This window comes from Nannobrachium achirus, assembly GCF_963921795.1.
Source record: "Nannobrachium achirus genome assembly, chromosome: 10".
Classification (NCBI taxonomy): domain Eukaryota; kingdom Metazoa; phylum Chordata; class Actinopteri; order Myctophiformes; family Myctophidae; genus Nannobrachium; species Nannobrachium achirus.
This window is the reverse complement of record NC_137819.1, coordinates 49761067-49833155: the sequence shown is the minus strand read 5'-3', so window position 1 is coordinate 49833155 and position 72089 is coordinate 49761067. Positions and strand designations below refer to the sequence as shown.

At 41.9% G+C, this 72089-nt stretch overlaps 2 protein-coding genes across 2 annotated transcripts; both read left to right on the top strand.

The window, feature by feature from the left end:
* Nucleotides 1-39611: 39611 nt before the first annotated feature.
* On the top strand, nt 39612-44311 carry LOC308293129 (uncharacterized protein; the record flags this gene model as incomplete). The annotated part of the gene is made up of 3 exons (XM_080735563.1): nt 39612-39741; nt 41585-41979; nt 42895-44311. 3 exons carry the CDS (start codon nt 39612-39614, stop codon nt 43279-43281), a joined length of 912 nt encoding a protein of 303 aa, XP_080591689.1. The 3' UTR covers nt 43282-44311.
* A 2760-nt stretch (nt 44312-47071) lies between these two features.
* LOC308292602 (histone-binding protein RBBP4-like) lies at nt 47072-56968 on the top strand. The gene is made up of 12 exons (XM_080734988.1): nt 47072-47180; nt 48669-48837; nt 50328-50473; nt 50972-51145; nt 51618-51733; nt 52406-52566; nt 53039-53165; nt 53550-53627; nt 54767-54843; nt 54925-54982; nt 55220-55330; nt 56054-56968. The coding sequence occupies exons 1-12, from the start codon at nt 47165-47167 to the stop codon at nt 56114-56116; spliced, it is 1296 nt and encodes a 431-aa protein (XP_080591114.1). The 5' UTR covers nt 47072-47164; the 3' UTR covers nt 56117-56968.
* The last annotated feature ends 15121 nt before the right edge of the window (nt 56969-72089 follow it).

Sequence of the window (72089 nt, the reverse complement as noted above, 5' to 3'; positions counted from 1 at the left end):
TGACATGTTAAATGGGATATTATTCTGCAGTACATTTTGACTTCTACTTGTAACAGAGTCAGATTCTACATTGCCGTATTGATACTTTTACCTGAGTAAAAACAATTATTACTTTTTCCATCACTGTTAATTTTTTATTGTGTTTCCTTTGCTTGATGTTCTGTGTAAAGCACATTGAATTGCCATGTTGTTGAAACGTGCTTTAGTAACTTCATGTAGAAACCAGTTTAAAATTACTTACTTTAGGCTGACATGAAAGAGGTGAAACTCACTAATGTGAAAGCAATGTTCATGAAAAGAGCCTCAACATTCCTGTGTTTTTGCCACCTCATCCAAGACTCACACTTATGTTTTGACTGAATTAACATGATTGTTAACCGTACAGGTACAGTCAAATGTTATGCTAAAAGAATAACACAAAAAGACCCCCAGGGCTTGTTTCCATTATGGTTCTATGTACAACACAGTACGTAATAGCTTATTAGTATAGGCCTATACTGTGTACTCAGTGTACAGTGATATTTAATTAAACAAATTACAGATGTACAGATTCACAGACCACAGATCTGAGTTAATTCAAGATAGTCTTATTTATGAACAAGAATCCACTTATTCCTGGCCCTCCTTGTAGATTGACAATCTACAAGCTCATAATGCATTCATTTCAGTTAATTTCAGAATAGCCTCTTATGAAATGTCCAAAATGTGGACGCTAATGTGACCAATCCATTAATATTTTGCATATTGTTGTTACTGTCACTGATCTTGATGTTCGTTTCAAATGTCAAATTATAATTAAATACATGACATATACATACCTGATGTTAAATGTCTAGATTTAAATCCAACATTATATTACAACCATGTCCACACTCCAGTAGTAAATTATTTACAAACAATTACAATTACTTAGTTACTGTATATAGAGTAGACTCTTGAGGGAGCCTGTTTCAGGTACAAACAATGAAGTGAATAAGGTGATAATCACTGGAATGTAAGCTAAACTTTCCCTCATTGAATAAACATGAACTTTGGAAATGGACCATGGTCTTTTGTTATTGTGGTCATTGACTCCACCCTGGACCATCATAGCTCATCTATGGGAAAATGTCCTCATTAAGCAGGAATGCACACCTTTCTAATGTCCTATTGTTCCAACAGGGTTTATATCCAGAGACCTGGACATCTGCTCATTCAGCACAAGCTACTGACTGAGAGAAGTTCTCAAACCTCTGCTCTGTGTCTGGGACTTATTCTGCAACAAAGATACAAGATGTCTGAAAACCTTGGACCTCAGATTTCTCTCAGATAAATGTTAAACTGTAAACCCTACATGGTAGTTATCGCTTTCATCCTGCAAGACTCTCCAGACAAGATGCTCCCATTTTGTCAGGTAAGAAACAAACAATCCTGCTAAGCATTTGTAACGTATAATACATGTCCTATCAAATGTATCAAATGTTATCTTGTCTCATTTCTATTTATTTTTCCCTTCCAGTTGATGGACAGAATGGAACAATTTGTGCCTGGGAGGCCAGCATCCTTTAGGAACATCATCAGAGCCACTTTGTCAAACAACAAATGTTTTATCAAGGTAAATATTAATACGAATATTTCACTCATTACATTTGAAATCATTCAGAATTGAGATGATTCAGAGTTCTGTGGGCTCAGATTTCCTATTTACACAAACTTTCATCAAGCTTAACAATTCTAACAGTACCATTCTTTTATTTTCAGATTCCAAGTGTAGTTACCAAAAGGCCCAGGGGCCTGGGGATCAACTACTGGAAGCTTGATCATAGTAGAATAACCGAAGAGGTGGTCTGTCGTAACTTCAAAGGACTTCTCGAGTGGTTCCCTGAGTTGACCTCTGTGAAAAAGGAGATGACACCATCACCAGGCCACTACACAACCCCTCACTCTCCTGAAGATGCAGCCTGCAAAGCTGTTAACAGTAGATGTGAGGTGAAGTTCAGTAGCTCTTTCTCCATTGACTCCATCCTGAAGAAAGACAGTCCCTCTGGTCTGTTCTGCAAAGCCTCTCCTCTGTCAGCGGAGTCCAGCATGTCAGTCAAAGTGGAACAGAAGCCTTATTGGTCCACAGAGAGAACCATTGGACTGAAGAGGAAGTTCACCTGGGACTCTTCACCTGCTGACACACACCATGTTCAATGTACAGGTGACAGTTACTCCAGCTACACAACAGGGGACAGCAGCACAGACCATGGACTCACTGGTGATGATGCTGCTAGACCCACCAAGAGGATGTGTGTGGGTCCGCAGATTCAGCAAGAAGGTTTCAACAGGTGCAAATCCTACATGGCAATGATCGCCTTCGTCCTACAACACTCTCCAGAAAAGATGCTCACCTCCAGCCAGGTAAGAAAAACACTATCTTGGTAATCATTGACTTAGTAATACATTTGATATTAAACGTTGTCTAATTTCAGTCCTCATTTGTAACATGACTTTTCCCCCGCAGTTGTTGGACAGACTCGAGGCATTCGGGGTTGGGAGGACAACATACTTTGAGAACAACATCAGAGTCTGTTTGTCATCCAAAAAATGCGTTGTGAAGGTAATTATAAATTCCTCAAATATATTTCATCAGATAAAATTGTAATGACTTGTTTACATGATTAATACAATCCTAACACTTTGTTCTTCTTTTATTTTCAGATTCCAATTAGCCAAGGGGGTCTATGGAACAACTGGAAACTTGATCATAGTAAAATAACAGAGAAGATGGTGCGTCATCACATGGAAGGAATTCTGGATTTGTTCCCTGAGTTGACCTCCACAGTGAGCATGGACTCTCCTGAAGATGCAGCCCTCAAAGCTGTTGTCATTAGATGTGAGGAGAAGTTCATCAGTTCTTTCTCCATTGAATCCATCCTGAAGAAATACAGTCCCTCTGGTCTGTGCCGCAAAGCATCTCCTCTGTCAGAATGAAGATGAATTCCTTTTGCACAACGGGTTGGAAGCACAGTCAGACAATGGACTCATGTCCATTAGTACGGATGAGTTCCTCGACAGAAGCCTTCATAGCACTGTTCATTATTTCAACATAGTGTGGACTATCATATGACCATGATATTCATCATGTTTATTTGCATTTATTTGTACAAAGCTCCTTTTCACTTCATACTTGTAATATAGGTCCTGTTTTAATAAAAGGCGTCTAAAGCATTTCTTGTATTCAGTTTGATGTTTGCTGAGAGCATGTATTCAAAGAAAGGTCCTTTCATTCCTAGTTTAGCAGTGAGCATGATTGAAATCTATAGCCTTGTAATGTATTATAAAGAGAAATGTCATATAATGAATACATCTGATTCAGGGAAAATGCCATATATTGAATATATTGGATTAAAGTATCCAGATAAATAGCTACATAATTTAACTCAATTTAGTTTATCAATGAATTGGAGAAATGAGGAGACACCTGTTAAAAAAACAGATGAAAGCCCGGTGGCCTACTGGTCTGAGCGCATACCATATAGGCATTAATGTCTGGCAGCGTCGCCGGTTCGATTCCCGATCCGGACGACCTTTGCCGCATGTCTCTCCCCGTTTCCGGTCAGTCTACTGTACTATCCAATAAAGGCATAAAAGCCCAAAAACAAATCTTAAAAAAAAAAAAAACAGATGAAATCATGAATGCAGCCATGGCGCCCTTTTCACATTGTCACACAAAAGTCGTACTATAACAGGCCAATATGAAAAGGGAATGTGCATGCAAATGGCATGCTACATGATTTGAGGAATTTTGTTACAAACAGACCAATCCTGCAAACTTTGGAAGCCAATGTTAGCCAATTAGGATGGAATCCTTCTTGATCATGTGGATCACGAGATACTGTGTGCTGGAGGCGATTATGGAATCCATAGGATATGGGGGTGAATAAATTAGAATCAAATCAAATCAACCTTTATTGTGAACCAAGAATACAGAAGGAACAATACATAAAATGCAATGACACAAAACGAAATATGCAGAAAAAAGACAGGTGGGTTTTTAGCAAAGATTTAAAAACACCAATTGACTGGGTGGATGCAGATCTAATGGGGAGGGGCAACATATTCCAGAGCCTTGGGCCCACTGCGGCAAAAGCTCGGTCACCTCTACTCCTCTTATTAGTTGTAAGGGTGTATTAGTAAGGGTGTATTAGAATAATATTATTTAAACTATTATTTAGAGTGTGGAGGGCAAGAAAGAAAGAGAAACAAGAACAAGAAGAGGAAGACAGACTTGGATGCTACAAATATACATATGTGTCAGAGCTTGTGTGTGTGTGTGTGTGTGTGTGTGTGTGTGTGTGTGTGTGTGTGTGTGTGTGTGTGTGTGTGTGTGTGTGTTTTGTGTGTCCACAGCAAAAATAGATTTTTTATATGAACATCTTTCAGGTTCACGGTTCACCCCCATCCTTAGGGGGGTGAAGGTAGGTCCTCTGACATTGTGCACATAAATCTATAACCTTCTCCTTGGTTTTAACGTTCAAGCAGAGGTAACTCAGGGACAGCTCTGTCACCTCCTGCAGGTAGGCCTTCTGGTTGATGTTGGTAGGTTGCAGGCCAAGGTTGTTTATTATACTAGTAAGACGCCTCAGGGCGACATGCCATCTGGCCAGTGATGTATATCGGACCAGTTACCCATATATGGAGATCCTTGTACTGTATATAGCACATCCATTTTATGCCCATACATGGAGATTCCTGTCTGATCAAGCTGCACAGATATGGGCTGTCTTCCTCCATATATGGGCATTCCCATATTTTGAAGTCCTGTTAGATGGGCTTAATATTGATGACATTAGGGATCTCCATATATGGGCATAAAAGGGATTCTGTTAGAGACATCTCAACAATATATTGTATGCCCATACATGGAGATCCCTATCTGAACCAGCCACACAGATATGGGCCATGTCTGGGCCATCTGACCAGTGATATATATCGATGGCATAAAAGGAATTCTGGGAGTACCCATATATGGATTCTGGGGAATACCCATATATGGACGTCGTTTACATAGGTGGTGTCATAGACTGTAAAAATGTTGTACACACACAGCTTCACGCAGACACAGTGTGACATTTCTCATGGTAAACTGCAACCTTCTGTCCCAATAAACACAAGAGTATTGTCATTTATGTGCTTGCAAGCGTGCAAGCGTCCTTCTGGAGTATGGTAGTTGGTTGTACGCGTATCGCATGCATGGCATCATGGGACCTGCGGCATAAACGGCCAAAATACTGGGTGCGAAATGGTCATCTAAGGTCACCACTACACGCAAGTGTGCAGTGTGCAGTGTACACTGCTCTATCCATCTATAGCCTATATTCGCTGTCTAAATATTATCATATTATCAATGGCTATCAAGAACGAGCACACTAATAGCTGCATCCATTGGAGTTCAACAGAGAAGTGTTATAACCATGTTCCATTCCATCTATGCATATATTGTGATATGTCTCTGCTATCGTGGTCATAGTAATAGATTTCCATACTAAATTAGGGATAAAAGATTTTACATATTTGCTTTGAACTTTCAATGCTTTTATTAAAAAAATAAAACTCAACATCATTCCATAAGTACAAAGTGAAGTAGCATTCAAGGTTATTACAGATGAAAATGATTAATATATCACTGTCAAATATTAGTCCATATTTGGTGTTGAAATAAGGAACAGTGCTAAGTCTACCGGCGAAGAACTCATTTTGGATGGACCTGGCATCATCATCTTCACCACCAGAATGGTCTGTGCTGTCCCCCCGTCTTAGTTACCAAGGCATCTGCTCCACTTTGACTGACACACTGGACCCCTCTGAAAGAGGAGAGGCTTTGCAGGACAGACCAGAGGACTGTCTTTCTTCAGGATGGAGTCAATAGAGAAAGAACTGCTGAACTTCACCTCACATCTGCTGTTAACAGCTTTGCAGACTGCATCTTCAGAGGGGTGAGGAGTTGTGTAGTGATCTGATGGTGGTGGTGTGGTCATCATCTCCTTTCTAGCAATGGAGGTCAACTCAGGGAACCACTCCTGAATTCCTTTGAAGTGACGACGTACCATCTTCTCTGTTATTTTACTATAATCTAGTTTCCAGAAGTTCCATTGGGCCTCTGACTTAACTGGAATCTGAAAATGAATGAAACAGTAAAACAACGTTAGCATTTTATTAAGCATGATGAGAGTTGATACGAAGTTCATGCATCGTTTGAACTCAGCGAAACATTCTTATTTGAGGAATTTATATTTACCTTGTAAAAACATGTGTTCGTTGACAAACAGACTCTGATGTTGCTCTCAGAGGATTTTGTCCTCCCATACCCAAATGCTTCCAGTCTGTCCATCACCTGGAGAATGAGAAAAAATAAGTGAAATTACAAATGAGGGCTGAAATAAGACAACTTCACATTAGATATCAAATGTATGAAACAGACCACTGGGCACACGTCTACGTTTAGACGCCTAAAAAACGTTCTAGACCAGTGTAAGACCAATTTTAGGCAGTGTGCTCGGGGAGGTAAATTATGTATTTCTTACCTGACTAAAGGTGAGCATCTTTTCTGGAGAGTCTTGTAGGACGAAGGCGATCATTGCCAAGTAGGTTTTGCACTTGCTGAACCTTTCTTGCTGAGTTGCACTGGATGGATCGGGACTCATTAACATCCTCTTGGTGGGTCTAGCAGCAGGTGAAGAGTCCCAGGTGAACTTCATCTTCAGTCCAACGGTTCTCTCTGTGTTGGGCTTCTGCTCGACTGACACACTGGACTCCTCTGACAGAGGAGAGGCTTTGCAGCACAGAGCAGAGGCAGAGGGACTGTTTTTCTTCAGGATTGAGTCAATGGAGAAAGAGCTGCAAAACTTCTCCTCACATCTACTGTTAACAGCTTTGCATGCTGCATCTTCAGGAGAGTGGGGGGTTGTGTAGTGAACTGGTGATGGTGGTGGTGTGGTCAACATCTCCTTTCTCACTGAGGTCAACTCAGGAAACCACTCCAGAATTCCTTTGAAGTTATCACGAACCATCTTTGGTGTTATTTTACTATGATCGAGTTTCCAGTGGTTCCAATGAGCATCTTGGCTCATAGGGATCTGAAAAATAAATGAAAATGTACCGTTATAATTTGATTAACCTTGATGAGTGTTCAGATAAACAGATGTTTTACCTGAAATCTTAACAGTGAAATGTTCTTATTTGAGGAAATTATATTTACCTTGACAAAACATGTGTTGATTGACAAGCAGTTTCTGATGACGCTCTTAAAAGATTTTGGCCTCTCAGACACAAATTCCTCCAGTCTGTCAATCAACTGAAAAAGTAAAACATGAATAAATTAGATAACATGACTTTACATTTAATATGACATTAATTATACAGTTAAATATGACACAATATCATGTATGATTGTCAGTTTCTTACCTGACTAAAGGTGAGCTTCTTGTCCGGAGAGTCTTGTAGGATGAAAGTGATTAATACCATGTATGTTCTGTTCTTGAACATTTCTCTGAAAGACAGGTGAGATCCAGGGTTTTCAGACATTTTGTATCTTTGTTTGCTGCAGAATCCAAGTCCAAGGCACAGAGTAGAGGTTTGAGAACTTCTCTCAGTCAGTAGCTTGTGCTGAATGAGCAGTTGTCCAGGTCTCTGGATTTAAACCCTGTTGGAACAATAGGACATTAGAAAGGTGTGAATTCCTGCTTAATGAGGACCTTTTCCATATGAGCTATGATGGTCCAGGGTGGAGTCAATGACCACAATAACAAAAGACCATTCCCAGCTGTTCCTCTGGAGGTACATCTGGATGCTTTCTGATGATATATTTTTATTTTATTTTGTTATGTAATTGTATGCAAACCAGCATAATCTATATCTGTAAAATGCATTCACCATCTTCAAGCATTTTCTCTGACAATTAAATGAACAGTATATATTTTATTTTTTGTGGTTCACAAGGGGAGGTTTTGCTTACATTCCAGTGATTATCACCTCATCTGCACTTCATTGTTTGTACCTGAAACTGTGTCATTCAAGAGGCTACAGTATGTACCAGTAATTGCAACATAACCTTGTTTGTAAAGAATTTACTACTGGATTCTAGACAACATGATTGCCAGTAAATTGTTATGTAACATTGGATTTAAATCTCTACATGACAATGACTATAATTTGACATCATAAATGCACACTTCAACAGTAACAGAACATAATGTGCTGTCCCTCAAAACATTTTAAAAGAAAGTATTGGATTCACAACAATTCAAGTTGTGAAACGTATTGGGATGATAAACTTTATATAGGGCTTGTATTTCTTTAAGCAGTGTGTCTGCATGAGGCAATCACCAATGTTGTGCATGCATGCAATATAATAAACATCACCATTTGACTAGTCTGAAACCTGTTAAAATAACAGACTATGCCATATACTTCATATAGTACAGGAGAGGAACATGTTAAACTTTATATAGGGCTTTTATTTTTTAAAGCAATGTGTCTGCATGACTTTTAATCTAGTTATGCAGGTACAGTATATCCACTGGTCAAGTTGGTTACAATTGAAAATGACATTGCTATTTGGCAATCCTCAATGTTGTGCATGCAATATAATAAACATCACCATTTGACTATTATATCCGATGCCATATACTTCATTTAGTACAGGCGCATCGTCCATTTTTTATCTGATTTTCATATAACGTCCCTAAAATGATCAGTAAAGGTAGGATGGCACGATTTATATATACTCATTTCATTGATGGGCTATGGTCAGTTCAGAAACATGTCTACCATATGACCTTCAGGATTTCAAGCTAATAAAAAAGACAAACTTTCTTCTTCTGGAAAGTTTGCCTGGTGAAATAGAAGCCTGTTCTTAAATTAACGATAATAATAAATTGTAACTTTTAATGAGCATTAGTGAGGGCCAAATAATATATAAAAATGGGGGAAGTGGTCCTTTACTGATGACTGATATCTGTAATAATAATAATTTGGTCCCCACTCCTTGGGTATTTTTGTCACTGTATATTTGCAATTAACGTGAAATGTATCCTCTGCATTTACCCATCTTATAATTACTACTGCTCAGGGAGCTATTAGGGGTTAAGTGTCTATCAGTATATCAGTGAACAGGTTAAGAATAGCCTTTGTTCACAGTGCATGTGTAAGCGGATAAGTCTGTACTTCACAACATTCAAATGTTAAAGAGATCAGTGTGTGAAACAGAAGCATTGGGCTACATGAGGTGATAATCACTGGAATGTCTCATATGCACTGGAATGAATACCGTAGGGTTTTGCTGGAAAACATTTCACTGCAGTGTATGGAATATTGACTTTGGATTACATTGAACACAATTCAAAATATTTTGTATGGTTTCAGAATTTTAATAATACACAAGAATGGAACATGGGGGCAGATCAATGAATGAGAGATAATGTAGTGAATTGGTAAACACTGAACAGACACCTTTTAGTCTTAGATTTGTTGGATATGTGCAAAATCAGTCATTAAATGTATAGACTCAATAACATGTTTGGCCCTTTAGTTGTAAATTGAATTGAAGTTGAATAGTAGGCTAAACATAAGTGGAATATTGTACAATTTACAATGTAGGCATTTGGATGCTCTTAATCCATAGTGACTTCAATAGCAAGGTAATACATCAACATGAATACATCAAATGCATAGACATAGTAAAGAAAACATAGGTAGACCAAGCACCTATTCAGTAAAAACGTATATGTAAAAAAAAAAAAATCACACCCGTGTGAACTGAGCGGTGGTCGTGGAGGCTGTGCAACAGCACTACTGGGTGGGTGCAGCGGGGTTAGTGTGCTTTACACTCTAATTTATTTGACCCTAAAACATTCAGTTTGTTAATAATAATAATAATACTTGACCACACATGCTGACCCACCCTTGTGTGTGTGTGTGTGTGTGTGTGTGTGTGTGTGTGTGTGTGTGTGTGTGTGTGTGTGTGAGAACAACAGCGCCCCTCCCTTAACATGTGTGGTCAGAAAAGGTACTGCAGGCTTGAGGCTACATACACGGACGGACGGACGGCCGGACGGACGCATACCCACACACACGGCCATGTATAGGAGACGGTGTGACCACCGCTCAAAAATACATGTATGGTAGGCAAGTGCTATGGCTCTATGGGCTAAAGTGGAGTCTTAAGAGACCACAGCGTTTTTTAGTGAGGGTCCTGTCAGCATGAACAGATAGGCCTATGTAGTATGTAGGCCTAATACAGATATACTATAGTAGCCTATTATGACATTAAAACAATTCGTGCAAGCGTACACACACACACACACACACACACACACACACACACACACACACACACACACACACATTACATGAGCAACAAATCAACAACTTTGATTAAAGTAACAAATAAAAGTGCCCAGTTCAAATTTCCAATACATTTACTTCTACTCCACTACTCGGACAACAAGTTACTTTGTAGATAAGATTTTGTTTATTATTACAAAACATACATTAACAATTCAGCCCTACAGTAGCCTATATACATTGTGAGATTTTAAATGGGATATTATTCTGCAGTACATTTTACTTCTACTTGTAACAGAGTAATTCTACGTTGCAGTATTGATACTTTTACTTGAGTAAAAACAATTATTACTTTTTCCATCACTGTTAATTCAGTCAGATAACTTACGAATAGATTGAAGCAATATTTATTATAGAATGAGTGTACAAGTGTAGATATAACATTTAGACTTGGCGTTCAGGCTCTGCTACCTTATTCTCCCTGCTCAGCAGCAGTACAATAGAAACCATTATTAACCATTAAGAGCAGGGAGACATATGTATATATATACACACATACATATATAAATAATAAACACCCCCCATGGGGAACAGAACTAGTAACAGAGCCTTCTGGTGGAGCTGGGGAGGCGGTGGGAGCAAACAAGCGCATAACAGACAACAGTCCAGGACAAGAGACAGCAGGAGAACTGACAGACTGAGGCGAGCTTAAGTAGCCCGGCAATTGATCAGCTGACTGTCACATTGGCGTGTGACGTAATAACATGGTAATAAGCATCCGTATGCGCTTATGCAGCGCAGTATGATATTCTCAAGTATACCTGCCTGAACTAAACTCGCAGGCTACGTTATCATTTCAGTCAGATAACTTACGAATAGATTGAAGCAATATTTATTATAGAATGAGTGTACAAGTGTAGATATAACATTTAGACTTGGCGTTCAGGCTCTGCTACCTTATTCTCCCTGCTCAGCAGCAGTACAATAGAAACCATTATTAACCATTAAGAGCAGGGAGACATATGTATATATATACACACATACATATATAAATAATAAACACCCCCAACACGCAGAACCAGAAACGCCCTACGGTGAAATCTCACCGATTCATCCTGGCAGATATCCCACTGACCCTCTTGGAGACAGTGACGAAATGCAGCGAGCAATTCTGAATCCAGCCAGAATATTCTAACATTATGTGAAGACTTAATATGAGTGCCGGCTGCGCACCGCCGTTTGGCAATTCCTCTACAGCACAAGAGGAATATACTATCTATTGGGAAAAACTATGTGTGGGGCGAAACCTCACCACTTAAGACCAAACCGATATCCCATCCTTTCCCCCCAAAACACCGAGACAACCATGGGATCGGCTAGGACATACTAACTTTATGTGAGAGAGGCCTTGGCTGCCAATACCATAAGCCGTTCCTTAGAAAGGAACATCCTAAGCTTATTGAGAACGCTAGGCCTTGGGAGCCGACACCATGGCCAACCTCTAATGCCAACATAGAGGTACCTGAGAATACAGCCGTGGCTGGCAACGCCATCCTCTAATGCCAGTATAGAGGATATTATCCTATTATCATACATTAGCTAATACATAACGTTCAGATGCAACCAATGATTCACCCAGCTACCACCATATATGCATAGAATAGTAATAACACTTTATTACCATCAAAGATAATTACAAAACACTTGAACTCATTAAATTTTGAGCCAACAAAACCTCGCCCCGATTTAAGCGCACATATCGTTCATAAGCAGCAGAAGACCACCGTCCCAGGGATTTAAGGGTGGCGACCGGCACTTTCATGGCTGCCGTGGTGGCCGCTCCGATGCGAAGTGAATGAGGAGAGTAGTATTCGGGAGACAGTCCGCAGAGCTGGCACAGAGTTTTTAGCTTTTCAGCAAACCAGGATCTTGTCATGGGTTTGCCGCCGGGGAGGAGGAACAGGGGATCGTGAGGATGATAACAGGCTCGGCATTGCAGGTAAGCAGACATAGAAGAAAAGGGACAAAAAGCTGTATTAGTCTTGGCTATAATCACAGGCACGCCTTTTTTGAATTTATCAGATTTAGAGTGTTTCAGAAATAAAGTGAATAGGACATCTTCAAAAGTTAAATCAGAGACAGTGAGGTCATGCTGAGGATCGAAAGAGAGAGAGCGAGTGGTGAATTCCCCACACCTCAAGAACCCATAAAAAGCCGTGAGAATAATAGCCTCTAACATTTTATCCTCATAGAAAGAAAAGCACCCAAGTCTCAATTTACACACCAGCTGATGCACCAAGTTAATAGTAAGAGGCAGTCTTTTATCTTTGCCTTGAGGTTGGTCTTTTTTGAGGCCGTTGAGCAGCAGGCGGATGGAAGGATGGCTGAGAATACTACATGATGATGGGTCTAGGCACCGGAGATGAAATTGAATACCCGCTAACATAGCTTTAATTGAGGACGGCTGGAGTTTACGGGATTCTGAGGAATGCACTATGAAGGCGCAGACTATAGCTAAATTAACTGGAACAGGGTTAATTGAACAGCTTAGACAAAAAGATGAAAAGAAAAACCATGCAGAGTCGTATGCCTTTAATGTGTTCTTAGACAAGCCTTTCCTCATGATCACGGCAGCTGAGCTCAAAAGACCTTGCAGAAATTGATTTGTGTTTAATTGAGGATCGCTTGACAGAATGGAGGGCACGGCAGGCTGGTTGGCTTGGCATTGGGGCACAGCGCTTTGAACTCCTGAAATTTAAATCGGGAAAGAGCATCAGCTATCGAATTCTTATAACCTGGAATATAAGCAGCACGCAGAATAAAATTATTATTAATGCAGGTCCAAGAAAGACGTCTAATTAAGCTGTTGATAATCGGGATAGACGAACGACCTTTATTGATAATAAAAACCGCAGCTTCATTATCACAGAAAACCGTAATTTGTTTACGTTTCCAACCCTCCCCCCATAATAAGCACGCTATTACAATGGGGTACAATTCGAACAGAGCGATGGATTTAAGATTAGAAACCAAATCGCTCATTTCGGGAGGCCAGGGACCAGCGAACCACTGGTTATCGAAAAACCCGCCGAACCCGACGGACGGGGCGGCATCCGTGAAAAATTTCAATGAGGAGGAAGTCTCAATTACATCATTATAGAAAAAAGAAATTCCATTCCATTTATCTAACAAAGCAGACCAGAAACGAATGTCTGATTTGCATCCCTCATCTAAATTAATTATATCGATTAGATTAGGAACAGATTTGGCCATATCCAGCAGGCGGGAGACAAAAGAGCGGCCTTGAGGAATAATTCGCATTGCGAAATTAAGATGACCGAGCAGTGACAGGAGCTGACGTTTGGTCATTGATGGAATCTCTAAACAACTTTTTAGGAATTCTCTAATTCGAGTTAATTTTTCCTCAGGCAGAGAAGCCTGCATAAGCGCGCTGTCTAGAAGGATGCCTAGAAACTCTAGCTTATTAGTAGGGCCTACCGTTTTCTCCTCCGACAGAGGGACTCCTGTAGCTTTAAACAAATCTTTTAGAATAGAGATGCACCGGGCTGGAGGCGAGTGCTGAAAATCCACTACTAAAAAATCATCCAAAAGGTGCAAAACGAACGGCAGTTTGAATGTATTAGACAGAATCCAGCATAGCGCCTCTGACAAGGAATCGAATATACGGGGACTGCTGCGGCACCCGAATGTTAATTTGACTGCGAAATAAAAGTTTCCCTGCCATTTCACCCCGAAGAGATGCCATTGAGACGGGTGGAGCGGCATTACCTTAAACGCGTCCGTTATATCTGCTTTTCCCAACCATGCGCCTACGCCTGCCGATTTTATCATTTGAATGGCATTATCGATCGTGGCATAATATAAGGAAAACGGAAATAGCGGAATTAAATCGTTAATACTGGGAACTGGGCCATTATGAGGAGCGGAGAGGTCGATAATCAGCCGTTTTTTCCCCGAATATTTACGAGTAGCTACCCCTATAGGGCTTACCCGAAAAAGGGAGAATGGGGATTTTTTAAAAGGCCCGATCATGTGGCCTTTTGTCGTTTCTTTCTTAAGAAGCTCATCGACAACTTTAGGTTCTCGTATGGCGGACTGCAGATTATAACATATGTGGGTTATATTTGGTAGCCAACACAAACCCGCCAGAAACCCCTGAACTAGCCCAGTTAATAAATAATTAACAAAGGAACGGTTTGGATGGTTCTTGAGGGCCTCGGATAAAGCAGGGACGTTCACTGGTGTAGATGGATGATCCTTTATTATTTGGCTGATTTTTCGCGGGTTCTCCGCGGGCAGACAGACCTCGGGTGGGAGTCCCCGCACCAGCTGCAGACATGTATAAATTTACAGAATTGAAATGTGCACACACTCTCATTAAACTTATTACAAATGGGAGTCTTATTTCCTGGCGAATATCGCACCTGTCTTTTCTTAGCTTGGCCTTCGGAGATGTGCAGGGTTGCATTTGCATGAGGCTGCTGGGAGTAAGGCGGCTCTTGCTTGCACATAGCCACAGTCTTGGGGCATAGATTAGAAGTGTGGTTAAAGGAACCACAAACAGCGCAGCCTAACAGCCTATGGCCGGTGAAATGACGGGAGATGAGGGCTAGGTCGACAACTGACCAATCCAAACGCTGGTTAAACTTTTGGATGTGGACGGCGGCTTTGGAGGAGAATGATTTATGTTATTCGTAGAATAGAGACCCGCCATAAGAGAGCGCCAGATCAGCTATGATGGCCATATAACAATCTAGTTCCTCTCTACGCTGGGGGTGCACCTCGCAGACACAATCCCTGTATACTCCAAACGCTACAAAAAATTCTGCCAATGTTAACGTTTTTGAGAGCCTGGGGTCAGAGTCCTTTAACATAACAGACACATCTCCACAATCCACCATCCTTTTATCTGTAGCATCAGCGTTAATCAGTATCTTGACCAGGTTAATGTCATGCCCTGTCGAAAAAGCGTACGATTAGATGAGCGGTTATTACCCTGCTATAGTGAATAGTTAGCCTTTTAAATGAATAGCTATTTACCTGCTATTATATGGCTTCTGAGGCCCTCCGGGATTGCTGCAGCAGGAGAAAGAAACGGAGAGCTAGAGGAAGGGCCTGGAACGGCAGTTCCCCAGGTTTTCCGAGGTGCCACGGACACCACGGATGGGATCGCACTAGCGGCTGCTGAAGGACCTGTAGACTGCCTTGGGGAAAACCCTGTAGATGCGCGGAACACTGCGGTTCCCGCAGACAAGCCGGAAGAACCTGGACTGTTGTTGCTGCTTTCGAGAGCGTTGATCCTGAGGTTTACTTGCTCGATAGATGATTTGAGGCTCAGCAGAGTAGACACGATGATGTCATCATTCGGTCCGCTGGACTCGGCCGGGTTGCCTTTGTTCTTCTTAACCGGCGCTGAAACCGTGGCACCGGCGGGGCGACCGCGTTTCTTTGCTGGGCCTTTTCCTTTACCGGTGTACCCGCCGGTGGGGGCATCTCCGCCGTTTTGGCCGGTATCGCCGTCACCGCTCGGCTGAGCCTCGTCGGCTTTGACCAAAAACTCAAAAAGCCCTTCATGGCTCAGACCTGCAGGCACTGCAATGCCGCGTGAATAGAGTGACTCTAAAATACGCTGAATGGGCCAGTCGGCCAGCTTCCTCTGAACGAGACGCGAGCTACGTCTTTTACCGGTTGGCGCAGGATCAACATCATTAATCGCTGTTGCTGGGATTTCATTCTCATCATCTGGGTCTGGTTCCTCGTCAGGAATCAGCAGAGAGCCATCGTCCGACTCGGAGTGAGCAACGGACATGACGGCGACAAAGCTAACAAGTAATGCTAGAGCAGCAAACAAGCGCATAACAGACAACAGTCCAGGACAAGAGACAGCAGGAGAACTGACAGACTGAGGCGAGCTTAAGTAGCCCGGCAATTGATCAGCTGACTGTCACATTGGCGTGTGACGTAATAACATGGTAATAAGCATCCGTATGCGCTTATGCAGCGCAGTATGATATTCTCAAGTATACCTGCCTGAACTAAACTCGCAGGCTACGTTATCATTTGTGTTTCCTTTGCTTGATGTTTGGTGTAAAGCACATTGAATTGCCATGTTGTTGAAACATGCTTTAGTAACTTCATGTAGAAACCAGTTTAAAATTACTTACTTTAGGCTGACATGAATAAGAGGTGAAACTCACTAATGTGAAAGCAATGTTCATGAAAAGAGCCTCAACATTCCTGTGTTTTTGCCACCTCATCCAAGACTCACACTTATGTTTTGACTGAATTAACATGATTGTTAACCGTACAGGTACAGTCAAAGGTTATGCTAAAAGAATAACACAAAAAGCCCCCCAGGGCTTGTTTCCATTATGGTTCTATGTACAACACTGTACGTAATAGCTTATTAGTATAGGCCTATACTGTGACTACAGCCTTTGATGAAGACATCGCTGTTATAACATGTACTCAGTGTACAGTGATATTTAATTAAACAAATTACACATGTACAGATTCACAGACCACAGATCTGAGTTAATTCAAGATAGTCTTATTTATGAACAAGAATCCACTTATTCCTGGCCCCCTCCTTCTAGATTGACAATCTACAACCTCTTAATGCATTCATTTCAGTTCATTTCAGAATATTCTCTTATGAAATGTCCACAATTTGGACACTAATGTGATCAATCCATTACTATTTTGCATATTGTTGTTACTGTCACTGATCATGATATTCATTTCAAATGTCAAATTATAATTAAATACATGACATATACATACCTGATGTTAAATGTTAGATTTATCCTTAAATTATTTACCGGTACAAACAATTACAATGACTTAGTTACTGTATACAGTAGAGTACACTATTGAGGGAGCCTGTTTCAGGTACAAACAATTAAGTGAATAAGGTGATAATCACTGGAATGTAAGCTAAACTTCCCCTCATTGAATGAACATGAACTTTGGAAATGGACCATGGTCTTTTGTTATTGTGGTCATTGACTCCACCCTGGACCATCATAGCTCATCTATGGATAAGGTCCTCATTAAGCAGGAATGCACACCTTTCTAATGTCCTATTGTTCCAACAGGGTTTATATCCAGAGACCTGGACATCTGCTCATTCAGCACAAGCTACTGACTGAGAGAAGTTCTCAAACCTCTGCTCTGTGTCTGGGACTTATTCTGCAACAAAGATACAAGATGTCTGAAAACCCTGGACCTCAGATTTCTCTCAGAGAAATGTTAAACTGTAAACCCTACATGGTAGTTATCGCTTTCATCCTGCAAGACTCTCCAGACAAGATGCTCCCCTTTTGTCAGGTAAGAAACAAACACTTCTGCTAAGCATTTGTAATGTATAATACATGTCCTATCAAATGTTATCATGTCTCATTTCTATTTATTTTTCCCTTCCAGTTGATGGACAGAATGGAACAATTTGTGCCTGGGAGGCCAGCATCCTTTAGGAACATCATCAGAGCCACTTTGTCAAACAACAAATGTTTTATCAAGGTAAATATACATAAGAATATTTCACTCATTACATTTGAAATCATTCAGAATTGAGATGATTCAGAGTTCTGTGGGCTCAGATTTCCTATTTACACAAACTTTCATCAAGCTTAACAATTCTAACAGTACCATTCTTTTATTTTCAGGTTCCAAGTGTATTTACCAAAAGGCCCAGGGGCCTGGGGATCAACTACTGGAAGCTTGATCATAGTAGAATAACCGAAGAGGTGGTCTGTCGTAACTTCAAAGGACTTCTCGAGTGGTTCCCTGAGTTGACCTCTGTGAAAAAGGAGACAACACCATCACCAGGTCACTACACAGCCCCCCACTCTCCTGAAGATGCAGCCTGCAAAGCTGTTAACAGCAGATGTGAGGTGAAGTTCAGCAGCTCTTTCTCCATTGACTCCATCCTGAAGAAAGACAGTCCCTCTGGTCTGTGCTGCAAAGCCTCTCCTCTGTCAGCGGAGTCCAGCGTGTCAGTCAAAGTGGAACAGAAGCCTTATTGGTCCACAGAGAGAACCATTGGACTGAAGAGGAAGTTCACCTGGGACTCTTCACCTGCTGACACACACCATGTTCAATGTACAGGTGACAGTTACTCCAGCTACGCAACAGGGGACAGCAGCACAGACCATGGACTCACTGGTGATGATGCTGCTAGACCCACCAAGAGGATGTGTGTGGGTCCGCAGATTCAGCAAGAAGGTTTCAACAGGTGCAAATCCTACATGGCAATGATTGCCTTCGTCCTACAACACTCTCCAGAAAAGATGCTCACTTCCAGCCAGGTAAGAAAAACACTATCTTGGTAATCATTGACTTAGTAATACATTTGCTATTAAACGTTGTCTAATTTCAGTCCTCATTTGTAACATGACTTTCCCCCCACAGTTGTTGGACAGACTCGAGGCATTCGGGGTTGGGAGGACAACATACTTTGAGAACAACATCAGAGTCTGTTTGTCATCCAAAAAATGCTTTGTGAAGGTAATTATAAATTCCTCAAATATATTTCATAGATAAAATTGTAATGACTTGTTCACATGATTAATACAATTCTAACACTTGTTCTTCTTTTATTTTCAGATTCCAATTAGCCAAGGGGGTCTATGGAACAACTGGAAACTTGATCATAGTAAAATAACAGAGAAGATGGTGCGTCGTCACATGGAAGGAATTCTGGATTTGTTCCCTGAGTTGACCTCCACAGTGAGCATGGACTCTCCTGAAGATGCTGCCTGCAAAGCTGTTATCAGTAGATGTGAGGAGAAGTTCATCAGTTCTTTCTCCATTGAATCCATCCTGAAGAAATACAGTACCTCTGGTCAGTGCCGCAAAGCCTCTCCTCTGTCAGAATGAAGATGAATTCCTTCTGCACAACGGAAGCACAGTCAGACCATGGACTCGTGTCCATTAGTACGGATGAGTTCCTCGACATAAGCCTTCATAGCACTGTTCATTATTTCAACATAGTGTGGACTATCATATTATGACCCTGATATTCATCATGTTTATTTGCATTTATTTGTACAAAGCTCTTTTTCACTTCATACTTGTCAATTGTCGTACAGATGTTTTATTTTTTTATTTTTAAAATAAAGGCATCTAAAGCATTTTCTTGTATTCAGTTTGATGTTTGCTGAGAGCATGTATTCAAAGAAAAATTAACAAGTCCTTTCATTCCTAGTTTAGCAGTGAGAATGAATGAAATATAGCCTTGTAATGTATTATGAGAGCAGGAGAGGACCTGGTAAGACGTAGGAGGAGCCCGGCCAGGAGTCAACCCATAGAGCCTAGTTCTTCCACGCGCCAGAATGGCTCCCCAATCCTGGCAGAGTAGTTCCGGTGCTGCACATTGAGTGACCCTGTCTTTCCCTAATAGTACTGATCGTGGATAGCTACTGGGACGTAAGTCGGGACTTGATCAACCCCGGCTGGGTCACCTGGGCGAGGGTGTATGATGTTGCGAGACCCGAAACACCCGTCGACCCCAGGCTACATCACTGATGATACGTCCCAGCTGCATCCTTGTGATGTTTTTTACACTATTAGTTCTATTTATAGTGGCTCATAGGAATAGACTATGTGACAACCAGGAATAGTTTGGTGACCACCGGAGACTCGGTTGACGGCCAGAATTTAGACGGCACCCGGGAGCAGGTTGGGTTAGCGCCCCAGCCTGTGTCTTCCGTGAGGAAGAAGCCCAACAAATCCACGGTGAGGCCTTTAGGAGGGCCATTCAACTGCAGCAGCTGAATGGAATGTTTGGATTGGGGTCTGGTGCAACGCACAGGTTCTGAACCTGGTGAGAGCAGGAGAGGACCTGGTAAGACGTAGGAGGAGCCCGGCCAGGAGTCAACCCATAGAGCCTAGTTCTTCCACGCGCCAGAATGGCTCCCCAATCCTGGCAGAGTAGTTCCGGTGCTGCACATTGAGTGACCCTGTCTTTCCCTAATAGGACTGATCGTGGATAGCTACTGGGACGTAAGTCGGGACTTGATCAACCCCGGCTGGGTCACCTGGGCGAGGGTGTATGATGTTGCGAGACCCGAAACACCCGTCGACCCCAGGCTACATCACTGATGATACGTCCCAGCTGCATCCTTGTGATGTTTTTTACACTATTAGTTCTATTTATAGTGGCTCATAGGAATAGACTATGTGACAACCAGGAATAGTTTGGTGACCACCGGAGACTCGGTTGACGGCCGGAATTTAGACGGCACCCGGGAGCAGGTTGGGTTAGCGCCCCAGCCTGTGTCTTCCGTGAGGAAGAAGCCCAACAAATCCACGGTGAGGCCTTTAGGAGGGCCATTCAACTGCAGCAGCTGAATGGAATGTTTGGATTGGGGTCTGGTGCAACGCACAGGTTCTGAACCTGGTGAGAGCAGGAGAGGACCTGGTAAGACGTAGGAGGAGCCCGGCCAGGAGTCAACCCATAGAGCCTAGTTCTTCCACGCGCCAGAATGGCTCCCCAATCCTGGCAGAGTAGTTCCGGTGCTGCACATTGAGTGACCCTGTCTTTCCCTAATAGGACTGATCGTGGATAGCTACTGGGACGTAAGTCGGGACTTGATCAACCCCGGCTGGGTCACCTGGGCGAGGGTGTATGATGTTGCGAGACCCGAAACACCCGTCGACCCCAGGCTACATCACTGATGATACGTCCCAGCTGCATCCTTGTGATGTTTTTTTACACTGAAGAGAAATGTCATACCGGTTTATTGAATACATCTGATTAAGAGAAAATGCCATATATTGAATATATCTGATTAAAGTATCCAGATAGATTGATAGATTGTCACACAAAAGTCATACTATAACTATTACTATAGCCTCGGAAACCCAGACTTTTATTTTGGCGATAGGAAGAAAAAATACTATTACTATAACAGGCCAATGTGAAAAGGGAATGTGCATGCAAATCGCATGCTACGTTCATAATTTGAGGAATTTTGTTACAAATCCTGCAAACTTTGGAAGCCAATGTTAGCCAATTAGGATGGAATCCATCTTGATCACGTGGCTATAGAGATACTGTGTGCTGGAGGTGATTATCGAATCCCTAGGATACGGGGTGAATAAATTAGAATCAAATCAAAGAATCGAATCAAATCAAATCAACCTTTATTATTAACCAATACAGAAGGACACAGGAAGGAATACATACAATGCAATGACACAAAACAAAATATGCAGAAAAAAGACAGGGAGGGGCAACATATTCCAGAGCTGTGGGCCGGCGGCGGTTAAGGCGCGGTCACCTCTACTCCTCTTATTAAGGGTGTCCCCCAGCAGCATCTTGGCCGCGGACCTCAAGGCTCTGGTGGGGACTTAGGGTTTGATTAAGTCAGAAAGATAAAAGCGTGACAGGCCACGAAGGGATTTAAAAACAAATAAAAGAACCGACCTATAGAGGGTATGCGTGTGACATCATCATACCCGGAAGTTATGTGGGAACGCCTACTGAGTGGCAACACACTACTTTCTGGCCTTGACAGCCCATACGTCCAAACAGAAAAGTCCTATCTGATTGCATTAAACAACGTTGAACGACATTAAACTCACTTTGCCACTCACTTTGCCACTCGATTTGCCATTCACTTTATGCATGCGCATACCCTCTATTGAAGTTCTTAGGTTGCAGAAATTCATGAAAAATATATTTTGATGGTAATCTTTCAAAATAAAGGGTGTGCATCTTGTAGAAATGACTGACAGACAATCTGAACAAAGATTTAGCTATCAAAGTCATGTGACCTAAGACCTATTGAAGTTCTTAGGTTGCAGAAATTCATTAAAAAAATATTTTGAAGGTAATCTTTCAAAATAAAGGGTGTGCATCTTGTAGAAATGACTGACAGACAATCTGAACAAAGATTTAGCTATCAAAGTCATGCGACCTAAGACTTATTGAAGTTCTTAGGTTGCAGAAATTCATGAAAAAATATTTCCATCCTGGCCTTGACATAATTTAAACAGTTGAGAAGTGGTTGGAATGGGTCTCTAGGTACTTTTCAAAAGCCATATTGAGATTTGTTAAAATTGGCCCTAGTGGTAACATATAAAGAAGAAATAAAATGGGGCCTAGAGTATGGAGCCTTGGGGAACTCCACGTGAGAGGGGCAGCAGGTGATGTAAATTCAGCCAATATTTACGGAAAAGGTTCTCTCTGATAGATAGGACTGGATTCCGGTGAGAACGGTTCCTGAGATGCCGACGTGGTGTTCTAAGCGTGATAGTAAAATTGAGTGGTCAACCTTGTCAAAGTGTAGAAGGCCTTTTTACATATTCCAGTACATATATATATATATATATATATATATATATATATATATATATATATATATATATATATATTTAGAATTTGATACTCCTTTCTTTGAATACAGTTTGGGGAAAAAAATTAAGAAAATGGACACAAAATAGTTTTCAATGCTTTTATTAAAAAAAACTCAACATCTTCAATGTGTATAAAAACACAGCTAATAATAAATACAGACAAATGTGAAAAATAAGGAACAGTGCTAGATATTCTGATGAGGACTCCGTCATTACTCATGAACAATCTCTTGATTAATCATCATCATCACCAGTGATGATTTGAATCCTCCTTTTCAGTATGGAACTGTCACAGGTCTGTAATTCAGGATGGATTCAATGGAGAAAGAGCTGCTGAACTTCACCTCACATCTACTGTTAACAGCTTTGCAGGCTGCATCTTCAGGAGAGTGGAGAGTTGTGTAGTGATCTGGTCGTGGTGATGATGTGAACATCTGCTTTTGCACTAAGGTCAATTCAGTGAACCACCCCAGAATTCCTTTGAAGTGACGACGCAAAATCTTTTGTGTTATTTTGCTATGATCAACTTTCCAGTAGTTCCATAGACTGTCCATCTCCATTGGAATCTGAAAAGAAATAAATAAATTGGTGTTTATCATTTGAGTACTTGATGAGATGAGCTTGATGGGTATAAGTCACTGCAATTTCACCATTGAAATGTTATAATTATAGAGTAATTGATATTTACCTTGAATTATCACTGGACACTGTTAAACATAAATGTAATGTCTTCTTAAAAGCAATTACTCTCATTGATGTATAATAGCCTGCTGGACTCCTTTGCACAACTGTGACATTGCTGCTATGTATTAGATATGCATATGCACATTACATACACATTTATATATCACCTGTACACCTCTGGAACTGCTGAACATTGATACGCTAATGTATCTGATTAAGTCTAAGTCTAAATGATTGATTTATTTGTGTCTATTGGTATGCATGCGTGAGTCCTGAAACACAGGAATGTGGTCTGGTGAGGCTCTTTTCATGAACATTGTTCACACTCCAGTGAGTTTCACCTCTTATTCATGTCAATCTAAGTAGCCTTAAGTACATCATTTTAAACTGCAATTTCTACTGTGGCCTACATCACACTAAATGTGTTTGTTTATCATGAAATATTATTGCGACCGAAGTTCGCAGTTTACCATGAGAAATGTCACAGCTTGTCCGTGTTCTATGGGTTTGTCCGTGGTTCAATCAAGTAGCCTAGTAATGGCTGCAGCCTGCAGGAAGGGGTCTGCAGCATAGAGTATGGTCTGCAGACCCAGGTCAACCTCCCTACTCCTCCCAGTGCCAACCTATCATTGTGTAATCTATTATACTTTATGTATATATACTTACAGTATATTATACTATTATTATTATACTAATTTCTATATTTGTGCTATATTTAGATATTCTGGTTTCTATTTCATACAGTCCATCCATTTGTAGATCTAATTCCATCACCAGTAGTTTCACTGTTTTCCTAGGAAGGCTTTTCCGCTGTGGTCCGTGAACGGCGTGGTGGGGCCCCGGTGGGCGGCCAGGGACCCCCCCTGAGAAGTGGGGGTCCGCGTACAACTCCCCGGGCCGAGGAGCGGCCCGTGGAGCGGAGCTCCTTTTAACCGGGGTGCAGTGGCGGGGGTCTGGTGGTCCGCTGGAGCGGTGGTCCCCAGGATTTGCACGTGAGCCACCCGTTAGAGGGGTATTTTTCCGGTTACACAGGAGGCAGCGCGTCGCCGCCAGGCAGTCCCCGGAGTTGGCCTGCAGGTTGCAGCCGTTAGCTACTCGGTTCTATGGGTTTGTCGCTCTGACATCATGCTCTGATGTCACAGTGATGTCATGGGAACCACTCTTAACAGAATGGGTTTGCCGCTCTGACAGCACGCTCTGGCTTGATGTCCCTTTTATGCCCATATGGAGATCGCAGATGTCATCATGAGTCACACTTGTATCACGCTCTGGCTTGATGTCCCTTTTATGCTCATATATGGAGATAGCTGATGTCATCACGAGTCACACTTGCATATTAATAACGTCCTTGTCCGTTTTTTTAAGAGCATACCTGGTAATGCCCATATTTGGTAATGCCCATATATGGGCATGTTCTCACATCACATTGTTGACTATCATGCAGGGGTCTCCATATATGGGTAACTGGTCCGATACATCACTGGCCAGATGGGCGAGGTGACGTCGCATGTCACCCTGAGGCACCTTACTAGTTCTACAATGTGTGTGTGTGTGTGTGTGTGTACGTGTGTGTGTGTGTGTGTGTGTGTGTGTGTGTGTGTGTGTGTGTGTGTGTGTGTGTGTGTGTGTGTGTGTGTGTGCGCGTGTCCATTCATCTCAGTCTACTGAATAACACATTCTACGTCTCCTTACTAATACCACGAAAGTACATGGAGCACATCACTCCAGTTGTTCTTCAATCCTTACACTGGCTCCAAAATATTACGGTTGGTTATAAAAGCAATATAAAATGTGTAATCTTGTGACGATATCATGCACCATCCAGACCTCTCAGGTCCTCTGGGAAAGGTCTGTTTTCCGTTGTTTTTGTTTTTTTCTGCACCACATATCTGGAATTAATTGAATTCAAATGTGCTTATTCAAATATTCTATTATGGAGAGCAAAGGCATCACAGTCTAAAAATTGTATATGTGTTTTCCAATTACTGCACTAAGAATATATCTTTACTTTAGCCACAGATTAGTTTATAATGGATCAGTGTGAATGTATGTAGCCTATATACATTCCTATGCTAATGTGTTTAAGGACATTGAATTAGCTTACCTTGTTGTTGAAATGTGATTTACAAATCAAACTGGCTTGCCTTGCCATAGGTCAAATTAACATCTGGTCTCTTTGAAAGGGGATCAATGTCTGAGACAATAGAAACATTAAATGAGGTGATCACTGGAATGCAGTGGTGAAATGCAACAACTCTTCTCTTCATGTCTCACTGCTATGACTGAAAACAGACCTTTCACACAATTCACAGTGTAGCCTACAATGTGTGGAATATTCACTTTGGGCTTATACACTGAATGTTTTGGCCCCTGTCGTGTTTTGGGACAGGGGCCAACGGTGTCGACTGCCTAAAACTATGGCGAAAAATGTTTGGCGACTGCCTTTTTTTGCTGACAAATATAGTGGGAGAAATATGTAACAAAAAAGGCAAATGTGTTCACTTCCGGCAGAAAGCGTGAACATTTGCACCTAGGGGTATTTTTGTGCGCTGAATTCAAAAATGTACGGTCCCAAGCACTTTTCCCATGGGATCTGGTGGCTCTCATTCACTTACCATACTAGGGAAAAAAGACCCTAACCCTAACCCTAACCCTAACCCAAACAAGAATTGACACATTGTCAATACATAAGCTGGTCACATTTGGGTTAAAAAGGCGGGGACGTTTAACAATGTTACCATAATGCTTTGAATGAGCGTGACAAAGTGAACATATCACTGACTGACTATATTGTGGGATGAAATCTGCAGTAGACGGCTGTGAATTGCTGTAAGTGATGTCATTGTGAGAAAGGACAAATAAGACTTGGACTTGGACTATATGTAGTACAATATCCCAAATCACAGACGATAATTATCCAGTCTAATATCATGATATGGATACAAAAATAATATGAATTAAAAAAGAATTAGGCTATAGATTATAGGTCTACTACTGTAATCTATAACATTTTTAAACATTGCTGTTATAGCTGTGTCATTGTAATAAAGCTGCATGATTATGGCAAAACTTATATTATCAAACAAAATCTTATTTTAATATTTTTTAATAAAAGCTAAAATAAATAAATAAGGTTTCCCTATTCAAACACATAGCAGTACGTGCATGTCTGCATTTCATTGTTTAAGGTGAGAAATGTACCTTATGTCATTAGTCTGATGCCTTCAAGTAAAGCAAAAAAATACCCCATGTTACTGCTTCAAGTTGTTTTGATTCGTTTTAACCTCTCTACAGAGACTTACAATGTTACACTTCTCTCTATTGATCAGTGCACTTTAAAACATTCGGACGAGGCTTAACGAGTTGTAATAGGCTACACCTGGAAAGACAAAAAGAGAAAAGACGTCAATTCTTAATCCAGCGGTACGGGTGGATTAATGATCACAAAGGCTGTGTTTGGAATTGGAAGCTGTGTAGGCCTACTGTTTAAATAAGGACTTATTTATTTGGGAACATGTCGAGGATGTCCTGCAGGCTGCAGGTAAGAGGAAAGCAGAGAGAGTTGTCTGTTGGCGAAAAAAGAACTTTTGGGAACTTGCTTGCTGCTGCTGCTGTGCGTGTGTGCCTGTGTGTGTGTGTGTGCGTGCGTGCGTGCGACTGTGTGTGCCTATCAGATGCGCATCAGATAATTCAGATATGCTCCGGCGCAACATTAATAGGCTATATACCATTAAAACCAAAGTAATGAGCCTGTTTTGAAAATGTAGCAGAGTAAAAGTACTGATACTTGTGTTCAAATGTAACGGATAAAAGTAAAAAGTACTCAGACAAATAACTACTCAGTAAAGTACAAAGTACTGAAAAAAGTACTTTGTTACAGTAACAAAGTATTTGTACTTCGTTACTTCCCATCTACAGTGCAGTATTGATACTTTTACGATACTTTTACTTAAGTAAAACATTTGAGTACTTTTTCCAACAGCTAATTTTCCCCATAGCCTGGAGGAGCGGTAACTGCTCCTTTTATATATACTCTATGTAACTGCTATTGGCCCAGTTCTTTCCCCCCATTGTCTAGAAGGGCACTCGTGGGGTACTGTCCTGCGATTGGCCCTTAGCTCTACCATGTGACATGAATAGCCTATCCAGAAGAGGTAATCAATGGTCGTCAAAGAAAATGAGCTGATTACCGAAGCTGGTGGCCCAGCTTAAAAATCTTCTTCAAGTAGCATGTGAGGGGTCAAACTAGGTGTTTTTCGGGATTCTGAATCCATTGCAAGCATTTGTTTTGCGCGAAAAACATTCCTTTCAGAGAAATGGACACAACAAAACTGTGAAAAGTGATGACTCATCACTAAACCATAGTTTTGTGGGGTCCATTTATTGCCCAAGGAATGTTTTTTGTGCAAATTAAATGCTTGGAATGGATTCAGAATCATGAAAACCCCCTAGATAGACCCCTCACATGCTACTTAAAGAAGATTTTTGGGGGGTATTTTTCCCTGTATGGTAAGTGAATGAGAGAAAAGTGAATTTGAGAAAAGTGCTTGGGACCATCAATTTTTGAATTCAGCGCACAAAAATACCCCTAGGTGCAAATTTTCACGCTTTCTGCCGGAAGTGAACACCTTTTTCACATATTTCTCCCACTAATAGGCCTACTAAATAAGAACTAAATAAAAACTAAGCTGATGACTAAAGCTAAGACAACAAAGTCAACAACAGATTAAAATGTTATGGACAGACTGCCACTTGGTGTGCAACAGAAAACCATCTAAAAAGCATCATATATCAAATAAATAAAAACACATCCCAATGTGCATTTCATTTAAGAGTTAACTAGCAGTAGCCTAAGTATACTGTGGTGCAATCTTTAACGTACCAGAACTGTATAATAACATTAACATTTTCAAAAGTGCAGTTGCATTATATCCAAGGGTGCCGTTTGGTAGGCCTAATTGGTAAACTGTACAATCAAGTTAAAATTCACAAACCAACCTTTAGCGTGTAGTCATAGATTAGATGAATTACAGCAGGATTTAAAAAAACGTGTCCAGCATGGATTCATCTTCAGTCTACTGAATAACACATTCTACTGTACGTCTCCTTACTAATACCACGAAAGTACATGGAGCACATCACTCCAGTTCTTCAATCCTTACACTGGCTCCAAAATATTACGGTTGGTTATAAAAGCAATATAAAATTTGTGATCTTGACGATATCATGCACCATCCAGACCTCTCAGGTCTTCTGTTTTTTTCCCCCCCCTGCACCACATATCTGGAATTAATTGCATTCAAATGTGCTTATTCAAATATCTTATTATGGAGAGTAAAGGCATCACAGTCTAAACATTTTATATATTTTTTCCAATTAACTATAAAGTACATTTCTATTCTGACTGTCCCACAGAACCCACTCATTCCATTCATAAAGTCCATACATGATTAATGTCTAATTGTATTCTCTACAATGAGGTGTATCTTATGATTTTTTACTACCATGTACTGTACTTGTACTTGTACTTGTACTGTACTGTACTGTGTAAATGTACAACACATATTTGACTTTATTGAATGCCCCATTAGCTTATCCCTGGGCATGAGTCCAGGATGAGGTGATAATCACTGGAATGTGTGGATCATCGTTTCATGAACACATTCACTGGAATGTGTTCATGAAACGATGGTCCATGATGGTGTTAGCTTAGCTTATCAATGCATATGTGCATAATATACCTGTGTAGGTAATGTGCATAATATGCATATCTAATTCATAGCAGCAATTATCACAGTTGAATGTGCAGCATAGGCTTACAGCAGTCACATTCACAAGAATACACAGCAGTGTTGCAAATAACCCAATTTGACTTTAGAGTTCATTCAAGTTAAATTATGAACTTGAATCCACTGATACCTCCATCTACACCAAATCTACAAGATTTTACTTTACGTTGCGTCATCTAAATATAAGATTCTAGTTGACTAAATCTACAGTTGATTTATTTAGTCAACTACATTTTTGTGGGCCTTGATGGTGTCGTAATGGCTTTATACTTTATACTACATGCTGAAAATGGCAGATCTACAAGCTCACAACACGTTGTGCTGCGACATGTTGAGAGCTTGTAGATCTGCTATTTTCAGAGCGCAACATCAGAACTACACATAAAATGACTTGTCTTTTAGTTCTACTAGATCTCTTCTCCACTAGTCCGTTCATAACATTTTAGTCTAGTTTGTTGTTGACTTTGTTGTCTTAGTTTTAGTCATCAGCTTAGTTTTTATTTAGTTCTTATTTCGTAGGCCAAGTTGTCAGCGAAAAAAAGGTAGTCACCAAACATTTTTCGCCATAGTTTTAGGCAGTCGACACCGTTGGCCCCTGTCCCAAAACACGAACAGGGGCCAAAACATTCAGTGTATAAGCCCAAAGTGAATATTCCACACATTGTAGGCTACACTGTGAATTGTGTGAAAGGTCTGTTTTCAGCAGTGAGACATGAAGAGAAAGGTTGTTGCATTTTTCACCACTGCATTCCAGTGATTATAACCTCATTTAATGTTTCTATTGTCTCAGACATTGATCCCCTTTCAAAGAGACCAGATGTTAATTTGACCTTTGGCAAGGCAAGCCAGTTTGATTTGCAAAGCACATTTCAACAACAAGGTAATTCAATGTTCTTTTTGATGTACCTAGGAAGGATCAAATGTGCTCCTTAAACACATTCGCATCCATCCATATAAACTGATCTGTGGCTAAAGATATATTCTAGTGCAGTAATTCTCAAAGTGATGTCCTGGGAACCCCATGGGTCCTTGGGGGGTCCCTGAAGGGGTCCTTGAGGGTCTGCTGAATATCTAAATGATAATGTATAATTGTAAACACCTTTAGTAGTATTGGAGAGATGGAGATTTGCACATTACAAATGTATTAAGTTACATGAGACACAATAAATGTAAACTTCAGAAACAGAAGTATGTTTGCATTAGACATTTTACTTTCTTTAAAAGATATAATCAGATCTACAAGCAAATGACCCTGTAGGTCAAGTATAGGGCTTAATAGTTTTGCCTGGTATAGTGGAGTAGAGGTATGGAGATAAATTAGACATATGCATCAATGTTTAGTGTATGAACTTTATCATTGGAAAGAGTGGGTTCTGTGGGACAGTCAGAATATAAATGTGCTATAATGTTCCCATTTGTATTCACAGCAGCAATACAACGTTTAGAGTAGACAGTGATGTCTTTACACAGTGTGTATACTAAGTAAGTACTATCTAAATTACTTCATTGAGCTGTACACCTCAAATAAACAAATAAAGTAAAAGTAATCTACAGACTTTTCCCATTCAATTGATATTTCAGAATATTATTCTACTGGATATGGATGCTCATGGCATATAAATATTTGTGTCCTTACATTTGAACATTTTCTATTCTATTAAATAAAACTAAACATGAGAATTATACAGATGTACCTCCTGAGGATCTGTTGGACATGGTCTATTGTTATTGTGGTCATTGGCTCCACCCTGGACCATCATAGCCATACAGTATATGGAAAAGGTCCTCATTAAGCAGGAATTCACACCTTTCTATGTCCTATTGTTCCAACAGGGTTTATATCCAGAGACCTGGACATCTGCTCATTCAGCACAAGCTACTGACTGAGAGAAGTTCTCAAACCTCTGCTCTGTGTCTGGGACTTCATTCTACAGAAAACAAGATGCCTGGAAACATTGGAACTCACCTATCTTACAACAATGATCAACCCACTGCTACTCAGCAAGAAAGTTTCAACAAGTGCAAAACCAACTTGGCAATGATCGCCTTTGTCCTACAAGACTCTCCGGACAGGATGCTCACCTTTAGTCAGGTAAGAAACAGACAATCCTGCTGCTAACGGTTTATATAATCAAATGTTATGTTAACTTAACAGTATTTCAGACCTAATTTGTAACTTGATTTATTTTTTTCTCCAGTTGATGGGCAGACTTGAAGCATTTGGGTCCATGAGGACAAGATCCTTTGAGAATAACATCCGAGTCTGTTTGTCATCCAGCACATGTTTTGTCAAGGTAAATATAAATTCCTCAAATAAGCATTTCACTAATACATAAATGTAAATTGTAAATATCTGAACTTAAGCTTAGTCAAATACTGACATTATACTGTGCTTTCATTTTCAGATTCAGATGAGCCCAGCGGACCCATGGAACAACTGGAAACTTGATCACAGTAAAATAACAGAAAAGATGGCGTGTCGTCACCTCAAAGGAGTTATGGAGTGGTTCCCTGAGTTTACCTCCATAGGGATAAAGGATAGGATTACCACACCACCACCGGACCACTACACAACTCTCCACTCTCCTGCAGCCTGCAAAGATGTTAACAGTAGATGTGAGAAGATGTTCAGCAGCTCTTTCTCCATTGAATCCATCCTGAAGAAAGACAGTCCTTCTGGTCTGTGCTGCAAAGCCTCTCCTCTGTCAGAGGAGTCCAGTGTGTCAGTCAAAGTGGAGCAGAAGTCTAACTGGTCCACAGAGAGAACCGTTGGACTGAAGATGAAGTTCACCTGGGACTCTTCACCTGTGGACACACACCATGTTCAAAGTACAGGTTACAGTTACTCCAGTTATACAACAGGATGCAGCACAGATCACACCGGTGATGGTGCTGCTAGACCCACCAAGAGGATGTTCATGAGTCCTGATCCATCCAGTGCAACTCAGCAAGAACGCTTCAACAAGTGCAAATCCTACTTGGCAATGATCGCCTTCATCTTACAAGACGCTCCAGAAAAGATGCTCACCTTTTGTCAGGTAAGAAAACACACAATACCACTAAACATTTACGTTCAGTTTCCCATTTCCCAACATTGCAAGGCCAGTGTGGGATACAAATCCCCCGTGGTCCTTGCCTTAATCTCTCAGCGAGTAGTACCCGGCCTATAGACCCCCATGTAGGGAACTGCCCATTAGCTATCAAATCAAAGTTGACCTCATTGTAATATCACTTTTTTTCCCCTGCAGTTGATGAACAGACTGGAATCATTTGGGTTGGTCCGGACAAAATCTTCTGAGAACAACATCAGAGTCCGCTTGTCAACCCATGCATGTTTTGTCAAGGTAAATATATAAATTCCTTGAAAAATAACATTTCAACTGTTATTTAATACCGTAGATACGATTTATTTACCCATGCTATCGTCAAATTCTAACAGTAGTGTTGTTTCGTTTTCAGATTTCATTTAGCCCAGAGTCCCCATGTAACTACTGGAAACTTGATCACAGCAAAATAACAGAAAAGATGGTGCGTCGTCACTTCGAAGGAATTCTGGGGTGGTTCCCTGAGTTGACCTTAGTGAGAAAGGAGATGATGACCACACCACCACCATCACCAGATCACAACACAACTCTCCACTCTCCTCAATATGCAGCCTGCAAAGCTGTTAACAGTAGATGTGAGGTGAAGTTCAGCAGTTCTTTCTCCATTGACTCCATCCTGAATGAGTCCAGTGTGTCAGTCAAAGTGGAGCAGAAGCCTGATTCGTCCACAGAGAGAACATTTGGAACGAAGAGGAAGTTAAATTGGGACTCTTCACCTGTGGACACACAGGTCCCTGATATTCGGGGGCTAGTTGCTTACTGTCAGTCGCGTCTTCTAGATCAAAATGTCCAATTTGTAAATTCATCATTTTAGTTTGAAGAATTGTTGGTCTGTACTTCACTTCATACAGTTGTTATTTTTTTTAATAAAAGCATTGAAAATACTTTTTTGAATTCATTTCCCCCCTGAGAAAGTAAACAAAGACAAAGAAAACCTACAGAATCATTTCATTCCCAGTTTAATAGGGGTGTGCACACACATATTGAAATTCAGTCCATGATCAAGGTCAGGGGTCAGGGTACTAAAGTATCGTTAGATTTTCAATAGGAATTCAATTTTAAAAAATCATTTTTCTCTCAATTTTCTAATTTTCTAGCTCCCCATAAAATCAAATATTGGTTCATTTTTCCAATTTTCTAGCTTGCAAAAAAATCAGGAAAATGCTTCAATTTTTTAAATGTGTGATTCATATTTGTCATTATTTGATTTGGAACCGACAAAGGAAAAACATCTTTAAAAAAGGTATTTTTCATTTTTTTACCACATTACGAATATCAAAAAATGGACCAATTTTTCCAATTTTCTAGCTTGCAAAAAAATCAGGAAAATGCTTCAATTTTTTAAATGTGTGATTCGTCTTTGTCATTATTTGATTTGGAACCGACAAAGGAAAAACATCTTGAAAAAGGTATTTCTTAATTTCTTACCCCATTACAACAATCAAAAAATGGGCCCATTTTTCCAATTTTCTAGCCCACAAAAAAAACAGGAAAATGCTTAAAATTTGCTCAATTTTTTGAATGTGTGATTCATATTTTGGCATTATTTGATTTGGAACCGACAAACAAAAAAGGTCAGGGTACTAAAGTATCGTTAGATTTTCAATAGGAATTCAATTTTAAAAAATCATTTTTCTCTCAATTTTCTAATTTTCTAGCTCCCCATAAAATCAAATATTGGTTCATTTTTCCAATTTTCTAGCTTGCAAATAAATCAGGAAAATGCTTCAATTTTTTAAATGTGTGATTCATATTTGTCATTATTTGATTTGGAACCGACAAAGGAAAAACATCTTTAAAAAAGGTATTTTTCATTTTTTTACCACATTACGAATATCAAAAAATGGACCAATTTTTCAAATTTTCTAGCTTGCAAAAAAATCAGGAAAATGCTTAAATTTTTTAAATGTGTGATTCGTCTTTGTCATTATTTGATTTGGAACCGACAAAGGAAAAACATCTTGAAAAAGGTATTTCTTAATTTCTTACCCCATTACAACAATCAAAAAATGGGCCCATTTTTCCAATTTTCTAGCCCACAAAAAAATCAGGAAAATGCTTAAAATTTGCTCAATTTTTTGAATGTGTGATTCATTTTTTGGCATTATTTGATTTGGAACCGACAAACAAAAAATAGGCCCATTATTCAATTTTCAAGTCCAGGAAAGAAATCGTCATCATGAATGTCACGTGACCACGTGTCAAGTCACATGGTACACAACTTCAAAATAAAAGCTGTAGGCTAGTCTAACATCCAAGTAATAGGATCAACATGCAGGCAGGCAGGGGGTCCATGAGGGGTTTACAAGGGGGTCCATGGCTGGTTCCCAAAGTGTGGTTTGCGGACCCCCAGGGTTTCTATGGCTGGTTCACAACAGCCTGGTACACGTACAGCCATGGCTGGTTCCCAAAGTGTGGTTCGGGGACCTCTTGAGGTCCATGACGGATTTCCAAGGGGGTCCATTGCTGGTTAGCAATAAATGTGGTTCGGGGACCTCTGGGGGTCCCTGAGGGGTTTCCAAAGGGGTCCATGGCTGGTTAGCAATAAGTGTAATTGCGACCGTAGGTCGCTACTTACTATCACAGCCTGCACAAACTGTCCGTCTGTCTGTCTGTCTGTCTGTCTGTCTGTCCCTCTGTCTGTCACACCTCACACGTCACACTATTGCCCTGCTCATATCTCCGCAACCGTTGGCCCGATCCATGCCAAATTTTGCACACACGCTCCTTGCCTGCCAAACTACAACCTCCAAGGACCCCCGGACCTCCAGGGACCCCCAGGTCCCTGGGGGACCCCCAGATGTAAAAAAATGACCAAATATGCAAAAATGACCAAATGACCACCCCAACGGGGCTGCTCACGGGGAATTCCCGGGGACCACCGACTCCTGCTGCTCCAGAACGGATGCCAAAGTGGTGGCGCCCCCAGTGGAGGACCCCCTCCACTGCAGCTCACATAAAATGCCGTAACTCGGGCTAGGAGCGTCCGGGAGAGCCGGGGCCGGTACCTATTCGTCCGCCAAGGCAACGCGGAGACCCCACCCCTCATTTCTCACATGGCCCTCTTCTAGCACCACCATGAGGCAGATTCTTGCAAAACACATTTTTGGACACTGCTCCTACAGATTTTGCCCTAAAATCACGCACATCGGTACACAGTATGTCTACACATTGCCCACACAACTAGGAACCAATGGCAGTTACAGCCCTCATTGTGTATACATGTGACCTACGGTCGCTTATCTCCCGATTAGGGAGTCTTACTGGTAGTGTAATAGGTGAAATAGTGTAATAGTGCATTACTTGTAATATTGAAATAGCATAAATGTTATTGCGACCGTCAAAACCTCGACCAGCTGTGAGTCCGTCCATCCGTCAGTCAGTCAGTCTGTCTGTCTGTCTGTCACACGTCACACTTTTGCCCTGCTCATATCTCCGCAACCGTTGCCCAGATCCATGCCAAATTTTGCACACATACTCCTTGCCTGCCAAACCACAACCTCCACCCATCAATTCACACATGACCCTCTTCTAGCGCCACCATGAGGCCGATTCTTGCAAAACAAATTTTTGGACACAGCTCCTAAATTTTTTGTCCTAAAATCACGCAAATCGGTACACAGTATGTCTACACTCATGTCATCAACATGGATCTGTCCCATATAGCGCCACCTTCAGGCCAATTTTTGAAAACACATTTTTGGACACTGCCCTAAAATCACCCTATTAGGGAGTCTTACTGGTAGTGTAATAGCGCAATATAGTGTAATATTGTAATAAGTGTAATAATATAATAGTGTAATAGTGTAATTGCGACCGTCAGGTCGCAGGTTACTATCAAAACCTCCACCAGCTGTCAGTCTGTCAGTCAGTCTGTCAGTCAGACTTTCAGTCACACTTTTTCCCTTCTCATAGTGATTTTGGCTGCCAAACCACTACCCCCATTTCTCCCTCTTCTAGCGCCACCATGACGCCGCTTCTTGCAAAACACATTTTTGGACACTGCTCCTACAAATTTTGCCCTAAAATCACGCAAAGTGGTACACAGTATGTCTACACTGTCCAAGATAGCGCCACCATCAGGGCGATTTTTCAAACACATTTTTGGACTCTGCTTTTACAGATTTTGCCGTAAAATCATTTTAGGATGCCCTGATGGTGGCGTTATCTCGGACAGATCCATGCTGATGACATGAGTGTAGACATAATGTGTACCGCTTTACGTGATTTTAGGGCAGAATTTGAAGGAGCAGTGTCCAAAAAATTATGTGTTTTGCAAGAAGCGGCCTCATGGTGGCGCTAGAAGAGGGAGAAATGGGGTAGTGGTTTGGCAGCCAAAACCACTATGAGAAGGGCAAAAGTGTGACTGAAAGTCTGACTGACAGACTGACTGACAGACTGACAGCTGGTGGAGGTTTTGATAAGAATGCACTATTACACTATTTCACCTATTACACTACCAGTAAGACTCCCTAATCGGGAGATAAGCGACCGTTGGTCGCTTATCTCCACAAAAAGACCAAAAGTTTGTTTTACCAAAATCGTCCTGATGGTGGCGCTGGATGGGACAGATGCGTTTTGATTACATGACTGTGCGATTTGTGTGATTTTAGGGCAAAATCTGTAGGAGCAGTGTCCAAAAATGTGTTTAAAAAAATCGGCCTGAAGGTGGCGCTAAATGGGACAGATCCATGTTGATGAGATGAGTGTAGACATACTGTGTACCGATTTGCGTGATTTTAGGGCAAAATATGTAGGAGCAGTGTCTCTGTGTAGCGATTTGCGTGATTTTAGGGCAAAATCTGTAGGAGCAGTGTCCAAAAATGTGTTTTAAAAAATCGGCCTGAAGGTGGCGCTATATGGGACAGATCCATGTTGATGAGATGAGTGTAGACATACTGTGTAGCGATTTGCGTGATTTTAGGGCAAAGATTGTAGGAGCAGTGTCCAAAAATGTGTTTTAAAAAATCGGCCTCATGGTGGCGCTAGAAGAGGGCCATATGAGAAATGAGAGGTGGGGTCTCCGCGCCGCCGAGGCGGACGAATAGGTATCGGCCCCGGCTCTCCCGGTCGCTCCTAGCCCGAGTTAAGGCATTTTATGTGAGCTGCAGTGGAGGGGGTCCTCCACTGGGGGCGCCACCACTTTTGCATCCGTTCTGGAGCACCAGGAGTCGGTGGTCCCCGGGAATTCCCCGTGAGCAGCCCCGTTGGGGTGGTCTTTTTTGCACATTTGGTCATTTTTTACACCTGGGGGTCCCCCAGGGACCTGGGGGTCCCTGGAGCTCCGGGGGTCCTTCGAGGTTGTAGTTTGGCAGGCAAGGAGTTTGTATGGAAATTTTGGCATGGATCGGGGCAACGGTGGCGGAGATATGAGTAGGGGGAAAGTGTGACGTGTGACGAGTGACGTGACGGAGGGAAGGACAGGCTGACGGCTGGTGGAGGTTTGGATAGTAGAGAGTGTAAAAGTAACTGCGACCTACTACGGTCGCAATTAAACACACTTATTGCTAACCAGCCATGGACCCCCTTGGAAACCCCTCAGGGACCCCCAGAGGTCCCCGAACCACACTTTGAGAACCAGCCATGGACCCCCTTGGAAATCCGTCATGGACCTCCAGAGGTCCCCGAACCACACTTTGGGAACCAGCCATGGCTGTACGTGTACCAGGCTGTTGTGAACCAGCCATAGAAACCCTGGGGGTCCCCAAACCACACTTTGGGAACCAGCCATGGACCCCCTTGTAAACCCCTCATGGACCCCCTGCCTGCCTGCATGTTGATCCTATTACTTGTTGGATGTTAGACTAGCCTACAGCTTTTATTTTGAAGTTGTGTACCATGTGACTTGACACGTGGTCACGTGACATTCATGATGACGATTTCTTTCCTGGACTTGAAAATTGAATAATGGGCCTATTTTTTGTTTGTCGGTTCCAAATCAAATAATGCCAAAATATGAATCACACATTCAAAAAATTGAGCAAATTTTAAGCATTTTCCTGATTTTTTTGTGGGCTAGAAAATTGGAAAAATGGGCCCATTTTTTGATTGTTGTAATGGGGTAAGAAATTAAGAAATACCTTTTTCAAGATGTTTTTCCTTTGTCGGTTCCAAATCAAATAATGACAAAGACGAATCACACATTTAAAAAATTTAAGCATTTTCCTGATTTTTTTGCAAGCTAGAAAATTGGAAAATTGGTCCATTTTTTGATATTCGTAATGTGGTAAAAAAATGAAAAATAACTTTTTTAAAGATGTTTTTCCTTTGTCGGTTCCAAATCAAATAATGACAAATATGAATCACACATTTAAAAAATTGAAGCATTTTCCTGATTTTTTTGCAAGCTAGAAAATTTGAAAAATGAACCAATATTTGATTTTATGGGGAGCTAGAAAATTAGAAAATTGAGAGAAAAATGATTTTTTAAAATTGAATTCCTATTGAAAATCTAACGATACTTTAGTACCCTGACCTCCTCAAGCGCAGACCACTGCTACCCTCTTGTGGATATAACAATGAGTGCAGCGTATATGAAAGATCAAACTCTCAAAAACGCTTGGTAAAATTTCGACTCCAAATTCCCCAATAACCCTAACGACAACGTGATGCCAAGGCGTCGACAAGTTTTTTCTGTCACTTATCAGAACATGACCGGCCATTATTATTATATAATATTATTATTATTTACTAGGTGAGTAGAGTACACACATGCAGCGCTGAGCATGCAGCTACAACTTTTAATCATGCGCGATGACTCATCGTCGACGCAAGAGGGCATACATACATAAATGGTTGGCCTATTCACAGCCGAGCCATTCAGAGAGATTCAGTCTGACTGTCTGCCCTTATTGAAATTATAGCATGATATCACAAGTGTCTCTGCGTTATTATAATTTTTACACTATATCCAACATTTCAACAATGTGGTAAAGACAAGACGCGGTGTGCCGTGTGCGGCAAGGCAGAAGGCAAAGAAGCAAAGAAGCCATTTTCCGCTGCCGCCCTGCCGCACGGCGAGGAGACCAGCGTCAACTACAGAGTCTAGAGAAAGCGATAGCCAATCAGAAAAAGACGGGAAACAGAATCTGGTTGTTTCCATTTTTACCACGCCTGGATTCAGATCCGGTTTAAAGCCCGCCTACTGTATCCGGTCCTGTTTTTGCACTTCACATACATCTTCACATACATCGGACGAGCCGTTTCCGTATCCGCTCTAGAAGACCCCTTGGACCGGATCCTTGCCTCGCAAAGCGAAGTGACCCCATAGAATATTATGTTTCCAAGAAGTCCCTCCCACCCGAAACCTAAACATTAGATTAGACTCTGGAACAGTGTTGACATGGAGGACCGTCTCATCGTGGCCGTCAGCTGCCATCCCATCCTCTACGACAAGCACGCCGCCGACTTCAAAAACCTCAACAAGAAGAAGGCGCTATGGGAGAGCATTGCCATGATGTGTGGCATGACAGGTGAGTTCAAACCGAAATATTTGGTGATTTTATTTATTTGTGCACGTGTACTGTACTGTACTAACAAGACACGATGTTGATGTGTTATGCTATTAAAAATGTAAAGTTTGAGCTACCAGAAAACAGTCAAAACGTGTTAAAACGCACTTCTAACTAGATGTTGTGTAACTTGTGTATGTATAATGTATGCATACTATGCAACAACATAGAAGTAAGCCACAAGGGGACGTGGTAAGTGGTTCACACTTCACAGTGCAGTGACACTGCTTGGAGAAGGATCACTGACTGGGGTGCCGTGCCTTCAATCCTGGCCTGAAGTGAGACGAAAATAGTATTTTTTAATAACCCCATATTAACTACAAGAATAATGTCAAAAAGTATCCCTGTCTGCACTGCACAGACACGAAGTGTTATTCAAATGCACAGAAGGTCGCTCCCCACCCCACACGCCTTGTTTTAACGTGATTTATAAAAGGAATATGCAAATGCATGTGTTGTCAAAACCTTGCACGATGTCGAGTGAGTCAAAACGCTCCTCTTCTTTCCCTGCCAGGAAAAACACATTATGTGTTTATAAAGTAAACCCACACTTCGTAAGTATTTTTACTTGCCAGTCAGAGTGAGTGATGTAGCGGAAATATCAGCGCTATGAATACAAAAACACCTGAAAAAGATCAACGAGATGTGTTTTATTTCCATGTGCCAGTAGGCTGTCAAAAAATAAAAATGCAAATGGCTTGCAAGCTAGACAATGCAAATCTTACCACCAGCATCTTTGTATATGGTAGCTACCACCAGCTAGTATAACTTCCCAATCCTTGGCATAACCCTGAGTTCAATAATAGCTATCGCACAATATTAGAAAGTAGAAACATGTCTCATTTCAAAACACAAACAACACTTAAGCCCCTTTTCGACTGCAGTTTTAGCACCACACCACACCACACCACACCACACCACACCACACCACACTACACCACACCACATAAAAATATCTACATTTTCCATTACAAAAAAGTACCCCTATCGGTAAGAAACAAATTGACCCTTTTAACTGTGACTAAAATACAATATACATTTGTATTACAACTATCCTAATTATAATGCACTGTAATGGATTATAACTGTGATTATAATGCATTATACAGTATTAATGTATTACTATGATAATTAAAATACACTATAATAGATTATAATAGTGGTTATAACACAATAGAATCTATTATCATGTATTACAACTATATCCTGGTGGTCTAAATGAAAAGTCAGTGAGTGATCAGTCATTATGAAGTGTTTGGCCCTGTTTGGCCTAGCTCAGACCTACTCTAGAGTGGATACTTTTTAGTACCCTGTTTAGTACCACTTTCACACCACTCTACCCAGGTCCTTGTAGTGGAAAACCTGGCACAAGTGGGCGGTGTGGTGTGGAGTGGTGTGGAGTGGTGTGGAGTTGGGCCAGTGGAAAATGGGCTTTACAGTACAGCCCACCCTATAATGCCTCTATACACAGAACATGAAGACACAGTCTAGAATTTCTATTGTGCATGGTTATGTGGTAACAGGAAGTGTGGGCACCACCATGTAAAACTGTCCAAATTATTTAAAATGGTCTTAAGTAACGTAAACTATTGGTGAAGGTCTAGCATTGTTACAATTGCTAGAAATGGCTACAAAACATGTACTACTTCCAGTCATTTTGGGTCATTTTAAACATGAAGTTTAAAAGGTTAAATGTAAGTCTGATAATGATGTCAGTGCATGTTGACATGTACTTTACATGACACACCATTTCTCACATAACCTTTTGTTTTTTTAATTTTTGTCTTGTGTTTCTCCCTACCAGTTGAAAAGGCCCAGGCGAAATGGAAAAACCTGGTGGACACCTACCGCAAGATATTAAAAAAAGATAAAGACCAAAACAGAAGTGGCTCTGTGCAGTTGCCAGGGAAGGAGTGGAGACACGCGCAATCCATGTCCTTCATGGCGCTGCACATCATGGGCAACAGCACCCGATCGCCAACTCCGGCTACCCAGGGCACCACCATCACCCTAGCACCACCGCCGGCTTCCCACGGCACCATCATCCTAGCACCACCTTCGGCTACGCAGGGCAACGTCACCCTAGCACCACTTCCGGCTTCCCAGGGCACCCTAGTGCCACCTCCAGCTGCCCAGGGCACCAGCAGCACCCTACCTCCTCCAGCCAATGAGGCCAGTCCAGACACCACACACACCCAGGTAGGGCTGCTGGGAACGATGTCGATCTCAGGGGATGACACTAAGGTCTCAGAGGCAATTGCCCATCTGGCAAGTACAGGTCATGTTCTACTTGCCCCAAGGTCATGCCCACTTCCCAGAAAAGTAAATCCTTAATCTTGTAGAACAAATGAATGTTAAATTCAATCTCAAAGAATTCTGTCTCAGGTCACCCCTGTAAATAATGTTTTCATCCACAGCACCCCTAAATTACATTGTTGCTTTATTAGCACCTTTTGTCATATTAACGGTATGTAAATACATAAATCTTTTATACTTGGTCGTTTCCCTTTTTCTTTTCCACACAACAACTCTAAGGTATATTAATGACATAGTTCAATGTTGAAAATGAGTGGTATTCCCCTTTAAGTCCTATTCAGATTTTGTCTCAATACACAAGCTCACAAGACATTGCGAATTTATAGATCTGCTATTTTTTTACTTAGAAAAGAAGAAAAAAAACATTGGCTGCATAGGTGAAAAGTCAAATAGTGGCCGATTGACTGGTATGACAAAATCGACATAATATATGTATAGATTTTGAAGATCATAATATTGTGATATGGCATAAATGTGGTCTTTTCTGTTTTTAAGTAGGCCTACTGTCATTTTCTGAACTTACCTGACTGTTCTAGTTCTATTATTTACCTTTACCCACCTAGAAATTATATAGGCATATTGTGAAAGCCCTAATAGCCATCCTCACAATATCATCATAACATTGATACAAAGCAAAGGTTCCCAAACTTTTCAGCACAATTAGACATTTGCCCTGGACACAAACTAGTGAAAATAGCAGGTCTACAAGGTCACCGCCCCACTGTTTTGCAAACATTGATATAAAGGAACTTGGTCAAAACTTGATGTAATGTTTGATTTTTGTCCCTTATTGCCCAGCCCTACACCCCAGAAACCCCAGACATCCCGGAAGCCTCAGACCTCGCAGAGACCCCGCCAGAGTTCTTGTATGAGGTCTCGGAAGAGGAAACCGAAGAGGAAGAGGACCTTCCGGTCCCTGCCAAAGTGCGGCGCTACCGCTCGCACGAGCCATCGTTGACCCCTTTCCAAGCGGGCCTCTTGCGGGCGATAGAGGAGACCACCGTCCCCTCGACCCAGCCTCTGACGGACCGGGACGCAGATGAAATGTTCTTCATGAGCCTAGTCCCCACGGTCAAAAGCTTTTCGCCGAAACGGAAGGCCGCCGTGAAATTTAAAATATACCAGCTGATTTACGAGAACGAGACTGAGGCACTGAATGAAGCTTCTTCAATGCAGGAACAATAAAAAAGAGGGGGGAAAACTTGTTGATGCCATCAAGTAGTGCACAGTGACATGCAAACACTTCTTAAACCAAGTGTTCCTAAATTCTTTAGGCTGCGACCCCCCAAAATAATCATATATGAACTGGGGAACCCTCACCCTGACAAGCACTTGTCTTGGAATTATAGGCATTACTTTTTGTTTGACTCTGTTCCACAGATATAATATTGTATAAATTGCTGAACTACAAGCACCTTGCACTGCCAGGAGTTGTGAACCCCTTCAACAAATCTCTTATCCAATAGACAAGCTCACAATCTTGTAGATCGGATATTTCAGTGAAAGCCTATTTGACATTCATGTGGTTAAAAGGTAGGAGCTAGGGCTGTTGGCCAATAATGCCTTTGGAATATTCCTTTAAAACATTTGAGCTATTCAAATATATCGAATTTCAAATATATATTTTTTATATAAAATACTGTATGCAGCAAAGACTGCAGACGTCTCTTTCTCTTCATGTGCCGGCTGTGGTTGGTGCTGAGAAATGTGCTCTTCAAATGAATGATTCACCCTTACGGTATATCTTATTCTATAGCCTATCTATAGATTTTCGCCAGGGAAGATTTGTACAGTCAAATACGTATTTGTTTTTAATGTTAAAATATGGAACATTTGTTCACAGTCGTAGTATGAAAACCGTAAGACTGTCAACATACATGCTAACCTAACACATCAGGCAACGCATTTCAAAATAAGGTTATTCCTTTAATGCTGCCCGAGTAAGGACTATAGTTGCATTAATGTTGACACTCCGCCTTTATCCCCACCTTATTAATGTGCTTGTTGAATTGTGCACTACTTCATGGCACCATTATTATTAGTTTCTGTTTTTCTGCATTCAAGGAGCATTATTTTTATATTCTTCATCATAGTTTTATTTCAGCTAGTTGGAAAGCCCTCTCCCTGCTGTTCTTTCTTAGGTATAGCACTTGACTTGTTCTATGTTCACTTGACTTCTTGCTGGAGTGTTTTTCTTTTCCCCACCTTTTTTGACTTAGGCCAATAGTTTTGTATATATTCTTTTGTATATATACTGTTAATAAATTATGTTTAACTATTTGGAAACACAATCAGGTTTATTTTGCCAAACATTTAGCTGTTATGCTAAATGTTAAGCGTGTCAATAATAGAACAAATGCTGCATATATTGGGATATGTGTGGTTCTTTAAAAAGCAGCATCTGTGTGCTGCTTGTGCATACCTCAATCAACACACACACACACACACACACACATACTTTATCATTAAAGTATATTTATAATTATGATCTTATGGGAGAGTAGCCTACATAAATCACTTTAGTGCTATATTTATTAGTTTGCTTAGCTATCAGCTAAGCAAAGCAATCCTCCACTGCAGGCGTTTTGTAGTTTATAAATGTGTGACATGACACCTCAGCCCAAATGTATTTTTCAAATGTAACGGATATGGAATGGTAAAATGGGATTTATATTTTTACAGAATGGCAGCATTGTATCATGTCCTTCTTCAGATTTATTTTCGATGTAATGTATTTCCATTTAAATTTCAATCAGGAAATTGGATATCTGGAACTGATGATGTTTAAATTGGCCTTCTGTCGCCCTCTTCTGGCTGTAGCATGGAATTACACATCATGGACGCGTGATTATGGATCCCACTGGGAAAGATGGATGGAAACAGCATAGAGCGCTCGTTTTCACAGTTATTGTCCACGACACTGCAAGCGGCGCGCCGCGCGAGTTACGAAGCCGTGGTGAATGCAATCGTTCTATTTACGGCCTGGGCAAGCGCACGATAAACGCAATGATAATTGGGGTTTGGTGGTGCACCTCGCGCGGTCCAAGAGACTACAACGGAGCGCTCCCTATGTCCGGTTCAGCCAATCACAAGCTTCAAAAATGAGTCCGGGGCGTGGTTATCAATCTTTGATTGATTTGATTGAAGGCTTTATTAGAAGTTTGCATAGGAAAATGTACAGATTCATGACGGTACAGTTCACTGGTACAAGGTCTACTAAAAGGAGATCCATGAAAAGACTAAGCTTATTTCAACAGGAAACCATTAAAGTATCTCATATTCCCAGTGGGATCCATAATCACGCATCATGGACGTGCGTGCTGATTGGTTCTACGACGCCCCCGTCGCTTGTATCAAGCGCGCGAACGCACCACGTCGTTCTGAAGTCTCGCGGTCTCGCGCCAGCGGGGGTTGGATCTATGGGTTGGATCTGCGTCAAGTAGAGGGGCAGCTGACACAACACAGCAACAGGAAGTATATGTAATTTACTTTCAAAATAACAGCGTTTTGTTAGCGCACTCTCTCACATAGTTTTCATAATGTATCGGCTCCCCACGACCCCACCCGTGGAATAAGCCAATATGGGGTGGCTGTGTTCTTTTATTTACATAATTATACACTTTTAATTAATGAGTTAATGGGTTATTTTGTACAAAGGTTGCTTGTGTTTTGTCACATGGTCCTCATCATAGTCATCGAATAGACTTTATTGCCATTTGGACATGTGCATAGGAATTCTTGGAGCACAGCTCCCATGGGGTCAGCATTTAAAAAGGCAAGACAAAGAAAACACATCTAGCATATATCTTACAATAGGCCTACTCAATGATCAGAGTCTAAAACAGTGCAAAAAGAATGCATAGGCATATTATAGTGCAATTGATCTGTCATAATTCAGTTCATCTGTCATGATTCAATTCATCTGTCTTGACTAATTGCTCAGTGGCAGGAAATAAACTATTACAAAAGCATTTGGTGTGGGTGGAGATGGCCTCTGGTCTGTGGCGTCTCAGCATGTGTCCCGCGTCCCTCCACACGAACAGAGGCTGAGCAGGATGATGTAGATTTAAGGATGCTCTGTGCTCTCCTCCTACAGCGTTGTGTGTACAGCGTGGCACTCGCTGCAAGCTTGTAGATCTGCTATTTTTTTTAATCTTGAAAAGTCTTTGAATATTTCAAATCCTTCTAAGGTTTTTTGAAAAAACAATGTTTCTATGTCAGTGGTGCTCAAATTCTTTTCATGTGAAGGGTGATATGTACTTGGCCACAGACCCCCATCTCAAAATATTTAGTTCCAGGGACCCCCCCAGGCCCCAGAAGCAAAATTTGAGTTACAAATGTATCTCGCAGCGTGTATATCTGCTTATGTGCTATTTTTCAATAGCTAAAGTATAAAATAATTAAGGCCCCTCCGCCTTGGGCCCGAGTAACATAGTCCCACTTTTCTCCCCCTTGTGCCCCTGGCCCTATACACCAGTCCTCTGTAGGCCAGACTGCCAGAGTGAGGGGCTGGGGACTGAGTCCGGCCTTCTTCATTAGTACAGTGGCTGTACTAATGAAGTACCACTGCTGGGCTTTTTCCCACTGTAGCAATGGTGTTTTCAGTCCAGCTCAGATTTATTGACACATGAATGCAAGGAATTCTGGCTGCTCCACCTCTGTCCCTTGATGGTGAGGAGTTGCAGTGATCCAGGATTACTTCCTTGGGTTTGTCCATGATTGAGGACAAGGTCATTGTCCTCTCGATACAATACAATACAGTAGCCCTGTAGATTGGCTGTGATATTAGATATTGGAATACATGAAATGTATGCAATATCACAGTCATTCTAGGGATAACAATACAGCTGATAGCAGCATTATATCTCTTATATAATATAACATAAAGCAAATAAGCTGGACATAAGTATTAAAATATACCTTATTTTGAAGTTCTAGACCGGATCTCTTGCTTTTCTCCGTGGTTGTCTTGACACTGCTGCTGCAGCAGATCTGGAGGCACCTGAGACAAAACGGCGAGACTTGTTTTATTTTAACACGTTATTTGTGGCTTCTTCATCTTGCTACGATGACAGAAAAGGAAGGTAATGTTAACGACATTTCTCCATTTATTTTTTCCTGTTGTTGCCATTTAAAGCCAAAGAAATGTTGTGCTAGCCGGATACACCGGCTAAATTAATTAGCTTTAATGCTACAGCCTTAATTACTCTGATATGTTTCTATTGTGTAACAGTTCTTTTCAACCTTTTTCATGTCAAGGACACCCAAATTGACACTTATTAGCTTGCGGACCTCCATTTGAAAAGATAATGCCAGGGACCCCCATAAGAGAAGAGTTTCACGGCAGTAGTGATTCTCAACCATTTTAATTTAAAGGTCCCTCACCCTCAGTTTGACATGCTATTAGGCTACGGACTACTTCAATTGTACACTCTCTGAGTTACAGACCCACAAGGCGGGTCCATTTGGTTCTTGACTATCATTTAGCTGGGGACCCCCTGGAACTCCCTCAAGTACCCCTGGGGGTCCCCAGACCCCACTTTGAGAACCAATGGTGTAGAATGTGTACAAATATGTAACTGAATGTGGTTTGTGATTTAATTTGCTTAAACTTTTGTTTACTCTTGCATTAGTGTTGGCTTACAAGCATTAATTAGCCCGAGCATGATTATTGATTGAATACTTTATTAGAGGTTTGCAATTTGCATAGGAAAAGGTACAGGACAGTACAGTTCAGATAGAAGAAGGTCAACTAAAAGGATAAAGACCACAAGCAAGCTGTCTGGCTTGTTTAAATTGGGGTCCCTTGCTCCCTTTACTCAATTCACACAGACCATGCCGATAAATGTTGGCAAACTGAATTTAGCTTGAATTTCGTTTACCCCAATTACTAATTAATTACAAATGTTACTTCATCAATATGAAAACTGTCTGTAATGTTGGCCATTAGTCAACTCATTGAAACATATGTCGTTTGGATGTAGTGGACTAAGTATCAGTCTGCAAATGGCGTCATAATCTTTCAACTATCAGAGATTCTGAAATAGGCTACTATTAGGGTCGATTCACACTGTAATAAGGAGCCTAAATAATTTCGGGTCGGGGAGCCCTCCCGATCCGAAATTAGTTAGGCTCCTTAAGCCTCGATCAGAGTCTGCGGCGAAGAGCTATCCACCGCAAATTTTAGGTGGAAAGCTTTCCACCTCAAGTCAGAAAATAAGTGAAGGCCATCATAGTCAGTCACGGTGGAGTCCTGTTCACCGCGACTGACTGGTCTAGATCGACCAATCAGTGAACGGGGTGAAGAGCCTATCTGTCTGAAAGTAAAAACAGAGAGATGTGTCGGGACTCGCGGTGGAAAGCTCTTCACCACGAGGAATGATGTAACGTTGTCGTTTCTTGACTCAAAAAGAAGACTACAGCCGACTCTGATCGAGGCTTTAGTAGAGTGTGAAACGACCCTTAGTTGCTCCGACCCTACTGAGATTTGTAACATGGATAGTAGCTGTCTATGTAAATAAAATAAATTGTGTTGCTAACGTCCCTTTGAATGCTGCAATTTGCATTTGTAGCTCTGACACCTCTCCCAGCAGGTACATTTGATGATGCAGTGGAGGAGAGGGTGATAAACGAAGAGTACAAGATCTGGAAGAAGAACACTCCGTTTCTCTATGACCTGGTTATGACCCATGCTCTGGAATGGCCCAGCCTCACAGCTCAGTGGCTACCCGATGTCTCCAGGTACACACACACACACACACACACACACACACACACACACACACACACACACACGCATGGCAAGCACATCTATGATCCCTCAGCACATCTCTGTTCTCTCAGCTTGATTTACAAGCTCATTGCGCGTCATGCTGTGAAAACATGTAGATCATCTATTTCCGGCACACAATTAACTGTAATGCTGCACTAACCCCAACCCTGACATGGGGATGTATTTAGCCACAACTTCCAACTCTTTTCTTTTTTTTATATGTTGAATCTACAGTTGCAACACCAGCCATTGCTTAGAGAAAAACAAAAACAAAAACAAAAAAACAACGTTTAACTCATCAACATTGCAGCTGTACGGAAAGCTTGAATTATCCTCTTTCTATCTGCAAAGTGTTTGTTTCATAAAAATCCACCATAGACATGTTATAAGCTACTTTCTGTCAATAAGTGCCGTGCAGGTGATACTTTTTGTAGGGTTGGAGTTTAGAAGCACTTGTTTTTAATAACGCAACGTCCTGCTGCCTCATGCATTATGTGACATTTCGAATGTGGTACGCAGGCCTGTTGAGTGATTTCCAACGAGCGCTTCCAAACCCCAACACTTATTGACAGAAAGTAGCTGATAACATGTCTACAATGGATCTTTATGAAACAAACACTTTGCAGACAGAAAGAGGATTGTTCAAGCTTTCCGTACAGCTGCAACGTTGGTGAGTTTAACGTTGTTTAATTAAATCAGATATGACTTTTTCTGTTTGGATGTATAGGCTATCAATGGTTGGTGTTGCAACTCTAGATTCCACATATAGAGTTGCAAATTGCGGCTACACTAACCCCAACCCTGACACAGGGATGCATGTTGGGAACATGAGGCTTAACCTCACAAGTGTAGGACCGATCATATTTCTGTGTAACAGTTCTCTCTCATGCCATACATCAGGGTTCCCCAATAGGCGGCCCGCGGGCCATTTGCGGCTCGCGGGGGCTACTGTCTGGCCCCCACCAACCTCAGTAATAATGGTAGTATAAGAGCAGCAACAACACTAGTATATCGTCGTTGTCGGGTGGAAACCTTGTATGTCCAAAACCATTCGTTTTGTATTTATCATCTAAAAAATGTACTAAACTAGTGAAAACAGCCGATCTACAAGCACACAACGCCTCGCATCGTGAGGTGTTGTGTGCTTGTAGATCTGCTGTTTTTCACTAGTTTAATGTGACGATCTTGTATGATGAAGCAGGGCTTTGCTTTACCAAAAAACGTACACATTTGAAACTTGGAGATACAAGGTTTCTGCCCGACAGTGACGATATCTCAACTGTTGCTGGAGTAGCGGAAACGCCACCGTCGCCGCCTGCAATGTTGTGGCCCTCTGCTTGGTACCCTAGTCATAATTCCGACCTTAGGGAAAACTATTTGGGGAACCCTGCCGTACATCCTTTTGTCAGCAGGAGAATGTTAAACACGCTGACCTGACTGAGCTTTTGTTCTCTCCCAGACCGGAGGGGAAGGATTACAGCGTGCACAGGCTGGTGTTGGGCACGCACACGTCGGACGAGCAGAATCACCTGGTCATCGCCAGTGTGCAGCTGCCCAACGACGATGCCCAGCTGGACGCCTCGCATTACGACAGTGAAAAAGGAGGTGAAGAGCAGCTGTTACCTGGTATCCTAATTTATTTGAAGCACTATATTGTTCTCTGTGCACTACTTGGTGTGTCTATTTATTTACCCGGTTGATTGTCAACTAGGGTTCATAAAGTATGACCTGGGAACCAATGATCAGGCCAGGGGCCTATCTCCTTAGTGTGAGGCCTTCATCATGGGATCTGTTTATTATTAGATATCTTTTGAGGGATATTTCACTTTCAAACGTGTTTGGAGTTATTTTATCATCTACTCAGGCTTTTGTGAGCATTGAGACAGTTTTTAAAGTTGCTTGATTCAGTATATCGATATTTGATATTAATTTTATCAGACACGCCACCTTCCTAATCCTATACACATCCATCGTAACTTCAAACTCCATTTTAATCATGATAGATTCATCAAAAACACCCGTCCTTGGTGCTGGTGACTGATATTGTCCTTCTAATTGAAGTTTTTTTTTTTTCAATCGGCGTACATTTAATTTGCCTTGCAGAGTTTGGAGGCTTTGGCTCAGTGAGTGGTAAGATTGAGATCGAGATCAAAATCAACCATGAAGGAGAGGTGAACCGTGCCCGCTACATGCCCCAGAACCCCTGTATCATCGCCACCAAGACCCCCACCTCAGATGTGCTGGTCTTTGACTACACCAAGCACCCCTCCAAACCCGGTGAGTGAGTTAAATGTGCAGATGAAGATGGCATGAGATGTTTTTTAGAAAGTAGAGAAGGCTAATTAGCTCTGTCGGCTTATTGATTGCACAGATTTTCATTGTCAATAATACACCACAATAATACACCAAGAAGAGTCAATTGTAGCCAGGGCCTTTATTAACTGAAGAGACACTGGCTAATTAAACTCATCTTATTAGCATGTTAATGTATTGCATATTTGACTAATATTAAATATGTATTGAAGCCGCTTCCCACTTTTGACTTTGGGTAACCCTATGCAGCAGGAACAGCTGCAATGCCACTGGGTTGACCAGTGGCACTGTTGAGCAGCCTAGACACACGCACGCGCGCGCGCACACACACACACACACACACACACACACAGCTCTTCACTCCTGCATGTTCCTCTCTTCCCATGTGTGTATTTATAAACCATGAATCAAGGTTTTCTTTGACTGTTGCTCACAGATCCATCTGGAGAGTGTCGCCCTGATCTGCGCCTCAGAGGCCATCAGAAAGAGGGCTACGGCCTCTCCTGGAATCCCAACCTCTCCGGCTGCCTGCTCAGTGCCTCTGATGATCACGTAAGAAACGCACACCAAGACATGCACAGAACGTCCCACGTCATGGTTCACATTCCCTTTAAAAGCTTATTGATCCAACAGAATTACCAGTTTACTGGAGGTCCATGTCTTCCTGAAAATGTATTCTGAGTGCTGCCCCAGCCCGTATGAGACTCTGGTTCAGGGGTTTTCAAAGTGGGTGACGGGGCACCCTGGGGTGCCGTGATGCCAGTCCAGGGGTGCCGTGAGATAATTTGATAATATTTGGAATTCATCAATATCACTACATCAATATCACTTCACTATGCTTAGTAAAACAGACCTGATTTGCACTGTACTTGATGAGTTCTTCTTCCATCTACGACAACTCGTCACATTGTGATGCGTTGTGAGCTTGTAGATCTGCTATTTTTGGTGAACCTTCCCCCCAGAATACGCATGCTGGGTTTAAGTGGTTAAACGTCAAGTATAACGTTATATTCAGTCAGTTCTGATGGAAAGGATATTTCTCCAATAGGATGTAAGATTCTAAAAATGTAACGGTGTAACTCAGGAGTGCCGTGGATGAAAAAGTCATTTACAGGGGTGACCTGAGTCAGAAAAGTTTGAAAAACCCTGCTCTAGTTTCCTGAAAATAAATTGTCACTTATTTTCTGTCTTTCTACTTTTCTCGTTATCTTCCCTCCCATCTAGACAATTTGTCTGTGGGACATCAGCGCAGTGCCTAAGGAAGGTAAGATAGTGGACGCAAAGACCATCTTCACTGGCCACACTGCAGTGGTGGAAGACGTCTCCTGGCACTTGCTGCACGAGTCCCTCTTTGGATCTGTAGCAGACGACCAGAAACTCATGATGTAAGAAGCTCGGGACACGAATCAAACAAACATTTAATAAAGTTATGGTTAATGCACTGATGATTGATTCACAGACATTTTAGACCACTGGTTCCAAAACAGTGGTCACATCACGGACACATTTTTATGAGTCCCTCATTTTTTATTTTTAATAGATCGGATCGGGAGCAAAAAATTTGATCGGTACATCCCTAATTTTCATGAATAAAACAATTTCAATGATTTAATTACAAATCGAAATTTCATGAATTCGCGAAGCGACGTGTTGTGAGCTTGTAGATCTGCTGTTTTCACTTGTTTGGGTCCTGGGCAAACGTCTAATTTCTCTTTTGAGTCACGGGCAAAAAGGTTTGGGAACCGATGTTCTAGAGTAGACTATATATTATATAATTTGACTATATACCAGATAAATGGTTTAATCCACATTTTTCAATTAACTGACAATCCTACCTTTCCCACTCTTTCCTGGCAGCTGGGACACTCGTTCCAACAACATGTCCAAGCCCAGCCATGCAGTGGACGCCCACACGGCAGAGGTCAACTGTCTGTCCTTCAACCCCTACAGTGAGTTCATCCTCGCCACCGGCTCAGCAGACAAGGTAATACAACACTCCACTACTCCATGTGTTCATCCATTAGCCTTGAGTCTGTTTAAAGTAACTAAAGCTGCACTAAGTAACGTTCCTCATCTACCTCGGATTTGAACCCGGTTTCCTGCGCAAGTGCTGACATTTTTAATATTGAGGTAATAGAGCCTGCCTGCTTGCTCAGGGGATAAATTGAATCTTGACCAACAGGTCAAACATTTTGTTGGAGACAAAATACAAGCACCCCAATTGCATATGTTATATTGTATTGACATACAAAATTACATTTTATTCAGTGCTTATCTGAGTATAGATCCTTCAGTACTGCACAGCTGTGTCACTTTCTCTCTTGCTTCTTGTTTTTCTGTCTCTGTCTCTTTCTTTTATCCCTCTCAGACCGTCGCCCTTTGGGACCTGAGGAATCTGAAACTGAAGCTGCACTCCTTTGAGTCACACAAAGACGAGATCTTTCAAGTAGGACAGGATGCATTTGTGTCTAATGCTGAGCAAAGAATTGAAACTGAAAAGAAAGTCTCATAGTGGGCTGTAATATAGCAATATGTATATAAACTTGCCACAAAAAGTTCGGAAATCTAACTTTGGTCGATTATATCTCCCCTTTAATAAACCCAAATGGTATTGTGTTTTATATCATTTTTATAGTTGATTTGTCACCTTTACAACAAAGTACAGCTTTTAAGCATCTGGCATTCGAGGCATGAGCTACACAGCCAAACGTGTGGGTAGCGCCGGCCAGAAATTTGCCAAATTATCTTTTGCCAAATTTTCTTTTCCTTATTACTTTGAGAGAGTGCAATCATTCAATGCCCCAAGTAACAAAGGTGAACACCAAAAGAACAGTATTGCAGGCCTGCCAGGCCATTTTGACCATTTTTGGAGGGGCCCTACCCACACATTTGGCTGTGTTGCTCATTCCACGAATGCCAGATCCTTACAAGCTGTACCTTGTTGTAAAGGCGACGAATCAACGATAACAATGATATCAAACACAATACCATTTGGCATAATTAAAGGGGGGATATAATGGACCGAATGTTGGCAAATATTTGGTCGGCGCTACCCACACGTTTGGCTGTGTAGCTCATGCCTCGAATGCCTGATGCTTACTGTACAAGCTGTACCTCGTTGTAAAGGTGACAAATCAACGATGAAAATGATACAAAACATAATACCATTTGGGTTTATTAAAGGGGAGATATAATCTACCAAAGTTAGATTTCTGAACTTTTTGTGGCAGGTTTATATATATATATATATATATATATATATATATTATTATTTTTTAATTTTTTTTTTTTTTATTGAAGAAATTAAGCAAATGTCTATAAATATATATTGTTTAAAAGATAATTCTAAACAAAGTGGATGGCCAATTCCACACCACAACAATAACGGCGAAGGTGGAGAGTGATAGGATTATAATCATAGTGCTTGGTGTGGATGGCCAACTAAACTTCAGACCCTTGCACCCCCACGATTATTTTTGAAATTACAATATTTACAGAATAAAAACAGATTATATTCTGCCACACTTAGCCAGCCCTGGTCTTGATTCCATGACTTATGGGAGCTTTCTGGCCTGCTTCTTCCAGGTCCAGTGGTCTCCACACAATGAGACCATCCTGGCATCCAGTGGAACTGACCGACGCCTCAATGTCTGGGACCTCAGGTAAACATGCAGGCATGTTGCTATCAAATGCCATTGTTTGTTGGACCAGGTTTGACTCATCGTTTTCTGTTTCATTTGTAGTAAAATTGGAGAGGAGCAGTCTCCAGAAGACGCAGAAGATGGTCCCCCTGAGCTTTTGGTGAGACAAAATGATACCTGCTAAACATAAATTAGATCCCCTTGAGCCGATAGACAATCAGATCATATCTGTTCCAATTTCTTGATCTGTCCCATTTCCCATATTCCCTCCTTGGCTACGTTTGCCTTCTAAAGTTTGTGTATGCGACATGACGGTCGCTTGTCTCCCGATTAGGGAGTCTTACTGGTTAATAATGTTTAGTCATTTATACTAAAATGTGCCTTTTTCCTCTGCTAGTTCATCCATGGTGGTCATACAGCGAAGATTTCTGACTTCTCCTGGAACCCCAATGAGCCCTGGGTCATCTGCTCAGTGTCTGAAGACAACATCATGCAAGTCTGGCAAATGGTGAGGTCCAAAGGCAGTGTGCCTCTTTTTCTTTTTTAATAAGAACATGATAAAATGTCATGGATGAAAACACAAATTCAGAGACTTGTTTCGATTGTTGTCCTTTACAGTATATGTGAACAAATGTACCATTTTGTCAAATCAAAAAGTGTGTAGTGAGTGTTTTTTGTTGTTGTTTTTTTAAAGATATTTCTTGGGCTTTTTGCCTTTATTGATAGTACAGTAGGTAGACCGGAAACAGGGAGAGAGAGACAGAGAGTGACACGCAGCAAAGGCCGTCGGGATCGGGACTCGAACCTGCTGTCATGCATCAGAGTCTATATGGTATGCGCTTGAACCGGTAGGCCAGCGGGCACCACAGCAGTAGGCCAGCGGGCACCACAGCAGTTTCTAACAGCCAGTGACAAATTTGTCTTCAGCAATACTTCAGTTTGTACAAAGCGGCAATCAGCAACAAAATGCTATCGTGGTTACATATGAACCACTAATTGTTCAGTGTTCAGTGCCTATTTTAATTTGACTTTGAATGAGTCCGCACTTGAGAGACAGCAAGACTAGGTAGTTGTGCAGAGTGCTTATTCAGAGTCAGAGCAAAGCTGACATGTGCTGTTTTATCAAATGGTATCATTTTACTGAAATTCATCCTATAATAGATTCCTACACTGCTTGTATACAATAGTTCTTAAAGTACTTAGTTGACCGTCTCACTGGTTCTCTTTGTAGGCGGAGAATATCTACAACGATGAAGACCCTGAAGGCTCTGCAGACCCTGAAGCCACAGCATAACGTACCCACCCTCACCCTGTCTCCTATACACCTCTTAACCTCACCATACACTGCCAAGAGGCTGTCTCTAAAGTTTCTCTCAGCTACCTCCGCCCCAGCTGCTCCTCCTTTCTGCTGGGAGTTTGTGTCTCAAAGCCCGTAAATGAAAGGAGTGCAGGAAAGGAGAGGATTGGCGGTATTTCCATTTATCCCCCACGGTCACATTTTAGGTGTACCTAACATGAAAAAGCTCTCGTCGTGTAGGGTAAACAAAGTAATTTATTTGCAGAAGAGTCTCACCAGGTTTCTGATTTTTTTTGTACTGCATTTTAAAATGTGTATTTTTCTAACCTAATTGGCTTTCTCTATCACTGCACATTGTATTTAAATCCGCACCAATGTATAAACCCCTCTCCTACTTTCTAAGGTGTTCATCATCCTGACTCAAAGTGGAAGCACTATCTCATTACCATGTCCATGTTGTTTGACAAACAAATTCACCTCACGATTGCTGGGGGCTTTGTGGTGCATTAACACAAGTTTGAAATTGAACTTGACCAAATTCAATCTGCTGGGATTTTTACTAGGGTCTTGGCTAGTTTACGGTCTGGCACGGTCCATTGCACAGTTTTAATGGTGCATTCTGAACCTGCCTCTTCTCCACTCTTAACTTTGACACCAGCCCTTTCTGCCAACTTCAGGGTCCATTTTTGGAAACACTGTTCTGATTTGCATGTTAAACATGTTCTGTCGTCGTCCCCCCCAAAAGAAAAACTCTTTCACCATTAGGTAGTCGGATGTCTTTGTCAGCTAAATGTGATTGTGAATGTTGTGATGTAGATTTGTAGGTTCACTTTTTCTATGTTCTATATTTTGCAATTGTACAGGGAGTGCATTCTTAATAAAAAAAAAACTTTTCCATCAACATTAGGTGCATAGTTCACTCATCGTCAGGAACATTCTTCAGTATTTATAGACTATTTACCAGTTGTACGACTATTTCAGTTTAACTATTTTTAAACAACCTGTAAGATTAAGTGTGGGATACATTCAGTCATGCTGTGGATTTAGTCAGACTCTTCTGTCCTCTGGTATGTCATTTCCCTCCACTTCTGTCCCATCAGCCTAATCTCACTCTATTAATCTGTCCTGTTGTTTAGACATTCTGGTCACATTGCCCTTATAAGTACACCAACCTTTCTGTGGACTCTAATTCACACCAGTCATCAGCAGCACTCGGGTTACAATGAAAGCATAAACCTTTTTATTCAAAACAAAGCCACAGTTTGTTACAGATGCCTGTCCCCTGAAGTCTGTTATTGTATTCCAGTGTCTTTGATGACTTAAAGGCTCTTCAATGTCACCCTTGTTGACCACTTAAACCCTGTATACTTATAAGTGCAATGAATAAACCCGATCTACAAGCTTGCGTTATTGCATGGCGACGCATTGTGGAGCTTATGTTAATTGATGACTAGTTTCTGCTGTTTTTGAAAATAAAATAAAAACTATTTGGTTTAGAAAATGTGCCCAAACTAGGAACGCTAACATTCTAAGTAGTTAATAGAAGTAAACAATCTTTGTGTTGTCGGCAAACAAGACCACTAAAATCCCATATGCATATAATATGCACTCATGTTTTCTCCTTGTTATGGTCCTCAATGGCAGCCCTGTAAGAAGAATGTTTTAATTAAGATTGAAAAATATGCTGTATGTGTTTAATGACTTTACTGAATTCTGTGTTATGCGTCTGAATGTCTGACCTGTAGAGGAGGAGTTGTTTGGTGAGACTTTCTTTGAGTTCTTCCATCTCTTTGGTTTTCCGCGTTTGAATGCTGAGCTCTGTCTTCAGTCCTCTGCTGATCATCTCTAGACTTGATACAGTCTCCTGTAAGGGTTGAGATGAAAATACCACCTCCTTTGTTACAGAACATTTAGAATATGTTGCAGAACATTCACTTTTTTCATGACTCATTAATGTACACTCACTCCTCTACCATGTCTGATTGTTTGGGTTGATCAGGCTTGACACAATTCTGTCATTGGATTGATCCATCTCCTATTCCTCCTCTCTTACCTTGTACTGCATCACGTCTTCTCTCCTCTGTGTGTGCATTAGTTTGAGTCTCTCTTCCAGACAGGCTCTCTGAAGCTTCAGTTTCTGGCTCTCGTCCCTCAGGGGGCCCACCTTAACCCTGAGCTCCTGGGACTGCTCTTTGACTTGGACCAGAGATCCAGCTATTGCCTCCTTCCTTTTCAGCAGGGCCACGACCATGGGCTCAAACCTGGACATTGAGACAAATAACATTTCAAAGGTATTTTGTGTCAAATTGTCTATTCAAAATCACACTCAGAAACACGTCACCAAATGCGTTTTTTCTTCTTTTTTTTAACAAGGAAACATAAGCACCAAGTATTCCTAACAATAAATACATACACACAGGGCTCGCATTACTGCAAAAGATAAATATACGTTATGACTTTACTGGACTGGACAACAGAGAAATTACAACTAGCATAGAAATTATGATTGTAATTGCTGGTAATGTGTATAATATATTGCATGTCTTCTCGGGTTGATATCCATTAAACCTGTCAGGATGACTTGATGGTACCTAGCCTTAAGTGCCTTCAGCTCGCCCTGCAGGTATTGCTCGATGTCACCACACGAGTTCCTCCTGCACTCAGTCAGCTCCTCTTGAGTGTTACTGGGAGTTTGGCTGGAGTGCTGGGCATTCAACTGGGCCTCCAAGCTGGAGAGCTGCTGCTGGTGAGCTGAGCGGAGCTGGGAACAGTCCTTTGTGAGCTGGAGCACTATGGACTGCATCTGCTCCTGGAAGCATGGGGAGAAGGAACACGTTGCATTTGTTTGCATATCCAGTGTGGCAGCGGCATAAAGGTAGGAAGTCCACCCAGAAACTGATCCCCAGATCAGGCATGGATGGTGTATTCCAGTTAAAGAATAAAGAATTCTAGTTGTATACGCCAGTGGTTCTCAACATGTCGGTCTGGGGTGACGTGGGGTCTAACAAAGAGACAATTTGAGGACTTTTAAGATATTTTTAATGCCCCAAAAAAGAGAAAATTAAAAGACCATTACTCAATGCATCAAATTAATCAACAAACTATGCTATAAAAACTGGTCAAACATTGGCCAAATTGTCAAATTACAGTATATAAGAAAGATTAGACTATCTAAAAGCTCTGAAGCCTTAAGGCCAATGCAATATTTGTCTATGTAACCGAGTCAAACTAAATTGAATTCCTCAACTCCAATTCCAAGCGCTTGTCAGGGTGGGGGGTCCCCAGTTCAAATATGATTATTTGGGGGTTCGCAGACTGAAAATGTTGAGAACCACTGATATACTATATGCTATGGCGACACTGACGATGGCTAAATGCCTTTAAGGGAGGATCGGAAACACCAAAACTGATCCAGTGGCCTCTCAGAGGCATGCAAGTTTGAATGTGTAATTTGTAGAATGCAGATGGCTGCTGTGGATTATGTTGTAAATATGAATACATACATAACACTATAATAATACTATAATTATAGTTATAAGAAGTTAAGAACTTAACATAACAATAACATTTTATGATGAATTCTAAGGTCAAGTATTATACCATTTCATAATTGCTAGACTCTCAGACCTTTTTTTGCATCAATGTATTATAATTGCCATAATTATAAAAATCGTATAATGTACTATAATCACTGTCATAATGCATTATAGAGTTTGATTATAAGTGGTCATTGGGTGATTTAAGCAAAAATAATTACATTCCTGAAGGTGGACTCTAGGCAGAAACCTTTTGTAAAGGAAATGCTCCACGGCCTTCCTTACCTCCTCTGTCTTTAACCTCTCCACCACACGTTGCTGTGTGTTCCTGGTGGCCTGGCAGTAAGCGCAGGCTCTGGCCACAGCAAATAGCCTCCTCCTCAGCCTCCTGGTCTCCTCCTGCAGGGCATCTCTCTCCAGCATGACCCTCCACACCCTCCTCTCCTGCTCTGCCCTCTGTTCCCTGAGGCTTTGCGCCTCCCTCTTGCTCTCCTCCCTGCTCTGTTCGGCCTCCGTCTTCAGCACAGCCATCAGCTCTGCCACTTTTCTCTCACTATTCTGTCCCCCCTCCTCGCTCTCCTTCTCCTCCTCCACCTCCCCGCGCAGCCTTAGCACCTCCGTTAGCAGCTCTTCCCTCTTTTTCTCCAGGTGCTGGACCTCCTCAATGCACTTGTTCACCTGAGCCCCCAGTGCCTGTAGTTCCTCCATGTAAGCGCTCTGAGTCTGACCAGTCACTTCCATCTCTGTATCTGGTTTCAATGCATCGCTGTTCTCTACATCCATTCTAGATGTGTGTGTCCTTATGCTTGTCTCTTTGCCAGCATATCTTGTGTGTGCCTCTTCAAACCTTCCTGATTCATTACCTGTATTGTTGGTGCTCATTGAAGGGGACAACCCTTTCAACTGTGGCTCACAAGTCCCCAGATCTACCATAAAATCCACACTCACACCAGTTTCAGTGTCTGACTTTTCCAGTCTCATCACCTCTTCTCTTGATCCTTGCTTTGTAATAGCATCCACAGGGTGGCTAACCCAGGGCTGAGATGGTGCTGTCTGGGCCTCTATCCTCACTGTCCTTCCTCTCTCCTCCATTGGCTCTAGTGATGGCGCTTTGCAATGACTATGATCTTGTATAACTTGTACATATTCTTGGCTTGCGTCTGTAGCCCATTCTTGGGGATCCAAGTCCATGCCAGCCTCTTCCATACAGTTCTCTAGCATGGCCAACATGCCCATCAGCTGGGTCTGGTACTCCACCATGGTGCCACTTAGTTCCGCACCTGCTGAGGTGAGGGGCATCAGAGTTTTAGAAGGAGCTCCTTTGGACTCTCCGTATCTGTTCATGATGAAGCCCATGTCCTGTTGATGGGTTTGCGTTGGGACATGCTCGGTTTCATTCCTATCCACACGTGTGTCAATGTAGGTAGTAGACAGATACGGTTGGGGAGATACACTAGTCTCCCTATATCGGTCCTTCACGACTTCCACTTTGATTTGTTTCGAGTGAGTGTCTGTGTACGAGGGCATGAAGTCATGGCCCAAGGCAACACCTGCAAGCTCATCACAGCTCTTCAGTAATTCATCCATTTCCATTAAGTATGGCCGTATTTGGGTAGAATGATTCAAGAGTGTCCCAGTGAATGCAAGTTCAGATTGTGTAGAGTTGCACTCTACTCTTTCAACCGGCACGGTGTGTGCCTGCGCTCCATCCTCTTCTTGGATGAACAGGGAATCAAACCCCTTTGGGTCTGATGACAGGTTGTCCTTCTGGTCATCCATCAGTTTGGTCTTTCTTCATGTACCCAATTACACCTTGATTTAACAGCCTCCTTTATAACCAAGACCTGCCCCTTGATGAAAGCAGAAACAAAAACATGTTACATGATGATACACTTGATATCTGTGGTTGTTTATAGTCCTTTTGAATTGTACAAATACTAGGTCTGGTCTGTGATGACATGTCATTGGAAGAGGGGTTTCTGTTTTGGCTGGACCTCTCTGTGAGGTATGCTGATGTTGTTAGCATATGGAAGCATGGAAAAAGGGGCAGAGGGAGAGATTAGTCGGAGGAATGTTGTTCATTGACAGCTGCCATAGCATGCAGCCCTCACAGGGACCAACTGACAACTGAGCTGTAGTAACACACACACACAAATATAAACAAACATCCACGTACTCTATGGCATTCACACTGACTGTCTGCCCCCTGCCCACTATTAAAAACATGCACAAATGCCTCTGAATGTCAGACAAGTGGCACTACATTAATTACAACGTTGGGCGTATTGTCATAACTATGTCATTGTATCAGTGAATGGGTATTCACATCCCCCTGGTCAGTAATCAAGTTGTAATTTCACCCCCTTTGAAGTGCCTGCCAAGCCTGGCCAGCATACGGTTGGCTTTCTCTGACAGTAAATTGATCAAACTGACCCAGTAGTGTCAGACAACTGTAACATTTCTATACCACTTACTGCTTGATATATTCCAATTCATTAGCAGAAGCTGAAATATAAGATGTATCCATCTATGTTTGGCTGCCTCAGGGGGCAACCACACAGAGACATGTTGCTAGAAACTATAACCGTCATACTGTCTTCCTGTGGGAAGGCAGGTGTGCACTTTCACACCAGACATTATATTTTCCTTGCGGTTTCTGTACATGAATAAACTTGAATAATATTCTCAGATTTCAAGCTAAAAGCGTGAAGTTGCACCGCTTGTTGGAGTGCTTTTGTTAGCCAAGAGGAACAAGTACATCCCTAGCGCTGTGGGCACCTGTTTGCTTAAGACGTCTCTGAAAGTGTCTGTGCCTGTGTGACATGTCACCCCTTTAGATCTCGGGGGGAAAATGTGATGGCTCTTAGTTCTGTTAAGTCCTTTTATTCTTTACCATAGACGTCACCACCCAGGGCTAAGGGATTGTTTGGAGCCTGGCACAGCTTGGCACAGTCAGGCTGTGGCAGAGACACCAGCTGTCTAGCTGGAGGGTAGGTTTGAAAACCGGGGCACATTCCACCAGACCCTCGACAACTGTAAAGAGCACTGGCCTACATTCAATGAGCATTCTGTGAACTACAACTGCTCAGTTCAACTTTCAACATAGCAGCTCTACAGGGAAGTGGTTTTCAAAGTGGGGTCCACAGCCAAATGTGTATTTTACAATACATTCAATTCTATTTATTGTTACAATACAGAAAGGTTATGATTGTTTATGTTTAAATATCACCCCTAGGAAACCACAGTACATCTCATATGGCATTTAGGCAATATTATTTAAAACAAAACATCTTTTCATATCAGGTACCCTTTAGGACAGAATCATCCAAACTCAATTTTGGGGGTCTGTGACATGAAAAGGTTTGAAAACCCTCATACCGGTACATTTAATTGGTAAAATGTTTACATGCACATGCACAGAGAAGCAGATGCCTTTGATGTTAGGCAGTGAGAAGCTACAGTAGTTGATCTGTTGGTGTTAGGTTTCTTCAAGTCATTCTCCCTGCAAACTCCAAACAAATATCACAAAATACCCATTGTCCCACTCGTCTTTGGTCAGTATCAAACATTACTTTGAACCTACCTCTCTGTGTAAATCCTTTCCTCCTCGGTTGTCCAATATCCAGACATGCTGCTACAAGTTGTGGATAGGATGTCAAAGAGAGTGAAGAATGAGAGGTAAAATAGTAGGCAGACACTGTAGAGTGAGAGGGGCGTACAGAGGGAACGAGGGGGATATAGACCCAGGACCTCCTTCCTTAGAGTCATAGTGCAGCTATGTGTGGCCATGACGACGCTTGAGTCTGTTTAGGTTTATTAATAAACACTGGGCAGTGAGGGAGAAGAGGCCACAGTTGCATGGCTCTCTGCCCAAGAGACCCACAGGCTCTGACATGCACTGGTCTGAAATGTTTCGCTGAGCACCAGGCAGATATTTGCCATGGTGTTCATGGTGCCAACACCAGACCATCTGAATTCAAACATTGACTTTGCAACCAAATGGTGCAAAGGACTCTCTCGGTCGTCCTCAGACGAAGGAGCAAATTGGTAATTGCCCACTTTGATGCCACCTGCTAAATAAGTCTATAAGTTAGGGAGGTCCATACACTCAGTGGAGCGTGTATCTCTGCCACGAAGTGTGGCCAGTCTTATGATATCATTCATCTATTATGTATGACTCCATATTTGTGTAATGTTTCAGGCTGATCCATTGGGTATATGGGGTAGCATCATAGAATGAGGCACTGCAGATAATGTTGTGATGGCTAGTCACAATAAAAATGAAACTATATGGCTTTTCAGAAAAGAGACACTTGTGTATTCTCTAAAGCCTGCACCACTGTTTCTTAATATTAAAAAACATTAATTGATTAATATATATTACTAGTCCTTACCCGTTCAAAGATGCGCTCCGAAATGATGTGCAGTGTGTGGGTTATGGGGTGTATCAATGTAAGAAATACCCGTTTCGTTTAAAGGCTACAGAGATACTGTGTACCGATCTACATGACAACATCTGAAAGAGGGCCAGCCAACACCCCCCCCCCCCCCCGCCCACCCACCCACACACACACACACACACACACACACACACACACACACACACACACACACACACACACACACACATGCCCCATGCTAGATGCAGAATAGACATGCCTCATGCTAGATGCAGAATAGATAGTAGTTACACCATAAAAATGCTAATATACAGCATATGATTTGTGAAAGTGACAAACGGGCTTCACAGTTATGTCAGGTGTGTTCATATGCTAATGGTGATGCGATTTCAGATCAATTGCTCCAGCCACTGAGGAGAAACGCTGTGACAGACACTCAGACAGACTGACAGACACTCAGACAGACAGACAGACACTCACTCAGACAGACATTCGCAAAATTATAGTATATAGATATCATTATTATTAAAGTAGATCATTTCAATTAATATAAAACTGGGGGGGAATGGGATACTGACAGGCGGCATGTGCAAGAAATTTGCTGCTGATTGGTGCAGCGCTTTGCAAGATTAGCCCCAAACCAACACAAACAGAGACACACACACACACACACAGGTGAAAACATCATCTCTCCCCTTGCCTTCAAGCCTGGCGGAGATCACACCTCTTGCAGACTCCTCCTGGTTCCCCAATGCCCTGTCCTATCCACTCCTTGGCTTGTCATGTCTCTCACTTCAAGTTGAGAGCATGCTTCCACGGTTGCTGAAGGGGGAGCCATGGAGCGTGCTTATGTTGAGGCTTAACACAGATCCCAGGATTCCACCCATGGCTGTTCATTATCGAGCCGTCTTTAAATAGCTCCCTGCACTTTGACGCTCCCCCCAAAGGAGATGAGGGCGCAGGATTGGTTTTCCCCTTAAACTACTCACCCCTACATACATGACAGACCACAGGTGGTCTTGAACTGTGTGTGTGTGTGTGTGTGTGTGTGTGTGTGTGTGTGTGTGTGTGTGTGTGTGTGTGTGTGTGTGTGTGTGTGTGTGTGTGTGTGTGTGTGTGTGTGTGTGTGTGTGTGTGTGTGTGTGTGTGTGTGTGTGTGTGTGTGTGTGTGTGTGTGGGGTGGGTGGGGGGGGGGGGGGGGAGTAGTTGGAGGGAGAGAGACATTGGGTTCAGAGAAGGGATGTGAAGATGAGGGTTTATGGCAGGCGTAATACTGTAAGATAACAGCACCATTTTTTCTAAAACAGCAAAAATAGTGCATCTACAAGCTCTCAACGCGTCGCCAAGCGATGCGCTGAGAGATTGTAGATCCACTATTTTCACAATTTGTTTGGGGGCAAAAAGAGAAAATGATGCCCCTGGGAGAGGTGAATTGCTGGGTGTAAAGAGGAATTCTTCCTGAATTAGCCTGGCATTGCTCATACTAATTCCTCACTGCGTATCGTATATTAGTCTGGACTTTTCATTTCCAAGGATTAAAAAAATGTCTCTGGACACGATTGGTTAGACCAGACCAATGCTGGGCCCTGATTGGTCCCCCAAATTTTGGGGGAGAGGAAATGGATTCACAATTGAATGGGCGAGGGCAAGTTTTTTTGCCCAGACTATTCCGGCTATCCCTGAATAGTTTTAAATTGTAGATGTGAATGTTTAATGGGGAATGACATGCAGCAAAGGTCTTTGGTATCGGGATTAGAACCCATTAGAGCCTATTATGTGGTATATGCCCCGGGACTAGGCCAATATATTTTATTAGACAAACTGTTCTATTCATGCAAATACGGTTCAGAATCATTGTAAAGTATGTATATGTTGCCACCTCGCTTTTTGATGTTGGAGCCTTTTAGGGCAAAAGCAGATAGGAATATAGCATACCACTAGATGGCCACAAAGTCTAACTTTTGTGCCTTTCATTTGCAGAGGATCATCAAACTAATATCAATATAAAAGTTCAACATGAGCCTTATGGTAACTCTGTTTTCACCTGCTATGTATATAGAGCATCGCAGCAGAAGTGGATTCCTGGGGTCACTTAATATTCCCCATTCATTTTCGCCATAGACTTTTACAAAAATATTTATAACAATTATGTTAAGCCTTTAACCAAGCCATCCAGGATGGAGGTGAATCATGACCATATAACCTTTTTTTCTATGAAAAGAACATTTTGAGTTATTAAATGTAGTATATCAAATAATGTAATATTAAAATATGTTTTCACATAGGATCAAAGGTTATATGGTCATGATTCACCTCCATCCTGGATGGCTTGATTCGAGGCTTAACATAATTGTTATAAATATTTTTGTAAAAGTCTATGGCGAAAATGAATGGGGAATATTAAGTGACCCCAGGAATCCACTTCCGCTGCGACGCTCTATAATCCAACAGGTTGAAACTCTCCTCAGACTCTCTGCCTAAATACCTAAACAGTGATTCAGGCGTTAAAGAGCTTGCCATGTATAAATAGCAATTACCTTGAATAGGGCTGACGTTATCTCAATCTCAAAGAAGTGACACAAATTTACCTCTACTTGAGTTTAACACCGTGAGCCATGGACAACTTGGCTTTCTTCTTCCCACTCCAATTCTTTCTATGTCTCTTTCTCCCCGTCTCCCTCCTTCCCTGCCCTCACACAAAGTTTGCTTGTGGAACGCAGAGACCTACTGCCAGATAGAACAGGCTGTGGAGCAGAGACAAGGGATGGAATAGTGACTCAAAATGTCAGACAACAGTGTGCCAGAGTTCACCACTCCACCATAATGTAATTCGCTTACATCACATCTTTCTATTTACAGTTCTGATTTTATTAAATAAATAAATACATACATAAATAAATTGAGATATCTCCTTGAGGTATTCTGACTCTGTGTTTCCAGGAAAAAACTGGGGCTTTCACCCTGTCCAAGTAGATATGTCATGTGTATTGTATTCGCCTAGATAATGGCTGTGACGCTGTGTCTTGGAAAGACAAAGCTCTTGTGAAAGAGGCGATAATTTCATGACGTTATGTCCAGGGATTAGCTTCTTGAAGGCAGTGCTGAGGCACTGTGTAGGGCTTTGACTGCATGCTTTCACTAACTTGAGTGCATAGTTACTGTATGTCAGCTGGGCTCTAGTAGGAGAAGAGTCTTTCTTGACTTGTAATAAATGTATTTTTCATCACATATTTGTGTTCCTTTTCCCACATCCTTTCGGCGTAGTTTCCTTTGTAGAGCGGATGGAGAGCTCTTCGTTCTGTATGTAGGGCGGAGAGGAGGGATGAGGAGGAAACCAAATATTTAGGGAGGCGTTGTGGTTTGAGAGCTGAATGTCCCTCTGAGATGCTCCATATGCTGGACGGCCATTTGGAACGGTCTGCTCCAGAATACATAACCCTTCCAAATGGACCAGAACACGTCCTCTTTTTGCTTCTAGTTCATCCACGGTGTTTCCTCCTTTAGCTGCACAATGTCCATACCACAAATTGGCACCCTCCACTTTGACCTCCTTCAGGTTTCCAACCTCTATTATTTATCAGTAAGACTCCCTAACCGGTAGATAAGCGACCATCAGGTCGCATGTATACACAAATTGGCCTGTAAGTGGCAATCTGTAGGAGCAGTGTCCATTAATGTTTAACTGCAAAAAGCAACCTAATGGTGGCTCTAGAAGAGGGGCATGTGAGAAATCAGGGGCGGAGATTGTGGTTTGCCAGCCAAGGAGTGTGCGGGCAAAATTTGGCATGGATAGGGGCAACGGTGCCGGAGATAAGAGTATAGGGCCAAAAGTGTGACGTGACCGACAGACGGAGGGACTGACTGGCGGAAGGACAGCCGGTGGAGGTTTTCATAGTAACTCTTACAGTATTAAACTGAACTACTTATTGATGGTAAAAAAAAAAACTATTGAACTTGAGTGCAGTATGTTGTGACATTAATCGTGGGTGTGTGTTTCAGGGCTCCTCTGTGTGCCAGTATGACGTTAACATGCAGGAAGCTGCCCATGCTGGCACACAGTAACACCTAAATGAAACCAACCCTTCAGCTGTGTTTCCCTGTCAAAATGGCTGCCGTGAAAAGGATCTGTAGAGTGAGGTCATACGGTCTCTGCATGCGTGCACTGCACAACATGCATGTTTGAATGCATTTACTTGCATGCATGAATGTGTTCTGCAGACTGACTGTATACACACGTGCACAAGCGTTGTTCCGGAACTACAGAATTTCGTGTGACATTTGGTATTGTCACACTCCAGCTAAGTGGGTTTTAATGACAGTGATCTCATCCAGTGTTTATTCCATGGAGAGTGCCTTCAGCAGATGATCGTTAGGCACCGTCTTTTTACTGTCATCAGCCGCCCGTTGTTTGTATGAGTTCGCCTTTTTAAGGTCTTCTGGGATCACTTTATATAATGGAGGAGGAGGGCTCATGTACTTCTTAAGTCTATTTTCCACTGTTCTGGATTAGGTAGGCTTCCTCCTGTTAAAGGTAGCTGCTTTTTTAAATTCATATGTAAAACGAAATTAAGGCTACAGTACAACGTACCTTGCCATGTAGCCTGTAAAAGGTGCAAAGACATCAATGCCCCCCGACATCATTCCATCCATGCAATGATGACATTATCAACATTCTCACAGAAAGGGTGGTAATGGTGTTAATATTGAATCAGCATGCAGACAAAACCTCTCTTTAATGGCAAGATGGGAACATATCATTACACTATATTACATCACCCTTTCTCGACGTTCTTCTGCAGGCACGTGCACACATAGACATGAAAGGGGGCTTGAGCCCCTGCCCTTTTAACAGTCTGTATAAAGTGCCCTCTCCAGACCATGATTGCCGTTTTCACTATGGTGAAAGAAATGCAAATGCCCTCTTTCCATGCCGTACGTGAAGGCAGCATTCAAGAGAATTGCCTTGTCCAAACTCTCCTGAACTTGAATGCAGAATCTTATGTTGAAAGAATTGTCTTCACTGTGTAGAAATCCATTCTGTACGCCACATCTCCAGTATTGCCTTTTTTATGCTTGGTTTAGTGTGGTATCAAGTATTGTAAATAGCCGACCTCCAAGCTTGGAGGTCTGCTATTTTCAATATTTTCACCAAAAGGCCCTTTTAGAAATGTCAGCCCCCCTGCCTCTCTAACATTCTCTACACGTCCTTGTTCTTCTGTAATGCAGCACACCTCCCCTCACCTTTTATTGTGTGTCAATTCCCGTGAAGTTTTGCTGCAGATGAAAGCACACCATGTTGAGAGATCACAGGAGAGATCATTATCTGCTCCATCAGCTGCCCACTATGGGTTCAGTCAGGGGTGTCGCACCAAATTCTGGGCCCTGGGTACAAGGTCACTGCGGGCCCCCCATGAATGTTCTTCATAGGGAGGGGTTTAACCCATTTAGAGTGGGAACGCATTCTTTTGTGCTTTAACTCTTGAAAAATAGCAGATATACAAGCTCACAGCCGCGCTGCGAGCTTGTAGATCTGCTATTCTTTAAAACTTTGTGCAAGTCTTTGAATATTTCAAATCCTTCTAAGGTTTTTTGAAAAAACCTGTCTCTACGTCAGTGGTGCTCAAACCTTTTCATGCGATGGACCCCGAAAATGATATGTATTTGGCCACGGACCCCCATCTCAAAATATTTAGTTCCAGGGACCCCCCAGAAGCAAATTTGAGTTACAAATGTTTGCTTAAAAAAATACAAAGATTTGTACATATTTTCACGACTTTTCAATAGCAGATCTACAAGCTCACAGCGTGGCACTCGGTGCCGCTCTGTGAGCGTGTATATCTGCTATTTTTCAATAGCTAAAAGTATAAAATAATGAAGGCCCCTCCACCGTGGGCCCTATAACTCAGTCCCACTCCCCCCCCCCCCCCCCCTCCCCTTGTGACACCCCTGGGTTCAGTCATGGGTGGCAGGCTGTCTAAAACTTAACACGTTTTCAACAATGAGACCAGACCATGGAGGAAACGTTCATCTTATCTTCTATCTTTTGCCATAGATTTGAATGTATATTATTTACATGGAGATCTGTGGTTATACATACGGCTGGATGTCTGTGTTTTGGTGTTTCTGTCGGTGCTGGTTGGGTGTGGGTGTGGGTGGGCGTCTGTGTGTCTGTGGGGCAGGGCGAGATTATTTGTATAGCACACGCAGTGGCTTTGGACTTGAAAGAACAGAGTAGCAGGCCTGCAGTTTCATGGAAGTTTATCCCAGATACATTATGTGGTAGTACATAATAAACTGAACACTGCCTCAGTGCCTCTCCACTTTAAATGGATAGTTCACCCCCTTTTTTTGCTATCGATTACTCGCCCCATGGAGACTTGAATTCATAGATGTTTTTTGTTGCATTCCTACGCCAATCATTTGATTAACTATCCCTTTAAGTTGCAAATCAGGACGAAGAGATGTTGTGCTGGAGAAAGACACAGTGTACACAGAATGTAACAGAAAGCATTCCTATGGTACTCCGTCTCTCGTTCTCTGCTAATCTCCTTGACCTTGCTGTTCCTCCCTCCCAACTCTGCCCTGTATCAAAGACCTTTGGAGAGATACAGTGTACGCTGCACCTGCACGTAGCCTTCCAGCTCAAGTACGCATAGTTCTCAGCGTGGGGTCCGGTCACCCTCCCAGCTAAATTATTTATAGTTAGGAACCAAATGGACCCGTATGAGTCTGTAACTCAAAGAGTGTACAAATGAGACATTTGGTTCCATTTGTACACTCTCCAAGTTACATTAACATGAGTCCCAGAGATAAAAAAAAATATATACTATATCAAACAGGGGTCTGTGGCTTAATGTTTTTCAAACTTGGGGTCCTTGAATTTAAAAGTATTGAGAATCCCAGATTTAGTTAATATAGATTACGTACTGTATTTATGTGTACTGTGTATACTCTGTGTGAGTGTGTGCATGTAGTGTGCTCCTGTACGCCTTTCTGTGTGCACATCTCCGTTCGCATCCTTATATGGGACTGCGTTTTTGTGAGCAGTGAGCTGTTGAAGGGATGTGTTAGGATGTGTAATGGGGGTACTAACCCCGGTGGTAGAATGAGGCACTGCAGGAAATGTTGTGACAGCTAGTCACAATAAAATATTTTATTTTGTCAAAAAAAAAAGTAATCTTCCCTTGTGTGTTCTTGAAAACCTACAGACCTTGTAATGAGTTTCTTAGATGACACGATTGAAATGATTTGTTCCTATTTTGGCCCTTTCGGTCAGTATCTGAACCGGCTTCTTCTTCACAGTGCAGCTTTTTGTTCAAGTTTTTTTCCCCTTAATCATGTATTATCCCAGTTCCCACCCTGTTGATGTTGTTTTTATTAGAAAAAGAAAAGGTGAGTTGACAAAGGTCACACCAGGCTGTGTGGCGGTGACGTCAGCCTCTCATTTCTAACGACCCCCTAGGGAGAGTGGAAAGTACAGGAGCACAGTTCCTCTTCAAATGGAGCGAGGGACCGCCAGAGAAAGAAAGGGAGCGAGGCGGGGTGGGGGGTTAGACATGGAAAACCAGGCTTGTTTTTGTCCAGTCTCGCACAATAACCAGCAGCATGAGCAGACACACCCTCCTCCCAGGAATTCCTGCAGCTGCTGCAAAAAAAAAGAGTATTTTAATGTCATGATGTTTTTAAGGGAGTATTTTGGCAATATCATAACATGTCCGGTATTTAATATCATTAAATTGCATTTATAACTTTAACCCTGGCTTCCATTTTTAGGGCACACAAAAGAAAGCTGACAAAAATAGCCAATCTACAAGCTCACAGCGTGTGTTGTGACATACAGTCACGTAGATCAGCTTTTTTCACAATCCCATGAAATATACAGCATAGGGCATAAATGCTTACACCATCTTGCCTGAAGGATGGATGCGTGTTATGATATCGGCCAGACGGATGGTGTGGCTAAATACAAACCGAATGCTTTAACATTTCAGCACAGCTTGTTCCAATCACTGTCTTGGTCTGTGTGCAAGCACC

Bases quoted from the DNA above. Each gene is read 5' to 3' on its own strand.
- LOC308292602 (XM_080734988.1), top strand. The intron at 53,628-54,766 runs GTAGGACAGGAT...TGCTTCTTCCAG, and splicing joins ACAAAGACGAGATCTTTCAA to GTCCAGTGGTCTCCACACAA. The intron at 54,983-55,219 runs GTGAGACAAAAT...TTCCTCTGCTAG, and splicing joins ATGGTCCCCCTGAGCTTTTG to TTCATCCATGGTGGTCATAC.